The sequence below is a fragment of the Phyllobates terribilis genome, unplaced genomic scaffold (genome assembly GCF_046119375.1).
Source record: "Phyllobates terribilis strain yellow unplaced genomic scaffold, ASM4611937v1 Scaffold_7__3_contigs__length_470593459, whole genome shotgun sequence".
In the NCBI taxonomy this organism is placed as follows: domain Eukaryota; kingdom Metazoa; phylum Chordata; class Amphibia; order Anura; family Dendrobatidae; genus Phyllobates; species Phyllobates terribilis.
The window spans coordinates 116964027-117036115 of NW_027362767.1; positions in this window are offsets into that span (position 1 = coordinate 116964027).

Below are 72089 nucleotides of genomic sequence, written 5' to 3' on the forward strand. Positions count from 1 at the left end.
ATCCTGACTACTGGGTTGCCACACTCTTAGATCCCCCACACTCTTTGATAAACCTTTTCATTTTAATAAAGAGCAAAAAAATGGTCATTTTTGAAATTATAAGCATTAGCAGGTTATTAGAAGCTGAAATCAAACAGTTTTCAACTCAAAACTTTATTCTAGGTGATGTTACATTTGCACATAGGACTAGTGTTGAGCCACCCTCGTAGTGTTCGAGTTCGGTTCGGTTCGTCGAACACCCGTGTGTTCGCCAAACTGTTCATCGAACTGTTCGTCGAACACCTTCGAACACCGTTAAAACCAATGGCAGGCAAACAAAAACACATAGAAACAAATAGAAAACACCTTCAAAGGTGTCCAAAAGCTGACAAACTGCTCAGAAGACACAACTAACACATGGAAAAGTGACAAGTACATATAGTCATGCGAAAAGAAAAGAGGTGGAGGAGTAAAAGGAGGGGGAGACACAGATATAGGCATGTCATGCCCTTCTAAAATCCAAAAAGTGAGAAGCCGACACGTTCAGTCCGCTCCTGCCCGTGCCACCTCCGCGTCGCCGGGTTTGTGCCAGAGCCGCGGTGAACCCTGACGGCCAGCCCCCCTCTCCCAATACTGGTGCCTGTCCGCTGGTGGGTCGAACGAGCCCCCCTGTGGTGGAGGCAGCTCTAAGCTTTTTAATTTAAATTGTCTCTCTAATTTGAATGAATACACTTTAAATCCATTTACAAGGATCTATTGGAGGGCAAGTCTCATGCCAGCAGCCGCGTAATTCCAGCTCCAGTAGCGTCCACTAAAGCTGCTGCAGTTAAAAAGCTTTTATAAGGATCGAGCTCGGCTTTCCACCGCAAGTCATCCTACTGCCAGTCCCAGCCCCTATGCCTTGGGGTGCCTCCTGATGCTCTTCACTGAGTATCCCATGGTCCCGAAGCATTTCCTTTGAAAAAATTAAGTGTCCAAACTACAGGTGGTGTAGCTTGCTTAACAGCCGGGATAATCCGCTGACTAGCAGACACTGCTACTAGGCACAAAGTATTTCCTGGGCTAGATGCAGTTAAAAATTTGTAATTAGATACTCTCGTTGGATGCTGAGAAAGCATTCCATAGAGTCTCCTGGCACGCCATATATGATTCTCTTAAAAAGCTTGGGGTAGGGGTCTAGGGGACCCTTTTATAGCCAAAATCACGGCCCTGTATCGCAATACGTCACCTAGGCTGAAGATAAATGGAACTGTAGCACCCTGAGGGCTCGGTTGCTACAGAGGTATTGCACCTCACCCAGAGGTGTGATATCTCACTCTCAGGTAAGGATGTAGTGTGGATCAGGACCCGACACCTGCATGCATTACACCACATTGCCGTGGGGCAGGGCGACCAATATGCCCCTGAGATGGGCACGACAGTCCCTGTCCCTGGCTGGAGTGGGGGGAGGGAACACAGAGGAAGGGGAACCCTGTAGTGCAGGAGCAGGGAGGAAGCAGTTCCTGGGTGCATTGAGAAGGGAGTATAAAAGGTGGGCACCATCTTAGTTCAGTGCAGAGAAGTCTGAGCAGAAGTGGCAGGGAGCAGGGGCTCTGCATGAGCTCTGCTCCGGAGGTGGGCCTAGTAACAGAGGCCCAGGCCTGGAAGAGGGAGAAGGAAGGAAGAGGAGTGGAGAAGGCTCCAGGAACGAGGAACGAAGGGATCTCAGGGGTGCGGAGGGGCGAGTCGCCACCGCACGCCCGAATCCACCTGCGTGGAGGGGTCAGGCCAAAGGGGGAGACCGTCCCTGAAACTAGTGGAGGCAGGAAACGACCCTCAGCCAGAAACCAGAGGCTGTGACATTTTATGTGGCGCAGCCCCTCGCTACACCCGCTAGGAAGGCACCACATAGGGTCAGGGAAACTGGCGCCAAGTTTACCAAGAGGAGGCCCGAGGCAGCCGGACAGAAGGGTTGGTAAGAAAGGCCAGACAAAGGACACACAAAGGGGGTCCTGTGAAGCACTCCAAAGTTATCTGGGAGTTGTCTGAGCCCCTCACCTGGTGAGCACAGTACGACGTGGGCAGCCGTTACCTGCAGACGTGGTCTGGATAATAAGAACTGTGAGTAAAGGCCCTGGACTGCATCACTGACTCCGTGTCGTTACTGCTGCTGCCTTGCACCATCACCCCCATCCTCCGCATACACTGCCCTGAGGCTATACTCCTCCCGTGGGGAGTTATGCTACACTCTGCTGCACCCACAACACCAGCCTCAGCGGTCTGCCCTGGAGCGGCGGTTCACTCTAACCGCAATCCACGGGTGGCGTAGTCGGACATTTAAACATCAAAACCACATAAATAGTTCCGCCACTGGTTTGACCGCCCTGAGCCACGGAACCGGGTCGCCGCCACGGAGACTACAACCACCAGCATCCACCAAAAAGGGTCCGGCTCCGGGTGTCCCAAGGCCCAGGGGGCGCGTCAGAACATTTTCATCACCTTTCACAATCACCAATGGGACAAGGCAGGGATGTTCTCTGTCCCCTCTCTTATACATCCTAGTGACGGAGCACCTGCTCTCATCAATTCGCCATAACCCCAATATTAGGTGGATTGAGGTGGGAGGCACCGAGTACAAGTGCTCTCTATTTGCTGATGATGTCCTAGTATATATCACTCAATCACATATATCCATCCATGCTGTTATGGCTGAAATAGATCACTTTGTTACATGGTCAAATTTTAAAATCAATGCAGCGAAGTCTGAGGCCCTCAATGTCTCCCTCCCCAAATCCATATAGGATTCCATCCAGTCCAACTTTCCCTTTGCCTGGCCCTCATAGGGTATCAAATACTTAGGAATTCCTATTCATAGAGACCTCTCCCATCTATGTTATCTTAATTTTGGGCCCTTTATTGAACAACTCCATACAGACCACGGTTGGCAAGTTAGAACTGTAAGATTCACTACGTGAACCACTGGTGTTTTGTGGAAAAGCACATGTACACTGTGTTCCAAATTATTATGCAAAAAGTGTTTAGGAGTGATAAGGGAAGAATTTGTTTGTTTGTCAGTTAAACTCATTGATGGTGATGTGTGTCAGGGCTCTTTATATCACTGTAAGCAATTGCAGACACCTGTGCTAATTAGTTTGGCAGGTGTGTCCAATGAAAGGCAAGACTACTTAAGAAGGCTGTCTCACATTATTAATCAGCCTACATTTTCTGCCAAAATGGGAAAGAAAAAGGATGTGTCGGCTGCTGAGAAGCAACAAATTGTGGAGTGTTTAGGTCAAGGCATGACTACAATCAACATTGTGCGATGATCAGGATGAAGTGTCTTGGCAATCAAGAAGTATGTAGCTGATTCACAGTACACACGTGTGCGTGCTGATAAGGGCAAATTGAGGACTCTTTCCTACAGGCAATTACGTCAGGTTGAAAGAGCAGCGGCAAAAAAGCCTTGTCATAGCAGCAGACAAGTTTTTGAAGCTGCTGGTGCCTCCAACGTCCCCCGAACAACAAGATGCAGGGTCCTTCAGAGGTTTGCAGCTGTGCATACGCCATCCTGTCGACCTCCTCTATCCACTTCACACAAGCAGAAACGGCTCCAGTGGGCCAAACATTACATGAAGACTGATTTCAAAACTGTTTTGTTCACGGATGAGTGCCGTGCAGCGCTCGATGGTCCAGATGGATGGAGTGGAGGATGGCTGGTTGATGGACACCCCACGCAAACACGGCTACAGCGCCAACAAGGAGGAGGTGGAGTAATGTTTTGGGCTGGAATCATGGGGAGAGAGATTGTCGGCCCCTTTAGGATCCCTGAAGGCGCTAAAGATGAACTCCATAATGTATGTAGATTTTCTCAAACAGCACTTCCTGCCATGGTTCAAGAAGAAGAACCGTGTATTTCACAGCAAGATCATTTTTTTGCATGATAATGCACCATCTCATGCTGCACATAAAACATCTGCATCTCTGGCTGATATGGGCATAAAAGGGGACAAACTTATGGTGTGACCCCCATGCTCCCCTGACCTCTACCCCATTCAGAACCTTTGGAGCATCATTAAAAGGAGTGTCTATGATGGCGGGAGGCAGTTCACATCTAAGCAACAGCTCTGGGAGGGTATTCTGTCCTCATGCAAAACAATTGAAGCAGAAACCATCCAAAACCTGACAAATTCAATGGACGAGAGAGTTCAGAAGCTCCTTTCGAACAAGGGGTCCTATGTGAAAATGTAACATCACCTAGAATAAAGTTTTGAGTTAAAAACTGTTTGATTTCAGTTTCTAACAACCTGCTAATGCTTATAATTTCAAAAATGACCATTTTTTTGGTCTTTATTAAAATGAAAAGGTTGATCGAATAGTTTGGGGGATCTAAGAGTGTGGCAACCCAGTAGTCATGATTACTTCGAATTCTGACAATATGAGGGTCATGCTGCAGGTAGTGCAGCAAGAAGGCACTTGTGTCTTGCGCATCTCGGAGCCCCAAAATTATTTTCCGGGCTAGATGCAGCTAAAAATTATTATAAATTTTAAATCTGGTGAAGCTTTAGTATAGATGGCCTAATAGGATCAGTGCTGCACACTGCTACAAAGCCCAAATTATTTTCCAGTCAAGATACAGATAAACATGATTAGTAATTTTAAATCTGGTGGAGCTTATTATAGATGGCCTAATAGAATCAGTGCTGCACACTGCTACAAAGCCCAAATTATTTTCCAGCCAAGATACAGATAAACATGATTAGTAGTTTGAAAGCTTAAAACGGTTGGTAGGGTGATTTTAACCAATCATCAAGCTTTTACTCTCCCCAGGATGACACAGGGGTAGAAAAGACGTTTCGGATCCATGATTTGTTCATCTTTATGAACGTGAGTCTGTCTACATTATCAGTGGAGAGCCGCGTGCGCTTATCTGTCAGCACACCACCAGCAGCGCTGAACACACGTTCAGACAGAACGCTGGCTGCGGGGCATGACAAGATCTCCAAGGCGTAAGTGGCTAGCTCCGGCCATTTATCCAGATTGGAAGCCCAAAAAGAGCAAGGGTCCAGTGACACAGTCATGGCTTCAATGTTTACTTGGAGATACTCCTGTACCATCGTCTCTAGGCGTTGACTATGTGTCAGACTTCTTGTCTCCTGTGGCCTTGCAAAGGATGGGCTAAAAAAGTGGTGAAATGATTCCGCAAAATTGATGTTACCAGCAGATACTGTGGTTCTGTTACGGTTTGAGTGCTGAACACTTGACGGTCCCACGGTTGGCAAGTTGGAACTGTGAGATTCACTACGTGCACCACTGGTATTTTGTGGAAAAGCACATGTAAGATTCTGCAACAGTCTCTGCTGATACTCCTGCATGCGCGCATCCCTTTCTATGGCAGGAATAATTTCTGCAAATTTACTTTTGTACCGGGGATCTAACAGTGTGGCAACCCAGTAGTCAGGATTATTTCTAATTCTCACAATTCGAGGGTCATGTTGCAGGTAGTGCAGCAAGAAGGCACTCATGTGTGTTGCGCATCCAGGAGCACCAAGTCCCTGTTGTGTTGGTGGCGAGGTAACAATCATGCTTCCTTCCTCTGTCCTCTCCCCCCAACCTCGCACAACAGAAATGTGATCAAGGTCTCCCTCATCTGATGAGTCTTCCATCAGTTCATCCTCCACTTCTTCATGGGCTCCTGCACCTTCCTCACTAGTTTGGCTGCTACCATGCGCCCTGGTAAAACCATCTCCCCCACCCTCACATGCCTGCCGTCTTGGTGCTGCCGACCGTCTGGACCTTGCAGATTTTAGCCCTTCCGCATACAACTCCTCCTCCTCTATTTCCTCCACCTCCTCTTGTGCCACCACCTGACTCCGAATTCTGTTTAACATGTGCTCCAGCATGTAAATCACCGGAATAGTCATGCTGATAATGGCATCGTCAGTACTAAACATCTTCGTCGCCATTTCAAAACTGTGCAGAAGGGTGCATAGGTCCCTGATCTGAGACCACTCCTCCAGCGTGATTTGCCCCACCTCTGTATCTCGTTGGCCCAGGCTATACGTCAGAACGTATTGCACCAGGGCTTGTCGGTGCTGCCACAGTCGCTGCAACATGTGCAGAGTTGAATTCCACCGGGTAGGCACATCGCATTTTAGCCGGTGAAGTGGCAGGCCCAACGAATTCTGTAGAGATGTAAGTCGCTGAGCTGCGGGATGCGAATGGCGGAAGTGAGCACACAGCGACCGTGCCCTCTGCAGAAGGCCATCTAGTCTGGGATAGTGGGCTAAAAATTGCTGGACAACCAGGTTCAACACGTGAGCCATACAAGGCACGTGTGTGACATTGCCCCGGCGAAGGGCCGCACCCAGGTTTGCAGCATTGTCGCACACGGCCTTCCCTGGTTTCGGGTCCAGTGGAGACAACCATTCATAAAATTGGTTCTCCAGAGCTGACCACAACTCCTCAGCTGTGTGACTCACATTTCCCAGACATTTCAATGTAAAAACCGCCTGATGACGTTGAGCCCTACTGCCAGCATAGTAAGGAGGTGTGCAGGATCCCTTCTGCGCAGTTAGAAAGCTTGTGGCATGACCAGACAGGCTTTGGGTGCAGGTGGAAGACCGAGAGGAGGTTGAGGAGGCAGAAGCAGTGGAGGAACTTTGACATAAAGAGGATTGACGCACAACTCGGGACGGCAAGACTTGGACAGCAGCCCCTTGTCCTGCTGTCACCATAGTTACCCAGTGCCCAGTCAGCGACATGTAACGCCCCTGTCCATGCCTACTCGTCCAAGTGTCTGTGGTGAAATGCACCCTGTCACACACAGAGTTTCTCAAAGAAGCGGTGATGTTGTGTGCGACATGCTGGTGGAGCGCAGGCACACCTTTCTTTGAGAAGTAGTGCCGACTGGGCATCTGGTACTGGGGCACTGCGACGGACATAAGGTCTCGAAAATCCTCTGTGTCCACCAGGTGGAAAGGCAGCATTTCTGTAGCCAAGAGCTTGCAGATGGTGAAATTCAACCTCTTAGCTTTCTCATGGCTAGGAGGAAATGGTCTTTTACTTGTCCACATCTGAGGGACCGAGGGCTGGCTATTGTGCTTAGACGGGGTTGATAAGGGTGTCCCCGGCAAACTGCCGGTCTGTGAGGAAGATGCAGGCGGACATGTTAGGTTGCCTTGATCCAAAGGTGGTGCTATCGAAGTCGGACAGCGCTCAACACCAGCTGGTGTAACCACCTCCAAAGAAAATGATGACCTGCCAATCACGCTGGCTGTTGCGGGTAAAGAGGTGGCAGGTCTGCGCCCCAAAACAGGTGTGACTGCTGTCTCCCCAGTTACAGAGGATGAAGAGGCCGCGGATGCACAAGATATGGCAGACGGTGGTTGGCCCGGCCGGCTAGGCCGCATTGTAGCACACTGAGCTTCCCACTGCAACTTATGCTTCATGTCCATGTGCCGGTTCATGCATGAAGTACTCAAACTATGTATTTTTTGGCCTCTACTTAGCTTTTGCTGACAAATGTTACAGATAACACGAGTTGGGTCATCTTTATCGATCTGAAAAAATGCCCAGGCTATGCAAGGCTTAGCACCCATGCGACCTGAAGAGCCACCACGACTTGTGGTGAGAGGCAGAGTTGTGTTTGAGGATGCAGCTGTTGACGTGCTTCCAGTACTACGTCTCTGTCCAGGAAGGCGCAACCTGACCTCGTCGTCACTAGCATCTTCCTCCACCTCCTCTGCTGACCTCATCTCTTGGCTGACTGTGGGTTGACAGTAAGTGGGATCTCCAACCTCATCATCATCACCCTGTGCGTTATCACACCCGTCGTCCTCAGAGCCAACCTGTTCCTGCCCTGACAAAAAACTAAAGTTTTCGCTCCAATCAGGTATTTGAGTCTTATCATCGTCTTCCTCATTGTCTCCACCAACAGGAGTTACAGTTTGGGAATGAGGGTCTACATTATGGTCAGAACCTTCTGCGTCTGGTCCTGGATCCGACTCATAAAGATTCTGGGCATCAGTGCAGATCATTTCCTCGTCTGGATTCACAGAAGCGCTGGAGTCGACCTCTGATTCCCAGGCTATAGTATGAGTAAACAGCTCTGCAGACTCAACCATCTGTTCTACCTCATACTCAGACGGGCAGCTGGAGATTTGGGAGCTGTGAGGAAGCAAGTGCGATTGGGGTGACACCTTTGAGGACTGGAGTATTTGTGATGTTGAAGTTGATGTGGAGGAGAGCCCACTTAAAGGAGCACTTGATATCCGTTGAAGCACCTGCTGTTTTTGTGCCTCATCTGGAATTTGTAGCGATTGGCGTGGCCGTAAGAAAGGGATCTTATCACATTGTCCGCTAAAAGAAGTAGACATTTTAGTTTGGCTGGAAGATGGTCTTTCTTCTGCAGATGTTACTGTTGCTTTAACACCTACCCCACGGACACAACCTTTTTTCCCCTTCCCAACACGACTATTCCCCTTTCCACCAGCAGCAGGCCTTTTTCCACTCATTTTGGTGGTTAACTAATTCACAACTCTGGAGTTGTTTGCACAAAAAAACAATGGATGGGAACCGAGCAGAGCTGAGTGGCCAAATTGTGGTATTAGGCCAAAACTATTGGCTGGGTTAGATGCAGAAAAAAATTATATTCAATTTGCAACCTGATGAAGGTCAGTATAGATGGACTAATAGAACAAGTCCCACATACAGCTAGAAGCCCAAATATTTTTTCAGAGGTAGATGCAGAAAAAATTTTTATTCAGTTTGCAACCTGATGGAGGTCTGTATAGATGGATTAATAGAACAAGTCCCACACACAGCTACAAGCCCAATATTTTTTCAGAGGTAGATGCAGAAAAAAAATATATTCAGTTTGCAACCTGATGGAGGTCAGTATAGATGGACTAATAGAGAAAGTCCCACACACTGCTAGAAGGCCAAATATTTTTTCAGAGCTAGATGCAGACAAAAAATTATTTTAAATTTGCAACCTGATGGAGGTCAGTATAGGTGGACTAATAGAACAAGTCCCACACACTGCTAGAAGGACAAATATTTTTTCAGAGCTAGATGCAGAAAAAAATTATATTCAGTTTGCAACCTGATGGAGGTCTGTATAGATGGATTAATAGAACAAGTCCCACACACAGCTAGAAGCCCAAATATTTTTTCAGAGGTAGATGCAGATAAAAATTATTTTTAATTTGCAACCTGATGGAGGTCAGTATAGATGGACTAATAGAGAAAGTCCCACACACTGCTAGAAGGCCAAATATTTTTTCAGAGCTAGATGCAGATAAAAATTATATTCAATTTGCAACCTGATGGAGGTCAGTATAGATGGACTAATACAACAAGTCCCACACACAGCTAGAAGCCCAATATTTTTTCAGAGGTAGATGCAGAAAAAAATATATTCAGTTTGCAACCTGATGAAGGTCTGTATAGATGGATTAATAGAACAAGTCCCACACACAGCTAGAAGCCCAATATTTTTTCAGAGGTAGATGCAGAAAAAAATATATTCAGTTTGCAACCTGATGGAGGTCTGTATAGATGGATTAATAGAACAAGTCCCACACACAGCTAGAAGCCCAATATTTTTTCAGTGGTAGATGCAGAAAAAAATATATTCAGTTTGCAACCTGATGGAGGTCAGTATAGATGGACTAATACAACAAGTCCCACACACAGCTAGAAGCCCAATATTTTTTCAGAGCTAGATGCAGAAAAAAATTATATTCAATTTGCAACCTGATGGAGGTCAGTATAGATGGACTAATAGAATGATGCTATGCCCAAAAGATTTTACTTCACTAGGTGCAGTAAAAAAATTGGTATTCTATACACAGGTGGTATATCTTGCAACACAGATAGGCTACTCCACTGACTAACACACTCTGCAATAGGCCAAAAAGGATTAGCTTTGCTAGATTCAGCCAAATGCTGTGAAAAAAACTTGCACAGCACTGGCACAGACCTGCCTGGCAAAAACTGATAGGAACTGATGTAACCTAGTCCTGAAAAGGACTCCAATTACAATTAGTCTTTACTCCCACAATCTATCTATTTAAGAGCACAGACCTGCCTGATAAAAGTCGTAGGAAATGCTGTAACCTAGTCCTTAAAAGGACTGCAATCACAACTATTCCCTACTACCAAGCTATCTGTAGATTTGTGCGAAAATTGGCTTGAAATTAACAAGGTATAGCGCACACAGCAACAGCGGTGCCGTCTAACACGCAGCTGCAGCAGTGAGAAAATGGTGGCGACGGGGAAAATGGCTTGGTCTTATAGGGCAAGGACATGTGACATACACTGCCAATGACACATGCCCTTGCTTGTGTGAAAAAAAGCACTTCGCTCCGTGTGTGCGCTGCTGATAGCCTGACAGATTGCACCTCCCCACTGTAAATGCGGGAAAGAGAAAAAAAAATGGAGATCTTCATTGTTCCTGCAGAGATCCATCCCCTGCCCCTCCCCCCACCCCGCTGTACACTCAAACTGCGTATTAACATTAATTTTCATCATTACTGAGAAAAAATCCAGTTATGATTTTGGTGCACGAACAGTTATCGAACATAACCTCGAACAGCCGAATTTTTCTCAAATTGTTCGTGTTCGCCGAACAGCTCGAACACCGCCCAAAACAGCTCGAATTTGAGATTGGCGAACAGTTCGAGTAGAACAACGCTCATCTCTACATAGGACCCCTTGTTCGAAAGGAGCTTCTGAACTCTCTCGTCCATTGAATTTGTCAGATTTTGGATGGTTTCTGCTTCAATTGTTTTGCATGAGGACAGAATACCCTCCCAGAGCTGTTGCTTAGATGTGAACTGCCTCCCACCATCATAGACACTCCTTTTGATGATGCTCCAGAGGTTCTTAATATGGTTGAGGTCAGGGGAGCATGGGGGTCACACCATAAGTTTGTCCCCTTTTATGCCCATATCAGCCAGAGATGCGGATGTTTTATGTGCAGCATGAGACGGTGCATTATCATGCATGAAAATGATCTTGCTGCGGAATACACGGTTCTTCTTCTTGAACCATGGCAGGAAGTGCTGTTTGAGAAACTCCACATACATTATGGAGTTCATCTTTACCCCTTCAGGGATCCTAAAGGGGCCGACAATCATTCTCCCCATGATTCCAGCCCAAAACATTACTCCATCTCCTCCTTGTTGGCACCGTAGCCGTGTTTGCATGGGGTGTCCATCAACCAGCCATCCTCCACTCCATCCATCTGGACCATCGAGCGTTGCACAGCACTCATCGGTGAACAAAACAGTTTTGAAGTCAGTCTTCATGTATTGTTTGGCCCACTGGAGCCGTTTCAGCTTGTGTACAGTGGATAGAGGAGGTCGACAGGATGGCTTACGCACAGCTGCAAACCTCTGAAGGACCCTGCATCTTGTTGTTCGGGGGACGTTGGAGGCACCAGCAGCTTCAAAAACTTGTCTGCTGCTATGACAAGGCTTTTTTGCTGCTGCTCTTTTAACCTGACGTAATTGCCTGTAGGAAAGAGTCCTCAATTTTCCCTTATCAGCACGCACACGTGTGTACTGTGAATCAGCTACATACTTCTTGATTGTGCGATGATCAGTATGAAGTGTCTTGGCATTATTGATTGTAGTCATGCCTTGACCTAAACACTTCACAATTTGTTGCTTCTCAGCATCCGACACATCCTTTTTCTTTCCCATTTTGGCAGAAAATGTAGGCTGCTTAATAATGTGGGACAGCCTTCTTAAGTAGTCTTGCTTCTCATTGGACACACCTGCCAAACTAATTAGCACAGGTGTCTGCAATTGCTTACAGTGATATAAAGAGACCTGACACACATCACCATCAATGAGTTTAACTGACAGACAAAAAAAATCTTCCCTTATCACTCCTAAACACTTTTTGCATAATAATTTGGAACACAGTGTACATGTGCTTTTCCACAAAACACCAGTGGTTCACGTAGTGAATCTTACAGTTCTAACTTGCCAACCGTGGTCTGTATGGAGTTGTTCAATAAAGGGCCCAAAATTAAGATAACATAGATGGGAGAGGTCTCTATGAATAGGAATTCCTAAGTATTTGATACCCTGTGAGGGCCAGGCAAAGGGAAAGTTGGACTGGATGGAATCCTGTATGGATTTGGGGAGAGAGACATCGAGGGCCTCAGACTTCCCTGCATTGATTTTAAAATTTGACCATGTAACAAAGTGATCTATTTCAGCCATAACAGCAGGGATGGATATATGTGATTGAGTGATATATACTAGGACATCATCAGCAAATAGAGAGCACTTGTACTCGGTGCCTCCCACCTCAATCCACCTAATATTGGGGTTATGGCGAATTGATGAGAGCAGGTGCTCCGTCACTAGGATGTATAAGAGAGGGGACAGAGGACATCCCTGCCTTGTCCCATTGGTGATTATGAAAGGAGATGAAAATGTTCCATTTATCTTCAGCCTAGGTCACGTATTGCGATACAGGGCCGTGATTTTGGCTATAAAAGGGTCCCCTAGACCCCTACCCCAAGCTTTTTAAGAGAATAATATATGGCGTGCCAGGAGACTCTATGGAATACTTTCTCAGCATCCAACGAGAGTATCTAATTATAAATTTTTAACTGCATCTAGCCCAGGAAATACTTTGTGCCTAGTAGCAGTGTCTGCTAGTCAGCGGATTATCCCAGCTGTTAAGCAAGCTACACCACCTGTAGTTTGGACACTTTAATTTTTTCAAAGGAAATGGTTCGGGCCCCCGGGACACACAGTGAAGAGCATCGGGGAGGCACTCCAAGGCACTAGGGCTGGGACTGGCGGTAGGACGCCTTGCGGTGGACCGCCGAGCTCGATCCTTAGAAAAGCTTTTTAACTGCAGCAGCTTTAGTGGACGCTACTGGAGCTGGAATTACCGCGGCTGCTGGCATGAGACTTGCCCTTCAATAGATCCTTGTAAAATGATTTAAAGTGTACTCATTCAAATTAGAGAGACAATTTAAATTAAAAAGCTTAGACCTGCCTCCACCGCAGGGGGGCTCGCTCGACCCACCAGCGGACAGGCACCAGTATTGGGAGAGGGGGGCTGGCCATCAGGGTCCACCGTGGCTCTGGCACAAACCCGGCGACACGGAGGTCACACGGGCAGGACCGGACTGGCCGTGTCGGCTTCTCACTTTTTGGATTTTAGAAGGGCATGACATGCTTATATCTGTGTCTCCCCCTCCTTTTACTCCTCCACCTCTTTTCTTTTCGCATGATATATGTACTTGTCACTTTTCCATGTGTTAGTTGTGTCTTCTGAGCAGTTTGTCAGCTTTTGGACACCTTTGAAGGTGTTTTCTATGTGTTTCTATGTGTTTTTGTTTGCCTGCCATTGGTTTTAACGGTGTTCGAAGGTGTTCGACGAACATATGGGTGTTCGACGAACCGAACCGAACTCAAACTCTACGGGGGTGGCTCAACACTACTCCTAATGATGAGCAAGGAAATCAAATTAGGGTTTTTCCTTACAAATGGAGGGCTGTGGGAATGTTTAAATATCTGGAGTCCATCTGGTGGAGGTGTGAATTATATCCATGTAGTGAGTGATAAATCCAGGTGTTAAATTGAGTCCTATTGTCAAGGAATTGAACATTCTTATCAGTATGAATTTCTATTTTTTTCTCTCTCTGTCAAACTTAGAAAGACCTTTTAGTATTAAGACTTTTAGATCTGTCATACAGTGTCCTGGGCCAGAGAAATGTTTTCCCGCAGGCGTGTCCAGTTCATTCCTAATTGTGTGTCTTTGTAAATTCATCCTGGTTTGTAGTTTTTGCTTGGTTTCCCCAATATAGATACCTTCAGGGCACCTTGTACATTGTATCATGTACACCACATTGGAGGATGTACATGAGAAGACATCCATGATCTTATAGCGCTGAATCATGTTTGGTATACAGACTATATTTGATGGTAATATGTGGGAACAAGTTTTGCATTTTTTATTGTTACAGTGGAATGTTCTCATCTCTGATGGTGATAAGAGGACACTTCTGACAAGGAGATTCCTTTAGTTAGGGGGCTGTTTGTAGGAGAGAAGTGATAGTTATGGGAATATTTCTTTCAATCTGTGGTCTCTGTGGAATATGGGTTGCAGATCAGCACCAGTTTTCCTTAGGATGCTCCTGTAGGGATTGTATGTGACCACAAGAGGCGCCCTGTTCTTATCCTCCCTCTGTCTATAATCCAGGAGGCGGCTTCTTGGGATCCTTGTAGATCTGTGGATCTGTTCATCCATTACCAGTGGATGGTATCCTTGTTGTAGGAATGTATTCGTCAGTAATAGTAGCTGCAGTTTTCTGTTCTTACAGTCTGAATAGATTTGAATGTACCTCAGAGCTGGACTGGAGATAATGGATTATTTTGTGTGTCTTGGATGAAAGCTGTTCCATCTAAGATATGTCAGACGTCCTGTGGGTTTATGGTAAATATATGTTTGTATGGGGTTGTCTTTGATGTATATGCTGGGGTCCAGAAAATGTATCTGGGATTTTGAGAAGTTGAGAGTGAGCTCGATGGTGTGGTGGAACTTGTTGGAGTTATTGTGGAAGGTCAGCAGATCATTTTATGAGCCAATCTAGATTATTAGTAGATCATCAATATAGCGGAAGTATGCTAGAGGTTTAATAGAGCAACATGATAAATACTCCTCTTGCTATTGTTTGTTATCTTGAAAATTTGATACTGAAATGTCTCCTGTGAAGACTCATAACGTAAATTAACATTTTTTTTTCAAGGTTCTATTCTAACTTCTGTGACGTACCCCTAATTTATCAAATTTATTTGAATGAAATGCCATAAATAGGTTAGCATATTGTGGGGACATTTTGCTTCCCAGGGCGCTGCCCATACACTGCAGGTATAAATTATTCCCAAAGGAGAAGTAGTTGTGATGGAGCACAAACCTGATGCATTTCAGAGTTGGTTCTGTGTCCAAGTTGTTTTTTTGAAGGAAATATTTGCATGCCGCAATCCCATCCTCATGAGGAATGTTAAAGAAGAGAGACTCTACATCCATGGTGGCGAGTATTGTGTCCTCTGTAAGTGGGCCCAGGGCTGACAATCTGCAGAGAATATCCATGGTGTGCACCTCACCAAGGGTTTTAAAATGTTCTCCACCCAGCCTGAGATATTCTCAGTTAATGTCCCAATACCAGAGATGATTGGCCTCCCAGGATCACCTTTTTTATGTATTTTAGGTAACATGTAGAAGGTACCTGTTTTGGGGATTGTCTGGTATTAGTTCCAGTAGTGAGGATGAAGTACAATCAAACCCAATAATATGTGTTAGTTCTCCTGTGTATTGTTGGGTGGGATCTTCCTGAAGTGGAGTGTAGTATTTTATATCCAAGAGTTGTCTGTGTGCTTCCTGGATTTAATCTAGGCATGTTCATGATAACAACAGCTCCTCCTTTGTCTGCTGGCTTAATGATGATATTGCTAGCTTTTAAAGAGTGTATGGCTTTTCTTTCCTTCATATTGATATTGTGTGGCACTCTGTGGGGTCTGTCCAAAATTTCAGATTTACCTTTTTTAACAGAAACATGACCGCGTATGGCCAATGCGGCTTCAACAGTTCTCGATTCACCCATCCCCTTATGAGACACTCACCTCCTCTTCCTTCCCCAAATAAATACGCTGCAACCTAGATTTCTTTGGATAAATTTGGCCACAGCGACCATTTTATTAACAAACAACAGTAACAAATTAACAATGTTATAAAAACTTAAATACGAGGGGAGGGTTCTTGGAGCTAATAGATCTGGCATAACAAAATTAATAAAACCCATCACCATGTTACCCTCAGCCGTGCACCACCAGCTCGAGGGCAACAAACTTCCAAAGTACGTGAAAGATTACCGACGAAAAGCTTCCAAGGTAAAAACCCCATCCAGAGCCCAAACTGAAAGCCAGATCACCTCACTCCATTTAGACTGCCTGGAATTTTCCATAAATTCCATCACCAACAATTCTGTATCAACTCCAAGAACCCCGCCAAACATGAGCAGCTTTGAAACCTCAGGCTCGTGATTGCCCCAAACATACCAAAGCCCTTTTTGACCCCTTCCTGTATTGAAAGGGCCCACAAATCAATTCTGATAGCGTTCAAATGAATGCCATCCTTTAACCAAAAATTACCGACCATAGCCTCCAATTCAAAATGCCTAACGCTTACCCCGCCATTTCTGGATACAAGACTTGCTATTTCCCTATTCAGTTTCACTCTTGCACTATTAATCCCTTTCTCTGATCGACCGGCCCTTCACTTCCGTCTTGGCATGATGTCGGCCCACGCGGTCACAACCCCAGGAAACAATGTCCACAATCTCAAGAAATTAAAACGTATGTCCCGAATCAACTCTCTGACAGGTCTCATTCACAAATCATTACCTCCCACGTGACCAAAATATCGGGCGTTCTGTCCAACCAGGAAGCCTTGTGAAATTCGGTCAACACCCGGTTCCATTCCATCCCCCTAAAACTCAACCAACGGACCACTACTTGTTCCTTACAAAAACCCAGTTGCCTACCGTCCTGCCTTACATCAGCCCGCAGTGCCCCCCCAGTGCACAAACGAATGTCCGAAAATCCAGGCTAATAGGGGACCACCTACAATAAATAATCATAAACACATTCAAAGCTCAAATTAACAATAATTCTGAATGTATGTTAGCGTCGCACATACATCAAATAGCGATCAGAACTCCACCTACCTATCCGTTTTATCACCTCCGAACTCAAGCCAAGCCTATTGGCTTGTGACGCCGCACCATCCTGAACGAATGCGACTATACTCTTCCAGATTCAGACCCAAATCATGCACTGCCTTCTTGAATACTAGAGATGAGCGGTGTTCGACTTGAACTGTTCGCCAATCTCAAATTCGAGCTGTTTTGGGCGGTGTACGAGACGTTCGGCGAACACGAACGATTTGAAAAAAATTCGGCTGTTCGAGGTTATGTTCGATAACTGTTCGTGCACCAAAATCATAACTGGATTTTTTCTCAGTAATGATGAAAATTAATGTTAATTAATTGAGTGTACAGCGGGGCGGGTGGAGGGGCAAGGGATGGATCTCTGCAGGAATAATGAAGATCTCCACTTTTTTTTCTCTTTCCCGCATTTACAGTGGGGAGGTGCAATCTGTCAGTCTATCAGCAGCGCACACACGGAGCGAAGTGCTTTTTTTCACACAAGCAAGGGCATGTGTCATTTGCTGTGTATGTCACATGTCCTTGCCCTATAAGACCAAGCCATTTTCCCCGTCGCCACCATTTTCTCACTGCTGCAGCTGCGTGTTAGACGGCAACGCTGTTGCTGTGTGCGCTATACCTTGTTAATTTCAAGCCAATTTTCGCACAAATCTACAGATAGCTTGGGAGTAGGGAATAGTTGTGATTGCAGTCCTTTTAAGGACTAGGTAACAGCATTTCCTATGACTTTTATCAGGCAGGTCTGTGCTCTTAAATAGATAGGTTGGCAGTAAAGGCTAATTGTAATTGCTGTCCTTTTCAGGACTAAGTTAGATCAGTTCCTATCAGTTTTTGCCAGGCAGGTCTGTTTTAGTGCTGTGCAAGTTTTTTTCACAGCATTTGGCTAAATCTAGCAAAGCTAATCCTTTTTGGCCTATTGCAGAGTGGAGTGTGTTAGTCAGTGGAGTAGCCTATCTGTGTTGCAAGCTACAACACCTGTGTATAGAATACCAATTTTTTTACTGCACCTAGTGAAGTAAAATCTTTTGGGCATAGCATCATTATATTAGTCCATCTATACTGACCTCCATAAGGTTGCAAATTGAATATAATATTATTCTGCATCTAGCTCTGAAAAAATATTTGGCCTTCTAGCAGTGTGTGGGATTTGTTCTATTAGTCCATCTATACTGACCTCCATGAGGTTGCAAATTGAATTTAATTTTTTTCTGCATCTAGCTCTGAAAAAATATTTGGGCTTCTAGCTGTGTGTGGGACTTGTTCTATTAATCCATCTATACTGACCTCCATCAGGTTGCAAATTGAATATAATATTTTTCTGCATCTAGCTCTGAAAAAATATTTGGGCTTCTAGCTGTGTGTGGGACTTGTTCTATTAGTCCATCTATACTGACCTCCATCAGGTTGCAAATTGAATATATTTATTTCTGCATCTAGCTCTGAAAAAATATTTGGCCTTCTAGCAGTGTGTGGGACTTGTACTATTAGTCCATCTATACTGACCTCCATCAGGTTGCAAATTGAATATAATATTTTTCTGCATCTAGCTCTGAAAAAAATATTTGGCCTTCTAGCAGTGTGTGGGACTTGTTCTATTAGTCCATCTATGCTGACCTCCATCAGGTTGCAAATTGAATATAATATTTTTCTGCATCTAGCTCTGAAAAAATATTTGGCCTTCTAGCAGTGGGTGGGACTTGTTCTATTAGTCCATCTATACTGACCTCCATCACGTTGCAAATTGAATATAATTTTTTTTCTGCATCTAGCTCTGAAAAAATATTTGGGCTTCTGGCTGTGTGTGGGACTTGTTCTATTAGTCCATCGATACTGACCTCCGTCAGGTTGCAAATTGAATATAATTTTCTGCATCTAGCTCTGAAAAAATATTTGGCTTTCTAGCAGTGTGTGGGACTTGTTCTATTAGTCCATCTATTCTGACCTCCATCAGGTTGCAAATTGAATATAATTTTTTTCTGCATCTACCTCTGAAAAAATATTTGGGCTTCTAGCTGTGTGTGAGACTTGTTCTATTAGTCCATCTATACTGACCTCCATCAGGTTGCAAATTGAATATAATATTTTTCTGCATCTAGCTCTGGAAAAATATGTGGCCTTCTAGCAGTGTGTGGGACTTGTTCTATTAGTCCATCTATACTGACGTCCATCAGGTTGCAAATTGAATATAATATTTTTCTGCATCTAGCTCTGAAAATATATTTGGCCTACTAGCAGTATGTGGGACTTGTTCTATTAGTCTAGCTATACTGACCTCCATCAGGTTGCAAATTGAATATAATATTTTTCTGCATCTATCTCTGAAAAAATATTTGGCCTTCTAGCAGTGTGTGGGACTTGTTCTATTAGTCCATCTATACTGACCTCCATCAGGTTGCAAATTGAATATAATATTTTTCTGCATCTAGCTCTGAAAAAATATTTGGCCTTCTAGCAGTGTGTGGGACTTGTTCTATTAGTCCATCTATACTGACCTCCATCAGGTTGCAAATTGAATATAATTTTTTTCTGCATCTACCTCTGAAAAAATATTTGGCCTTCTAGCAGTGTGTGGGACTTGTTCTATTAGTCCATCTATACTGACCTCCATCAGGTTGCAAATTGAATATAATATTTTTCTGCATCTAGCTCTGAAAAAATATTTGGCCTTCTAGCAGTGTGTGGGACTTGTTCTATTAGTCCATCTATACTGAACTCCATCAGGTTGCAAATTGAATATAATATTTTTCTGCATCTATCTCTGAAAAAATATTTGGGCTTCTAGCAGTGTGTGGGACTTGTTCTATTAGTCCATCTATACTGACCTCCATCAGGTTGCAAATTGAATATAATTTTTTTCTGCATCTAGCTCTGAAAAAATATTTGGCCTTCTAGCAGTGTGTGGGACTTGTTCTATTAGTCCATCTATACTGACCTCCATCAGGTTGCAAATTGAATATAATTTTTTTCTGCATCTAGCTCTGAAAAAATATTGGGCTTTCTAGCAGTGTGTGGGACTTGTTCTATTAGTCCATCTATACTGACCTCCATCAGGTTGCAAATTGAATATAATTTTTTTCTGCATCTACCTCTGAAAAAATATTTGGGCTTCTAGCTGTGTGTGGGACTTGTTCTATTAGTCCATCTATGCTGACCTCCATCAGGTTGCAAATTGAATATAATATTTTTCTGCATCTAGCTCTGAAAAAATATTTGGCCTTCTAGCAGTGTGTGGGACTTGTTCTATTAGTCCATCTATACTGACCTCCATCAGGTTGCAAATTGGATATAATTTTTTTCTGCATCTACCTCTGAAAAAATATTTGGCCTTCTAGCAGTGTGTGGGACTTGTTCTATTAGTCCATCTATACTGACCTCCATAAGGTTGCAAATTGAATATAATATTTTTCTGCATCTAGCTCTGAAAAAATATTTGGCCTTCTAGCAGTGTGTGGGACTTGTTCTATTAGTCCATCTATACTGACCTCCATCAGGTTGCAAATTCAAAATAATTTTTTTGTCTCCATCTAGCTCTGAAAAAAATATTTGGCCTTCTAGCAGTGTGTGGGACTTGTTCTATTAGTCCATCTATACTGACCTCCATCAGGTTGCAAATTAAAAATAATTTTTATCTGCATCTAGCTGTGAAAAAATATTTGGCCTTCTAGCAGTGTGTGGGACTTGTTCTATTAGTCCATTTTTACTGACCTCCATCAGGTTGCAAATTCAACATAATTTTTTGTCTGCATCTAGCTCTGAAAAAATATTTGGCCTTCTAGCAGTGTGTGGGACTTGTTCTATTAGTCCATCTATACTGACCTCCATCAGGTTGCAAATTGAATATAATTTTTTTCTGCATCTACCTCTGAAAAAATATTTGGGCTTCTAGCTGTGTGTGGGACTTGTTCTATTAGTCCATCTATACTGACCTCCATCAGGTTGCAAATTCAAAATAATTTTTTTGTCTCCATCTAGCTCTGAAAAAAATATTTGGCCTTCTAGCAGTGTGTGGGACTTGTTCTATTAGTCCATCTATACTGACCTCCATCAGGTTGCAAATTAAAAATAATTTTTATCTGCATCTAGCTGTGAAAAAATATTTGGCCTTCTAGCAGTGTGTGGGACTTGTTCTATTAGTCCATTTTTACTGACCTCCATCAGGTTGCAAATTCAACATAATTTTTTGTCTGCATCTAGCTCTGAAAAAATATTTGGCCTTCTAGCAGTGTGTGGGACTTGTTCTATTAGTCCATCTATACTGACCTCCATCAGGTTGCAAATTAAAAATAATTTTTATCTGCATCTAGCTCTGAAAAAATATTTTCTCCTTCTAGCAGTGTGTGGGACTTGTTCTATTAGTCCATCTATACTGACCTCCATCAGGTTGCAAATTCAAAATAATTTTTATCTGCATCTAGCTCTGAAAAAATATTTGGCCTTCTAGCAGTGTGAGGGACTCATTGTATTAGGCCATCTATACTAAGCTCCACCAGCTTTTAAATTAATAATAATTTTTAGCTGCATCTAGCCCTGAAAATAATTTTTCTTCCCAATAGTGGTAGCAATATAAATATGGGGCGCGCTCCTGGCTTACAAAAATATACGCTTCATAACAAAAAACACCAGCCTAGCGCACTGCATTAATAAGATGGCATCATCGTCTCTCCCAGTGCTAGGCCTACTACCCAGGCTAGCATTCCTGTGCGTAAAACACATTGTTTGGGTCCACGCTAGCCACTATGCTGAGGGGTCTAAAGCTGCTGCTAACGCTTTATAACAATTCAATTGGCAGATTTTCACAGAGCTCTTCCACAACGCCCACCCATCGGGCAACAGTTGCTCACCTTCCCTATGGGATCTAGTGGCGAATAGTTGATGCCATTAATCAGACCGTCAGTTTCCCCGTCGATGTGGCAAGCATACGGTAAGGCATGGGAAGAGTGGACACGACTAGTAGCAGGCAGACGGGTTGACCAATGTGAACAAGCCAGATCACAAGTCACCATAGTATTTCTCCACCAGCTAATGATGAGGGGCATATCAGGGGCGTCAGCGCAGCGGTGTTTGACCGGAGTAGCATTTCACTTCCAACTACTGAATTGGGGAGATGTGCCAAAGATTCATCATCAGACAATCCATAAAAGGGTGGAAAAGGGGTCAGCCAAGTCAGGAGTGTAGACGTCCCGTCCCGTGTCACTAAAACTGATTTCTCACATCATATCCCTAACACCATTAACATGACACTCACAATTTGAAGCAACACTACTGTCTACTGCATTCGTGATTGCCTTCTTCGGGGCGCTATGCATAAGCGAATTAGTCCCTCAATCCAAAATTACCACCAGTGGAGGCTTATTACACCAGGACATAGTCATAGCCAATAATGCAATACGTCTACGCATACACAAATCGAAAACTGTTCCAGCGGGCAGGGGCACTTGGGTACTTCTACAACCCACAAACGGTACACTGAGTCGGGTAACAATAGTAAAAACATATCTAACCATCAGATCACAAAGTAATTTCTTCCTATCACACATTGATGGAACGCCATTATCAAGATACCAGTTCCAAGCTATATTTAATAAATGCATAACATCGGCAGGGAACCACCCCAAAGATTACGGGTCACACTCATTCCGCATAGGCGCGGCCACGGAAGCAGCAAGAGCAGGACTGTCAGAAACGGAAGTTCAGAGGATAGGGAGATGGCGATCCACGTGTTTGGCAAGATACATAAGACCGGACTTGTTATCCTAACGTGGTTTGTTTCTTTTACAGGTGACGCTAAGCCAACAGTGTGGGTGATAGGCCACTCGTATATATATTGGGCAGAAAAAAGGGCGAAAGTCCACCCAGGCGGGAGGAAATTAGAGTTTCATAACACATATTTCAACTGGAGAGGTATTAGAGGCCTGCTATGGCCACAGGTACTAATGGAGGTAATCAAGGTAGGGAGAGAGGCAAGATGTCCGGTCATCTTAGTTATACAGGCCGGGGGAAACAACCTAGGTCATCACAAGAGCACATAACTAATGGCAATAATGAAACTAGACACTGAGCGCTTCAGAGAATTTTTCACAAAACTAGCTATAGTATGGTCAGAGATTGTGCCGATAGCGGTATGGCAAGGTGCGCGAGACATTACGGCCATCGAACGGACAAGGCGGGTAATAAATATTCGGATGGCAAAATTTAGAAGAGACAGAGGCGGTGTAGTGGTACGACACCGACAACTGGAAGGAGATAAAGCAGGCCTCATACGGCCCGACGGTGTTCACTTAATGGATATTGGACTGGACATATTCCTGTCAGGACTCCAGGACGGAGTGGAACAAGCGTTAAGAGTGATGGGTGGGGGTCAGAGTCCTGCATACGAGTACGCAGGATCCTCCGTGGCCTGGAAATAGAAAGGACATGTTGGAGAGTTACACTTGTTGGCCAACTTGCCGGAGTGGAGACCCAGGGCATGCTGCAACAAGCTGAATTATTTTAGAAATAAAATGCCTTTCTAATGGAATGAGTATAAAGAGTTAATATAGCTGTGACCGATCCTCACCCATCCAGTTGTAAGAGTTACATTATTGTATTGTCAAGGAAAGGGGGGCGGTAGGGGGGCTGAGTGTCTGGGTTTGGTTGGGGGTCCCCACAGTCTGCCTAGGCTAGATGCATTTAAAAATTCTTATTAGATACACAGGCGGTGCAGCTTGCTTCGCAGCTGGGCTACTACGCCCAAAGTATTGCCTAGGCTAGATGCAGTTAAAAATTCTATGCTGACTAGCAGACACTGAAGATTTGGAGCAGACCTCTGAGTAAACAGCTCTTCAGACTCAACCATCTGTGTTACCCCAAGCCATAGTGTATGTAGTTTCTTACAGTTAAAAGGGGGGGGGAGCGACCCAACCCACCTGGAATTGACGATGCCAACGTCACGTAAGACACAGCAAGGGGACTCCAAAAAGAGTCTCCATTTTTTCCCAAAATTGTGGCACAGACACCACTTAACCCTAGAACGCATACCTGGGGCCTCGCAGTCCCGCCCTGTTAATTGTTTTCTGCTAGATTACTTTAGTTAGAATTTTGAAACTCTAGGTATTCTTCATGTATATAGTTGTTTGTCATTTGAGTTTGAGTTATTCGATGTTATTTGCACACGGGCCTAAAAGGCCCCAGGTATATGAAAGTGTAGATTTTTATGGTCATGCGTTCTAGGGTTAATTGGCATCAATTGCCCCACAGTTGCTTAAAACGGTTGGTGAGGTGATATTACCAAATCCTCAAGCTTTTAGTCTCCCAAGGATAACACAGGGGTAGAAAAGTCCTTGCGAATCCATGATTTGTTCATCTTTATGAACGTGAGTCTGTCTACATTCTCAGTGGACAGCCGCGTGCGCTTATCTGTCAGCACACCATCAGCAGCGCTGAACACACGTTCAGAGAGAACACTGGCTGCAGGGCATGACAAGATCTCCAAGGCGTGAGTGGCGAGCTCCGGCCATTTTTCCAGATTGGAATACCAAAATGAGCAAGGGTCCAGGGACACAGTCATGGCTTCGATGTTCACTTGGAAATACTCCTGCACCATCCTCTCTAGGCATTGACTATGTGTCAGACTTCTTGTCTCCTGTTGCCTTGCAAAGGATGGTCTAAAAAAGTGGTGAAACGATTCCACAAAATTGCTGTTACCAGCAGATACTGTGTTACTGTTACGGTTTGAGTGATGAAGACTCGACAGTCCCACGGTTGGCAAGATAGAACTGTGAGATTCACTTCGTGCACCACTGGTGTTTTGTGGAAAAGCACATATAAGATTCTGCAACAGCGTCTGCAGATACTCCTGCATGCGTCAATCCCTTTTTATGGCAGGAATTATTTCGGCAAATTTACTTTTGTACCGGGGATCTAAGAGTGTGGCAACCCAGTAGTCGGGATTACTTCGAATTCTGCAATCTGAGGGTCATGTTGCAGGTAGTGCAGCAAGGAGGCACTCATGTGTCTTGCGCATCCAGGAGGACCAAGTCCTTGTTGTGTTGGTAGCGAGGTAAGAATCATGCTTCCTTCCTCTGCCCTCTCCCCCCAACCTCGCACAACAGAAATGTGATCAAGGTCTCCCTCATCTGATGAGTCTTCCATGCCCATCGCCAGTTCATCCTCCACTTCTTCCTCGGCTCCTGCACCTTCCTCAACAGTTTGGCTGCTACCATGCGCCCTGGTTAATCCCTCTCCCCCACCCTCCCATGCCTGCCGCCTTGGTGCTGCCAACCGTCTGGACCTTGGAGATGTTATCCCTTCCGCATACGACTCCTCCTCTGCTTCCTCCACCTCCTCTTGTCCCACCACCTGACTCTGAATTCTGTTTAATGTGTGCTCCAGCATGTAAATCACCGGAATAGTGATGCTGATAATGGCATCGTCGTCAGCACTAAACATCTTCGTCGCCATTTCAAAACTGTGCAGAAGGGTGTGTGGCGCCCCTGAGGGTTCAGTCGCCACAGAGTTACTGCATCTCACCCAGATGTGTGGTATCTCACCCTCAGGTAAGGAAGGCGTATGGCTCGGGACCCTAACACCTGCATCCAGCACATACCCGCAGTGGGGGTAGGGCGAGATTGCTCCTAAGGGAGAGCACAGTCCCAGGTCCCTAGCTGGTGTGAGGGTCCTATGTAGTGGGTGCTTAGGGGAGCAGCTTAGGGGAGCACATAACAGGGAGAGTATAAATAGGAAGCCATCTTAGAAAGAGCAAGCCAGTCAGAGGAGGAAAAATGACAGGAGCAGAGGCTCGGCATGAGCTCTGCTCCGGAGGCGGGCCTAGCCTGGGAGGCCCAGGACTGAAGGAGAGAAGAGAGGAGTGGGAGCAGGAAGGCTCCAGGAACCGAAGGGACCCTAGGGCTACGGGCCGTGCAGAATGTCACCCGTACTCCCGCTGCTACCAGGAGGTAGAGAGGTCAGGCCAGATAAGGGGAACCCGTCCCTCAACTAGAGGAGAAACAGCAAGGCTCAACTAGAAACCGGAGGCTGAAGCATTTCATGTACTGCAGGCAAAAGTCCACACCAGTCTCACTAAGATGGTAGCCACATAGGACCCAGGGGACGGAACACAAGTCGCCCGCCAGGGCCCGACGATACCGGATAGAAGTGTCACTGGGTGTGGGGTGCAGGGAGAAGGCCAGAGAAAGGACACACAGAAGGGGGTCCTGCTAATTACTCCGGAGCTATCTGGGGGTGGACTGAGCCCCTCACTGAGTACGCACAGCACGACGGGTGAGATTGCTCTGGTACCTGTAATCTGGACTGCAACAACTGTGAGTAAAGATCTTGGGACTGCATCACACGGACTCTGTGTTCATTATTGACTCCCTGCACTACAACCACCATCATCCACCCACACTGCCCTGAAGCTACACTCTTCCTGTGGTGAGTAATAATACCATTGCTGCAAAACCACCAGCTTCAGAGGACTGTTCCGCAGCAGCGGCCCCTTTGGCCGCACTCCACAGGTGGCGTAGTTGGACATTATAAAATCCATATATACAAATTACCATTGGATTGACCGCCCTGGGTCACGGACCAGGTCACCGCCACAGTGACTACAACCCCCAGCGTCGACCGGCCCGCCTCAGGGTACCCCACGGCCCAGGGGGCGCGTCAACTTCATACGTCCCTGATCTGAGACCACTTCTGCAGCGTGATTTGCCCCACCTCTGGATCTCATTGGCCCAGGCTATACGTCAGAACGTATTGCACCAGGGCTTGTCGGTGCTGCCACAGTCGCTGCAACATGTGCAGAGTTGAATTCCACCGTGTCGGCACATCGCATTTCAGCCGGTGAACTGGCAGGCCCAACGACTTCTGTAGAGATGTAAGTCGTTGAGCTGCGGGATGCGAATGGCGGAAGTGAGCACACAGCGACCGTGCCCTCTGCAGAAGGCCATCTAGTCCGGGATAGTGGGCTAAAAATTTATGGACAACCAGGTTCAACACGTGAGCCATACAAGGCACGTGTGTTACATTGCCCCGACGAAGGGCCGCACCCAGGTTTGCAGCATTGTCGCACACGGCCTTCCCTGGTTGCAGGTCCAGTGGAGACAACCATTCATGAAACTGGGTCTCCAGAGCTGACCACAAATCCTCAGCTGTGTGACTCACATTTCCCAGACATTTCAAAGTAAACACTGATGCCGTTGAGCACTGCTGCCAGCATAGTAAGGAGGTGTGCAGGATTCCTTCTGCGCAGTTAGAAACAGGTGGCATTACCAGACAGGCTTTGGGTGCAGCTGGAGGACCGAGAGGAGGTTGAGGAGGCAGAAGCAGTGGAGGAACTTCGAGATAAAGAGGATTGACGCACAACTCGTGGGGACGGTAAGACTTGGACAGCAGCCCCTTGTCCTGCTGTCACCATAGTTACCCAGTGCCCAGTCAGCGACATGTAACGCCCCTGTCCATGCCTACTCGTCCAAGTGTCTGTGGTGAAATGCACCCTGTCACACACAGTGTTTCTCAAAGAAGCTTTGATGTTGTGTGCGACATGCTGGTGGAGCGCAGGAACACCTTTCTTTGAGAAGTAGTACCGACTGGGCATCTGGTACTGGGGCACTGCAACGGACATAAGGTCTCGAAAATCCACTGTGTCCTCCAGCCGGAAAGGCAGCATTTCTGTAGCCAACAGCTTGCAGATGGTGAAATTCAACCTCTTAGCTTTCTCATGGCTAGGAGGAAATGGTCTTTTACTTTTCCACATCTGAGGGACCGGGGGCTGGCTGTTGTGCTTTGACGGGGTTGAGTAGGGTGTCCCCGGCAAACTGCCGGTCTGTGAGGAAGATGCAGGCGGACATGTTAGGTTGCCTTGATCCAAAGGTGGTGCTCTCGATGTCAGAGAGCGCTCAGCAGCAGCAGGTGTTTCCACTTCCCAATGAACTGACGACCTGCCAATCACACTGGCTGTTGCAGGTAAAGAGGTGGCAGGTCTGCGTCCAAAAACATGTGTGACTGCTGTCCCCCCATTCACAGAGGATGAAGAGGCCGCGGATGCACAAGATGGGGCAGACGGTGGTTGGCCCAGCCTGCTAGGCCGCATTGTAGCACAGTGAGCTTCCCACTGCATGCTTCATATCCATGTGACGGTACATGCATGAAGTACTCAAACTATGGATTTTTTGGCCTCTACTTAGCTTTTGCTGACAAATATTACAGATAACACGAGTTGGGTCATCCTTATCGATCTGAATAAATGCCCAGGCTATGCAAGGCTTAGAGCCCATGCGACCTGAAGAGCCACTACGACTTGTGGTCAGAGGCAGAGTTGTGGTTGAGGATGCAGTTGTTGACGTGCTTCCAGTACTCCGTCTCTGTCCAGGAAGGCGCAACCTAACCTCGTCGTCAATAGCATTTGTGATGCCCCGCTGCGCTTGGTATCACAGATCCTAGAAGAGTGTATTGATGGAATCCTCCACAAGAGGCCCCCATAAACATTCACACATCTCCACCTTCCACCTCAGACCAGCAGAGGGAGCCCGTTAGGGATATAAATAGGGAAGGTGGAGCTAGACAGTTCAGTTCCTCTGAAGAGTTCCTGCAGTAGAGAAGCCTAAGAGAGGTCAGTCTGCAGTGGAGCTCAGTCTAGTCTAGAGAACTCAGTTAATAGTTCAGCAGTGGAGCACGAGGCTCCTGCTAGCTAGATTCAGGGAGCCCAGATAGAGCTTAAGGTGTGCCGGTGCCATAAGATCGGTGAAGCGCGGCAAGCTGCCGTTAGTGTATATAGCCTAGTGAGGGCCCGAGTAGGCCGAAGGCGAGTGGCAAATTAGTACATAAGGGGCAGAGGAGCTTAACCAGCTCACCCCGAAGCATTTACCAGACACCGGATCCGAGCTTACCGGGATCTCTATGACCCAGTAAGGCATAACCAAAATCCCTGGAGAACTACAAGTCCCAGGATCGCTAAGGTGCTGATACGTAACAGAGCCAGGAGACGCTTAGGCCCCGCATACTGGGAGCGTGAACTTCAAGAGAAGGCCCTACCACAAGGTCAGCCACCGCAGGACAGAGACAAAGTTAGGCCTAGCTCCAGGCAGGTCAGAAACTTACTACGCAGAGGCAAGAAACAGGAGGCCCTACACCCGCTCATTGGGGAGGATCCTGATATGCACCTTTCACCCTACCGTGCTCCGGGATGTGCCTGAATTTCCTCCAGTAAAAGGTACTGAAGTGACTACCGTGTCCGTTCCCGTTCTTGCTCTGACCCAGCTGGGTCTCGCCTGTCCTGCATTCCCCCTGCATACGCTGCCCTGAGACCTAGCTCCACCTGTGGGGAGCTATACCATCGAGCTGCCTTATCACGGGCCTCAGTGGACTGCTGCAGCGCTGGTGCTTCTCACCAGATACCACAGGTGGCGTCACAAACTCTTATTAAATTAACAATTATCCACCCTTTTAAAGAGTGACCCCAGGGTACGGGCCAGGGAGCCGACCACCGCGACATCCCCAAGGCCAGGCAAAGGCCCGGGTGACCTCATCGACTGGCTGACTGTGGGTTGACAGTAAGTGGGATCTCCAACCTTGTCATCATCACCCTGTGTGTTATCACACCCGTTGTCCTCAAAGCCAACCTCTTCCTGCCCTGACCGAAAAGTCAAGTTGTCGCTCCAGTCAGGTATTTGAGTCTCATCATCTTCTTCATCATTGTCTCCACCAACAGGAGTTACAGTTTGGGAACGAGGGTCTACATTATGCTCAGAACCTTCTTCATCTGGTCCTGGATCCGACTTATAAAGATTCTGGGCATCAGTGCAGATCATTTCCTCATCTGGATTAACAGAAGCTCTGGAGCAGACCTCCGTTTCCCAGGCTATAGTATGAGTAAACAGCTCTGCAGACTCAACCATCTGTGTTACCCCATACTCAGACGGACAGCTGGAGACTTGGGAGCTGTGAGGAAGCAAGTGCGATTGGGATGACACCTCTGAGGACTGGAGTATTTGTGATGTTGAAGTTGAGGTGGAGGAGAGCCCACTTGAAGGAGCACTTGATATCCGCTGAAGCGCCTGCTGTTTTTGTGCCTCATGTGGAATTTGTAGTGATGGGTGTGTCCGTAACAAAAGGATCGTATCACATTGTCCACGAAAAGAAGTCGACATGTTAGTTTGGCTGGAAGATGGTCTTTCTTCTGCAGATGTTACCCCCTCCCCCCACCGCGGGGGGGCTCGACCCACCAGCGGACAGGCACCAGTATTGGGAGAGGGGGGCTGGCCGTCAGGGTCCACCGCGGGTCTGGCACAAACCCGGCGACACGGAGGTGGCACGGGCAGGAACGGACTGGCCGTGTCGGCTTCTCACTTTTTGGATTTTAGAAGGGCATGACATGCCTAGATCTGTGTCTCCCCCTCCTATTACTCCTCCATCTCTTTTCTTTTCGCATGACTATATGTACTTGTCACTTTTCCATGTGTTAGTTATGTCTTCTGAGCAGTTTGTCAGCTTTTCGACACCTTTGAAGGTGTTTTCTATGTGTTTCTATGTGTTTTTGTTTGCCTGCCATTGGCTTTAACGGTGTTCGAAGGTGTTCGACGAACAGTTCGGCAAACACAAGGGTGTCCGACGAACCGAACTCGAACACTACGGGGGTGGCTCAACACTATTGAATACTGCTACAAATTGAAATCTCGACAAAAACTCATCATTGCCATGACATAAAAATGGGCCGACTCTCCCTGCCCAAACCTTCCAATATTCCTGTAAACACATTTTAGGGCACATCAATGCCCTGCCCACTTTTCCTAAATCCACCTGTGGCGCCCCTGCGGGTTCAGTCACCACAGAGGTACTGCATCTCAACCAGAGGTGTGGTATCTCACTCTCAGGTAAGGATGGAGTACTGCCCGGGACCCAACCACTTGCATACATTACACTCCACTTCAGAGGGCAGGGCGAGATTGCTCCTAAGGGAGAGCACAGTCCCTGGTCCCTAGCTGGAGGGTGGAACCATGTAGTGGGTGTGGGTGGAGGAAGAGTAACAAGGTAGCACTTCAGAAGTAGTATAAAAAGGGGAGCCATCTTGGGAGTGGTCAGATGAGTCAGAGAGGAGAAGTAGTGGAAGCAGGAGCTCTGCTCAGGAGGTGAGACTGAGGAAAAACGAGAGAAGCAGGAAGGAAGGTTCCAGAAGGAAAGAGGGGATCCTAGGGGTACGGGAAGTGCTGGAGGCCACCCGTACGCCCAAATCTACCAGGACGTGGAGGGATCAAGTCGCAGAGGGGACCGACCCCTAACTAGTGGGAATTGCAATATTCAGTTAGAAACCGGAGCCTTCAACATTTCCAGGGTGTAGTTGCCACAGCCGCAATTAATCGCCAAAAAGGTAGCCACACAGGATCCAGGGAACTCCAGGTTGCCCGCCAAGATCTGAGGTTACCGGCTTGGGACACTGTTTGCGAGGTGCAGGGCAGGAGGGTGAGAGCCAGCGCAGGAGGACGACTGAGAAAGGCACACAGAAAGGGGTCCCATTAAGTGCTCTTGAATTACCTGAGGGATTGCTGAATCCCTCCCGTGGTGAACGCAGGACGATGTGGGTGGTTATAATATGCAGTTGTAACCAGGAGCTACATAATAATTGTGAGTAAACCCTGAAGACTGCACCCCACTGTCTCTGTGAATTATTGTTGCGCCATCATCCCCTGCACCACACTGCATAACAACAGCTACCTCAACATTAACCATCAAATCACCGCCCTGGAGCTTAGCTCTACCTGTGGAGATCTGAACCAACTCTGCTGCATCACCAACAGCTCCAGAGGACCTGCTCCGCAGCGGCGGCTCCATTTAGCCGCATACCACAGGTGGCATCACGAACATTAAAACAACTTTAAATCCCCTTTATTAAATCATTCCCCATTTCATTGACTGCCCTGGGTCACGGAGCGGGTTATTGCCACTGTGACATCCCCCAACAATGACCGGCCCGGCTACCGATTACCCTACGACTAGAGATGAGCGGTGTTCGACTAGAACTGTTCGCCAATCTCAAATTCGAGCTGTTTTGGGCGGTGTTCGAGTTGTTCGACGAACCCGAACGATTTGCAAAAAATTCGGCTGTTCGAGGTTATGTTCGATAACTGTTCGTGCACCAAAAGCGTGTCCTGCATGTCTGGCGCTATTTAGAGCACCAATCATGCAGGGATTGTCTGCCACTCACTGTAATGCCACAGCCATGGTGGTTGTGGCATTAGAGTGATTGCCCAAATCGATGGGAACTGGGCTCACAGTGAAACATGAAAAGCCGGCAATTCAGCAGCGGCGTACACAGGTACCCGACAATTTAGAACCGAAAGAATAGAGCTTCACACATAGATTAGATAGATAGAAACATGTCAGTCACATATATAAGAAGTACAGTGACAGTGTTGATTAATGTACTTGTCATTTAGTGTAAAGGATTTATAAAAAAAAATATTAGTGTTTTCATGCACCGTCTCTTTAAAAAAGCCGGCGGCAATTCAGCAGCGGTACCCGACAATTTAGAATGGAAGGAATAGAGCATCACACATAGATTAGATAGATAGAAACATGTCAGTCACATGTATAAGAAGTACAGTGACAGTGTTGATTACTGTACTTGCCATTTAGTGTAAAGGATTTATTAAAAAAAATATTAGTGTTTTCATGCACCGTCTCTTTAAAAAAGCCGGCCGGCAATTCAGCAGCGGTACCCGACAATTTAGAATGGAAGGAATAGAGCATCACACATAGATTATATAGATAGAAACATGTCAGTCACATATATATGAAGTACAGTGACAGTGTTGGTTACTGTACTTGTCATTTAGTGTTAAAATAAAGGATTTATTTAAAAAAAAATTAGCGTGGGGTTCCCCTTAATTTTAGGCTCTAGCGGAGGTTAAGCAGACGGCTGGGGCAGATGTTTGAAGCCTGGGAAGGGGGTAATACCCATGGAGCTTCCCAGGCTACTAATATCAGCCCCCAGCTGAATGCCTAGCCTTTACTAGCTATTAAAATGGGGGACCCCCCAAAAAATTGACGTGGGGTCCCCCCTATTTTAATAGCTAGCAAAGGCTAGGCAGACAGCTGGGGGCTGATATTAATAGCCCAGGAAGGGTGCCATGAATATTGGCCCCCTCCCAGGCTAGAAACACCAGCCGTCAGCCGCCCCAGAAATGGCGCATCCATAGGATGCGCCAATTCTGGCACTTAGCCTCGCTCTTCCCACTGCCCTGTAGCGGTGGCAGTGGGGTAATAGGGCTGGGGTTGATGTCAGCTTATAATGCCAGCTGACATCAAGCCCAGGTTAGTAATGGAGAGGCGTCTATAAGACACCCCCATTACTAACCCCATAGTCAAAGTTAAAAAAAAACACAAACACCCAGAATAAAGTCCTTTAATTGAAATAAACACACAATTCTTTATTGTTCTAAATTAAACCATACTTACCATCACGCCCATTCCAGCTGAAGCCAACGATCTCCTGTAATAAAAATAAAATAATAAACCAACATCATCCTTACCTTTCGATGGTTCCCAGGACAGCTTCAGCTCTGCTACATCGAGATGACAGGCTGGACCGCAGGAGAAAGCTGCCATCCAGCCTGTCATCCCGCGGACACTGAGAAGCGCAGGCTTGCTTGCGCTCCTCAGTGTCTCGCTGTGACGGCATCCAGATGAGCCGAGGTCATGTCCAATGAACTCGGCGCACCTCATGCACGTCACTGACAGCGTGGGAAAATTCTCCTGCACTCAGCGTTTCAGCGTGGGAGAATTCTCACGCTGAAGCGCTGAGTGCAGGAGAATTTTCCCACGCTGTCAGTGACGTGCATGAGGTGAGCAGAGATCATTGGACATGAACTCACCTCATGCACGTCACTGACAGCGTGGGAAAATTCTCACGCTGAAGCGCTGTCAGTGACGTGCATGAGGTGAGTTCATGTCCAATGATCACTGCTCACCTCATGCACGTCACTTACAGCGTGGGAGAATTCTCCTGCACTCAGCACTTCAGCGTGAGAATTTTCCCACACTGTCAGTGACGTGCATGAGGTGAGCCGAGTTCATTGGACATGACCTCGGCTCATCTTTATGCCGTCACAGCGAGACACTGAGGAGCGCAAGCATGCCTGCGCTTCTCAGTGTTTGCGGGATGACAGGCTGGATGGCAGCGTTCTGCTGCAGTCCAGCCTGTCATCTCGATGTAGCAGAGCTGAAGCTGTCCTGGGAACCATGGAAAGGTTAGGATGAGGTTGCTTTATTATTTTACTTTTATTGCAGGAGATCGTTGGCTTCAGCTGGAATGGGTGTGATGGTAAGTATAGTTTAATTTAGAACAATAAAGAATTGTGTGTTTATAAAATTAAAGGACTTTATTCTGGGTGTTGTGTTTTTTTTAAATACTTTACTAGAAATTCATGGCGGTCATGTCTAATACTGGCGTGACCCCATGAATTTTGGGCTTAGGGCCAGCTGATAATACCAAGCTGGCCCTAACCCCTTTATTACCCAGTGAGCCACCGCTTCAGGGCCCTGGATGAGTTGGGTACAGCGCCAGAAGATGGCGCTAATATGAACGCGCCATTTTCCGGGGTGGCTGCGGACTGCAATTTGCAGCGGGGGGGGGGCCAGAAAGCTTGGGCCTCCCTGCGCTGCAGATTCCAGCCCCCAGCTGCCTAGTTATACCTGGCTGGACACAAAAATAGGGCGAAGCCCCACGTATTTTTTTTTTTATTATTTCATGAAATTCATGAAATAATTAAGAAAAAAAGGCCTTCCCTATATTGTTGTGTCCGGCCAGGTACAAATAGGCAGCTGGTGGTTGGTGGCAGCCCGTTCCTGCCTGCTGTACCTGGCTGGACACAAATATAGTGCGAAGCCCCACTTCAATTTTTTTTTTATTATTTCATGAAATTCATGAAATAATTAAGAAAAAAAGGCCTTCCCTATATTGTTGTGTCCGGCCAGGTACAAATAGGCAGCTGGTGGTTGGGGGCAGCCCGTTCCTGCCTGCTGTACCTGGCTGGACACAAATATAGTGCGAAGCCCCACTTCATTTTTTTAAATTATTTCAGGAAATTCATGAAATAATTTTAAAAAAATTGACGTGGGGCTTCGCACTATATTTGTGTCCAGTCAGGTGCAGCAGGCAGGAACGGGCTGCCCCCAACCACCAGCTGCCTATTTGTACCTGGCCGGACACAACAATATAGGGAAGCCCTTTTTTTCTTAATTATTTCATGAAATAATTTAAAGAAAATTGACGTGGGGCTTCGCCCTGTTTTTGAGTCCAGCCAGGTACAACTAGGCAGCTGGGGGCTGGAATCCGCAGCGCAGGGAGGCCCAAGCTTACTGGGCCACACCCGCTGCAAATTGCAGTCCGCAGCCACCCCGGAAAATGGCGCGTTCATAGAAGCGCCATCTTCTGGCGCTGTACCCAACTCATCCAGGGCCCTGATGCGTTGGCTCACTGGGTAATAAAGGGGTTAGGGCCAGCTTGGCATTATCAGCTGGCCCTAAGCCCGAAATTCATGGGGTCACGCCAATATTAGACATGACCACCATGAATTTCTAGTAAAGTATTTAAAAAAAACACAACACCCAGAAAAAGTCCTTTAATTGAAATAAACACACAATTCTTTATTGTTCTAAATTAAACCATACTTACCGTCACGCCCATTCCAGCTGAAGCCAAAGATCCCCTGCAATAAAAGAAAAATAATAAAGCAACATCATCCTTACCTTTCCATGGTTCCCATGACAGCTTCAGCTCTGCTACATCGAGATGACAGGCTGGACCGCAGCAGAACGCTGCCATCCAGCCTGTCATCCCGCAGACACTGAGAAGCGCAGGCATGCTTGCGCTCCTCAGCGTCTCTCTGTGACGGCATCCAGATGAGCCGAGGTCATGTCCAATGAACTCGGCTCACCTCATGCACGTCACTGACAGCGTGGGAAAATTCTCACGCTGAAGTGCTGAGTGCAGGAGAATTCTCCCACGCTGTCAGTGACGTGCATAAGGTGAGCTCATGTCCAATGAACTCAGCTCACCTCATGCACGTCACTGACAGCGTGGGAAAATTCTCCTGCACTCAGCGCTTCAGCGTGAGAATTCTCCCACGCTGAAGCGCTGAGTGCAGGAGAATTTTCCCACGCTGTCAGTGACGTGCATGAGGTGAGCCGAGTTCATTGGACATTAACTCGGCTCATCTGGATGCCCTCACAGAGAGACACTGTGGAGCGCAAGCATGCCTGCGCTTCTCAGTGTCTGCGGGATGACAGGCTGGATGGCAGCTTTCTGCTGCGGTCCAGCCTGTCATCTCGATGTAGCAGAGCTGGAGCCGTCCTGGGAACCATGGAAAGGTAAGGATGATGTTGCTTTATTATTTTTCTTTTATTTCAGGAGATCGTTGGCTTCAGCTGGAATGGGCGTGACGGTAAGTATGGTTTAATTTACAACAATAAAGAATTGTGTGTTTATTTCAATTAAAGGACTTTTTTCTGGGTGTTGTGTTTTTTTTAAATGCTTTACTAGAAATTCATGGTGGTCATGTCTAATATTGGCGTGACCCCATGAATTTCGGGCTTAGGGCCAGCTGATAATGCCAAGCTGGCCCTAAGCCCAAAAATTCATGGGGTCACGCCAGTATTAGACATGACCACCATGAATTTCTAGTAAAGTATTTAAAAAAAACACAACACCCAGAATAAAGTCCTTTAATTGAAATAAACACACAATTCGCTATTGTTCTAAATTAAACCATACTTACCATCACACCCATTCCAGCTGAAGCCAACGATCTCCTGCAATAAAAGAAAAATAATAAACCAATCTCATCCTTACCTTTCCATGGTTCCCAGGACAGCTCCAGCTCTGCTACATCGAGATGACAGGCTGGACCGCGCTCCTCAGTGTCTCGCTGTGACGGCATAAAGATGAGCCGAGGTCATGTCCAATGAACTCGGCTCACCTCATGCACGTCACTGACAGCGTGGGAAAATTCTCACGCTGAAGTGCTGAGTGCAGGAGAATTCTCCCACGCTGTAAGTGACGTGCATGAGGTGAGCAGTGATCATTGGACATGAACTCACCTCATGCACGTCACTGACAGCGCTTCAGCGTGAGAATTTTCCCACGCTGTCAGTGACGTGCATGAGGTGAGTTCATGTCCAATGATCTCTGCTCACCTCATGCACGTCACTGACAGCGTGGGAAAATTCTCCCGCACTCAGTGCTTCAGCGTGAGAATTCTCCCACGCTGAAGCGCTGAGTGCAGGAGAATTTTCCCACGCTGTCAGTGACGTGCATGAGGTGCACCGAGTTCATTGGACATGACCTCGGCTCATCTGGATGCCGTCACAGCGAGACACTGAGGAGCGCAAGCATGCCTGCGCTTCTCAGTGTCCGCGGGATGACAGGCTGGATGGCAGCTTTCTCCTGCGGTCCAGCCTGTCACCTCGATGTAGCAGAGCTGAAGCTGTCCTGGGAACCATCGAAAGGTAAGGATGATGTTGGTTTATTATTTTATTTTTATTACAGGAGATCGTTGGCTTCAGCTGGAATGGGCGTGATGGTAAGTATGGTTTAATTTAGAACAATAAAGAATTGTGTGTTTATTTAAATTAAAGGACTTTATTCTGGGTGTTTGTGTTTTTTTTAACTTTTACTATGGGGTTAGTAATGGGGGTGTCTTATAGACGCCTCTCCATTACTAACCTGGGCTTGATGTCAGCAGGCGTTATAAGCTGACATCAACCCCAGCCCTATTACCCCACTGCCACCGCTACAGGGCAGTGGGAAGAGCGAGGCTAAGTGCCAGAATTGGGGCATCCTATGGATGCGCCATTTCTGGGGCGGCTGACGGCTGGTGTTTCTAGCCTGGGAGGGGGCCAATATTCATGGCACCCTTCCTGGGCTATTAATATCAGCCCCCAGCTGTCTGCCTAGCCTTTGCTAGCTATTAACATAGGGGGGACCCCACGTCATTTTTTTTGAGGGGTCCCCCATTTTAATAGCTAGTAAAGGCTAGGTATTCAGCTGGGGGCTGATATTAGTTGCCTGGGAAGCTCCGTGGGTATTACCCCCTTCCCAGGCTTCAAACCTCTGCCCCAGCCGTCTGCTTAACCTCCGCTGGAGACTAAAATTACGGGGAACCCCACGCCAATTTTTATTTTAATATATCCTTTATTTTAACACTAAATGACAAGTACAGTAACCAACACTGTCGCTGTACTTATTATAAATGTGACTGACATGTTTCTATCTATCTAATCTATGTGTGAAGCTCTATTCTTTCTGTTCTAAATTGTCGGGTACAGATGCTGAATTGCCGGCCGGCTTTTTTAAAGAGACGGTGAATGAAAACACTAATATTTTTTTTACTAAATCCTTTACACTAAATGACAAGTGCAGTAACCAACACTGTCACTGTACTTCATATATATGTGACTGACATGTTTCTATCTATCTAATCTATGTGTGAAGCTCTATTCTTTCTATTCCAAATTGTCGGGTACCGCTGCTGAATTGCCGGCCGGCTTTTTTAAAGAGACGGTGCATGAAAACACTAATATTTTTTTTACTAAATCCTTTACACTAAATGACAAGTACAGTAAGCAACACTGTCACTGTGCTTCTTATATGTGTGACTGACATGCTTCTATCTATCTAATCTATGTGTGATGCTCTATTCCTTCTTGTCTAAATTGTCGGGTACCGGTGTATGCCGCTGCTGAATTTGCCGGCCGGCTTTTTTAAAGAGAGTGTCTTCTGAGCAGTTTGTCAGCTTTTGGACACCTTTGCAGGTGTTTTCTATGTGTTTCTATGTGTTTTTGTTTGCCTGCCATTGGTTTTAACGGTGTTCGACGGTGTTCTAAGGTGTTCGACGAACAGTTCCTCGAACATCCCGGTGTTCGACGAACCGAACCCGAACACTATGGGGGTGGCTCAACACTACCTACGACCCAGGGGGCCAGGCATTTTGGCGTCATGAACAGCATACGAACAGACCCGTTCTCACTGGGTATTGTGGGCCTAGAGACTGTGTTGTATACTGAATATGGCGCCCTCCCCAGAAGAACGGGCGCCATCATGTGCGTTATCAAGGACAACAAGGGACCTCCCATCGTGGGCCGGGTCCCAGAATGGCGCCAAAAGCGCAACCCGCCCCATGCACCTGTGGCCATATACCTGGATCTATTCATCAGTCTGGGGAAGCCGCGTCCGGGTGTGGCCGACCGCAAGCAGCCATGGGACCGCCCCAGAAAGGAGAGAGGAGAGAAGAAACCTTGGAGACATGGCGGAGTCTCCAGCATTCTAGACAGATCGCACCCGGCAGGCAAGATGGAGAGAGGTCAGCCTGAAGCACCATCTTGTGACCTGCAAAGAAGCGCATCACCCCTCACCCTGGAGGGAATTCTTATGAAACTGTCCCTGGAGGATACTGGATTGATGAGGTGCAGGAGCTGGGCAGGAGAATGGAGGAGACCCAACAAGCTGCAATTGCTGTCTGGAGAGCGGAGCTCGTGGAGAAAATGATGACCCGGCAGCATTCGGCGCTGCATGTGACCGGCAGCGCCCCAGCCCCAGTGGAGATGCTCATGGATCGGGAGGTGTCAGGCCGAGCTGAGCCGAAGGGGTCACGGGAGCAGGTAGGAATGATATCCCTGTCCTGGACGCGGCTGGCGCTGCTCCGTCCCTGGTGCCCCTGCAGGAACCTCCGTCCCCGGGCTGTCACGCCCCAGATCTGCTCCTGGGCCCAGAACCTTTTATCCGGGGCGCTGATGACGCAGACCTGCTCCTGGGCCCCCTCCTAGAACCACCTGCCCCTACACCCGAATGGGTGTACAGGCGCACGCCCTGGGACTGGTCCGCAGAGGTGGAAGATCAGAGCCTCCCATTGCTGCCCGCTCCTGTGCCCTCTGTCGCCCATGGGGACAAAGGAGACCAATTCCTGTGGGATAACCCGGGGGGGGGGGACCTCATGGGTTTTCCATGGAAGACCCGCAAGGAGGCTGCCCGCCGAGAGGAGCATTGTCTGCAGAAGGAGCGGCGCATCAGGCGGGTGCGCTGGGAGAAGATGGAGGCAAGAAACATGGAAGAAAAGACCCAGGCCCGCAATGCAAAGTCGGCCACGCCCTAGCCACGTGCGGAAGGGGTGGTGGTCAAGTTTGACCTGGATGAAGGATGGTGGTTCATCTGTGAGTCACAGCTTGGCACCGACCTTTTCGTCAACTGGCGGGATGTGGAATCCCATCTCCAACAGGGACATCTGGAGCGGGATCTATACCCTGATGATGGAGTCACCTACACCCGCCACAGAGGAGAGCGCGGGTGGTATACCTTGAATGTCTACTGGGTAGTGGAGGAGGGCATGCCCCTGCAGTTAGAGGCTGACGACCCGGCTGGGCCACCCTACAGAGGACAGGTGTCTCCCAGGAGGGAGCACCACTATTGAGTGATTCAAGTGGAAACTGTACTGTATATAGTTACCCGGAAGGGTAAAGCAGGGATGCTGCAAGTTTGAACAAAAAGTTTGTGTGTGTTATTTAACTACCCGGTAAGGGTACAAGAACTGACAGGCTGAGGACTGTGAGCAGCCAGAAACTTTTAACTGTAAATAGTTTGCACTTCTTAAGGTGCTTCTTATTGGTTTTATATACAAAGACCACTGAACAAAAGCCCGTTTGGCGTGGTCGAAGACGTGGTCCAACAGTTGGATCACCTATGCCCTGCAGCCACGTCCAGGGCCTGCGTTGAGGGATTTCGGACGGGTCCCTCACGTTCATCAGATTGCACCTTGTTCAGTGAAATGACACCCGGCTATAGATTTCACTGTAGTTTATGGAAAAATGTTTTATATGTGTGAAGAAAAATGTTATTTAAAGAAGTTTTCTATAGTAACCTGAAAAGTTCAAGAAATGTGCCTCCCATAAAGGGAAGAAAAAGTTGTGTGATATTCTTCTATGTGAATGCATTCTAAAAATTTGCATGTCTTTAAAATACTTTGTTTTTACTTTATTCCAGCCTGCGTATGTGCTGTGTTTTACCAGGGGGGTATGTGGCGCCCTTGCGGGTTCAGTCGCAACAGAGGTACTGCATCTCAACTAGAGGTGTGGTATCTCACTCTCAGGTAAGGATGGCGTACTGCCCGGGACCCAACCACTTGCATACATTACACTCCACTTCGGAGGGCAGGGCGAGATTGCTCCTAAGGGAGAGCACAGTCCCTGGTCCCTAGCTGGAGGGCGGAACCATGTAGTGGGTGTGGGTGGAGGAAGAGTAACAAGGGAGCACTTCAGGAGTAGTATAAAAAGGGGAGCCATCTTGGGAGTGGTCAGATGAGTCAGAGAGGAGAAGTAGTGGGAGCAGGAGCGGGCCTGAGTGAGAGAGGCCCAGGAGGTGAGACTGAAGAAAGGCGAGAGGAGCAGGAAGGAAGGCTCCAGAAGGAAAGAGGGGATCCTAGGGGTACGGGAAGTGCTGGAAGCCACCCGTACACCCGAATCTACCAGGACGTGGAGGGATCAAGCCGCAGAGGTGACAAGCTCCTAACTAGTGGGAATTGCAATATTCAGCTAGAAACCGGTGTCTTCGACATTTCCAGGGTGTAGTTGCCACAGCCGCAATTAATCGCCAAACAGGTAGCCACACAGGATCCAGGGAACTCCTGGTTGCCCGCCAAGATCTGAGGTTACAGGCTTGGGACAATGTTTGCGAGGCGCAGGGCAGGAGGGTGAGAGCCAGCGCAGAAAGACGACTGAGAAAGGCACACAGAAAGGGGTCCCGTTAAGTGCTCTTGAATTACCTGAGGGATTGCTGAATCCCTCCCGTGGTGAATGCAGGACGATGTGGGTGGTTATAATCTGCAGTTGTAACCAGGAGCAACATGATAATTGTGAGTAAACCCTGAAGACTCCACCCCACTGTCTCTGTGAATTATTGCTGCGCCGCCATCCACTGCACCACACTACACAACAACAGCTACCTCAACATTAACCATCAAAGCACCGCCCTGGAGCTTAGCTCTACCTGTGGAGAGCTGAACCAACTCTGCTGCATCACCAACAGCTCCAGAGGACCTGCTCCGCAGCGGCGGCTCCATTTAGCCGCATACCACAGGTGGCGTCACGAACATTAAAAGAACTTTAAATCCCCTTTATTAAATCATTCCCCTTTTCATTGACTGCCCTGGGTCACGGAGCGGGTCACTGCCTCTGTGACATCCCCCAGCAACGACCGGCCCGGCTACCGAGTACCCCACTGCCCAGGAGGCAAGTCACACCCGCTTGCCTTGACCCAACAGGTCAGTTTTTAATTTCCTGATCCAAAAATCAATGCCCCCTGCCCAACAACTTACGTCCTCGGCCTGCAAACCTCCAGCTCTATTCTTACTAGGGGCCACCAACTAGAGATGAGCGTTGTTCTACTCGAACTGTTCGCCAATCTCAAATTCGAGCTGTTTTGGGCGGTGTTCGAGCCGTTCGGCGAACACGAACAATTTGAGAAAAATTCGGCTGTTCGAGGTTATGTTCGATAACTGTTCGTGCACCAAAATCATAACTGGATTTTTTCTCAGTAATGATGAAAATTAATGTTAATACGCAGTTTGAGTGTACAGCGGGGTGGGGGGAGGGGCAGGGGATGGATCTCTGCAGGAACAATGAAGATCTCCATTTTTTTTTCTCTTTCCCGCATTTGCAGTGGGGAGGTGCAATCTGTCAGCCTATCAGCAGCGCACACACGGAGCGAAGTGCTTTTTTTCACACAAGCAAGGGCATGTGTCATTGGCAGTGTATGTCACATGTCCTTGCCCTATAAGACCAAGCCATTTTCCCCGTCGCCACCATTTTCTCACTGCTGCAGCTGCGTGTTAGACGGCACCGCTGTTGCTGTGTGCGCTATACCTTGTTAATTTCAAGCCAATTTTCGCACAAATCTACAGATAGCTTGGGAGTAGGGAATAGTTGTGATTGCAGTCCTTTTAAGGACTAGGTTACAGCATTTGCTACGACTTTTATGAGGCAGGTCTGTGCTCTTAAATAGATAGATTGTGGGAGTAAAGACTAATTGTAATTGGAGTCCTTTTCAGGACTAGGTTAAATCAGTTCCTATCAGTTTTTGCCAGGCAGGTCTGTGCCAGTGCTGTGCAAGTTTTTTTCACAGCATTTGGCTGAATCTAGCAAAGCTAATCCTGTTTGGCCTATTGCAGAGTGTGTTAGTCAGTGGAGTAGCCTATCTGTGTTGCAAGATATACCACCTGTGTATAGAATACCAATTTTTTTACTGCACCTAGTGAAGTAAAATCTTTTGGGCATAGCATCATTCTACTAGTCCATCTATACTGACCTCCATCAGGTTGCAAATTAAAACTAATTTTTATCTGCATCTACAGTACCTCTGAAAAAATATTTGGGCTTCTACCTGTGTGTGGGACTTGTTGTATTAGTCCATCTATACTGACCTCCATCAGGTTGCAAACTGAATATATTTTTTTCCTGCATCTACCTCTGAAAAAATATTGGGCTTCTAGCTGTGTGTGGGTCTTGTTCTATTAATCCATCTATACTGACCTCCATCAGGTTGCAAACTGAATATAATTTTTTTCTGCATCTAGCTCTGAAAAAATATTTGGCCTTCTAGTAGTGTGTCGGACTTTCTCTATTAGTCCATCTATACTGACCTCCATCAGGTTGCAAACTGAATATAATTTTTTTCTGCATCTAGCTCTGAAAAAATATTTGGCCTTCTAGTAGTGTGTCGGACTTTCTCTATTAGTCCATCTATACTGACCTCCATCAGGTTGCAAATTAAAACTAATTTTTATCTGCATCTACAGTACCTCTGAAAAAATATTTGGACTTCTAGCTGTGTGTGGACTTGTTGTATTAGTCCATCTATACTGACCTCCATCAGGTTGCAAACTGAATATATTTTTTTCTGCATCTACCTCTGAAAAAATATTGGGCTTCTAGCTGTGTGTGGGACTTGTTGTATTAGTCCATCTATACTGACCTCCATCAGGTTGCAAACTGAATATATTTTTTTCTGCATCTACCTCTGAAAAAATATTGGGCTTCTAGCTGTGTGTGGGTCTTGTTCTATTAATCCATCTATACTGACCTCCATCAGGTTGCAAACTGAATATAATTTTTTTCTGCCTCTAGCTCTGAAAAAATATTTGGCCTTCTAGTAGTGTGTCGGACTTTCTCTATTAGTCCATCTATACTGACCTCCATCAGGTTGCAAACTGAATATAATTTTTTTCTGCATCTAGCTCTGAAAAAATATTTGGCCTTCTAGTAGTGTGTCGGACTTTCTCTATTAGTCCATCTATACTGACCTCCATCAGGTTGCAAATTAAAGCTAATTTTTATCTGCATCTACAGTACCTCTGAAAAAATATTTGGGCTTCTAGCTGTGTGTGGGACTTGTTGTATTAGTCCATCTATACTGACCTCCATCAGGTTGCAAACTGAATATATTTTTTTCTGCATCTACCTCTGAAAAAATATTGGGCTTCTAGCAGTGTGTGGGACTTGTTGTATTAGTCCATCTATACTGACCTCCATCAGGTTGCAAACTGAATATATTTTTTTCTGCATCTACCTCTGAAAAAATATTGGGCTTCTAGCTGTGTGTGGGTCTTGTTCTATTAATCCATCTATACTGACCTCCATCAGGTTGCAAACTGAATATAATTTTTTTCTGCATCTAGCTCTGGAAAAATATTTGGCCTTCTAGTAGTGTGTCGGACTTTCTCTATTAGTCCATCTATACTGACCTCCATCAGGTTGCAAACTGAATATAATTTTTTTCTGCATCTAGCTCTGAAAAAATATTTGGCCTTCTAGTAGTGTGTCGGACTTTCTCTATTAGTCCATCTATACTGACCTCCATCAGGTTGCAAATTAAAACTAATTTTTATCTGCATCTACAGTACCTCTGAAAAAATATTTGGGCTTCTAGCTGTGTGTGGGACTTGTTGTATTAGTCCATCTATACTGACCTCCATCAGGTTGCAAACTGAATATATTTTTTTCTGCATCTACCTCTGAAAAAATATTGGGCTTCTAGCTGTGTGTGGGACTTGTTGTATTAGTCCATCTATACTGACCTCCATCAGGTTGCAAACTGAATATATTTTTTTCTGCATCTACCTCTGAAAAAATATTGGGCTTCTAGCTGTGTGTGGGTCTTGTTCTATTAATCCATCTATACTGACCTCCATCAGGTTGCAAATTCAAAATAATTTTTTTCTGCATCTAACCCAGCCAATAGTTTTGGCCTAATACCACAGTTTGGCCACTCAGCTCTGCTCGGTTACCATCCATTGTTTTTTTGTGCAAACAACTCCAGAGTTGTGAATTAGTTAACCACCAAAATGAGTGGAAAAAGGCCTGCTGCTGGTGGAAAGGGGAATAGGCGTGTTGGGAAGGGGAAAAAAGGTTGTGTCCGTGGGGTAGGTGTTAAAGCAACAGTAACATCTGCAGAAGAAAGACCATCTTCCAGCCAAACTAAAATGTCTACTTCTTTTAGCGGACAATGTGATAAGATCCCTTTCTTACGGCCACGCCAATCGCTACAAATTCCAGATGAGGCACAAAAACAGCAGGTGCTTCAACGGATATCAAGTGCTCCTTTAAGTGGGCTCTCCTCCACATCAACTTCAACATCACAAATACTCCAGTCCTCAAAGGTGTCACCCAAATCGCACTTGCTTCCTCACAGCTCCCAAATCTCCAGCTGCCCGTCTGAGTATGAGGTAGAACAGATGGTTGAGTCTGCAGAGCTGTTTACTCATACTATAGCCTGGGAATCAGAGGTCGACTCCAGCGCTTCTGTGAATCCAGACGAGGAAATGATCTGCACTGATGCCCAGAATCTTTATGAGTCGGATCCAGGACCAGACGCAGAAGGTTCTGACCATAATGTAGACCCTCATTCCCAAACTGTAATTCCTGTTGGTGGAGACAATGAGGAAGACGATGATAAGACTCAAATACCTGATTGGAGCGACAACTTTAGTTTTTTGTCAGGGCAGGAACAGGTTGGCTCTGAGGACGACGGGTGTGATAACGCACAGGGTGATGATGATGAGGTCGGAGATCCCACTTACTGTCAACCCACAGTCAGCCAAGAGATGAGGTCAGCAGAGGAGGTGGAGGAAGATGCTAGTGACGACGAGGTCAGGTTGCGCCTTCCTGGACAGAGACGTAGTACTGGAAGCACGTCAACAGCTGCATCCTCAAACACAACTCTGCCTCTCACCACAAGTCGTGGTGGCTCTTCAGGTCGCATGGGTGCTAAGCCTTGCATAGCCTGGGCATTTTTTCAGATCGATAAAGATGACCCAACTCGTGTTATCTGTAACATTTGTCAGCAAAAGCTAAGTAGAGGCCAAAAAATACATAGTTTGAGTACTTCATGCATGAACCGGCACATGGACATGAAGCATAAGTTGCAGTGGGAAGCTCAGTGTGCTACAATGCGGCCTAGCCGGCCGGGCCAACCACCGTCTGCCATATCTTGTGCATCCGCGGCCTCTTCATCCTCTGTGACTGGGGGGACAGCAGTCACACCTGTTTTGGGGCGCAGACCTGCCACCTCTTTACCCGCAACAGCCAGCGTGATTGGCAGGTCATCATTTTCTTTGAAGGTGGTAACACCAGCTGGTGTTGAGCGCTGTCCGACATCGATAGCACCACCTTTGGATCAAGGCAACCTAACATGTCCACCTGCATCTTCCTCACAGACCGGCAGTTTGCCGGGGACACCCTTATCAACCCCGTCTAAGCACAATAGCCAGCCCTCGGTCCCTCAGATGTGGACAAGTAAAAGACCATTTCCTCCTAGCCATGAGAAAGCTAAGAGGTTGAATTTCACCATCTGCAAGCTCTTGGCTACAGAAATGCTGCCTTTCCGCCTGGTGGACACAGAGGATTTTCGAGACCTTATGTCCGTCGCAGTGCCCCAGTACCAGATGCCCAGTCGGCACTACTTCTCAAAGAAAGGTGTGCCTGCGCTCCACCAGCATGTCGCACATAACATCACCGCTTCTTTGAGAAACTCTGTGTGTGACAGGGTGCATTTCACCACAGACACTTGGACGAGTAGGCATGGACAGGGGCGTTACATGTCGCTGACTGGGCACTGGGTAACTATGGTGACAGCAGGACAAGGGGCTGCTGTCCAAGTCTTGCCGTCCCCACGAGTTGTGCGTCAATCCTCTTTATGTCAAAGTTCCTCCACTGCTTCTGCCTCCTCAACCTCCTCTCGGTCTTCCACCTGCACCCAAAGCCTGTCTGGTCATGCCACAAGCTTTCTAACTGCGCAGAAGGGATCCTGCACACCTCCTTACTATGCTGGCAGTAGGGCTCAACGTCATCAGGCGGTTTTTACATTGAAATGTCTGGGAAATGTGAGTCACACAGCTGAGGAGTTGTGGTCAGCTCTGGAGAACCAATTTCATGAATGGTTGTCTCCACTGGACCTGAAACCAGGGAAGGCCGTGTGCGACAATGCTGCAAACCTGGGTGCGGCCCTTCGCCGGGGCAATGTCACACATGTGCCTTGTATGGCTCACGTGTTGAACCTGGTTGTCCAGCAATTTTTAGCCCACTATCCCAGACTAGATGGCCTTCTGCAGAGGGCACGGTCGCTGTGTGCTCACTTCCGCCGTTCGCATCCCGCAGCTCAGCGACTTACATCTCTACAGAAGTCGTTGGGCCTGCCACTTCACCGGCTAAAATGCGATGTGCCTACCCGGTGGAATTCAACTCTGCACATGTTGCAGCGACTGTGGCAGCACCGACAAGCCCTGGTGCAATACGTTCTAACGTATAGCCTAGGCCAACGAGATTCAGAGGTGGGGCAAATCACGCTGGAGGAGTGGTCTCAGATCAGGGACCTATGCACCCTTCTGCACAGTTTTGAAATGGCGACGAAGATGTTTAGTGCTGACGATGCCATTATCAGCATGACTATTCCGGTGATTTACATGCTGGAGCACATGTTAAACAGAATTCGGAGTCAGGTGGTGGCACAAGAGGAGGTGGAGGAAGTAGAGGAGGAGGAGTTGTATGCGGAAGGGCTAACATCTGCAAGGTCCAGACGGTCGGCAGCACCAAGGCGGCAGGCATGTGAGGGTGGGGGAGATGGTTTTACCAGGGCGCATGGTAGCAGCCAAACTAGTGAGGAAGGTGCAGGAGCCCAGGAAGAAGTGGAGGATGAACTGATGGAAGACTCATCAGATGAGGGAGACCTTGATCACATTTCTGTTGTGCGAGGTTGGGGGGAGAGGACAGAGGAAGGAAGCATGATTGTTACCTCGCCACCAACACAACAGGGACTTGGTGCTCCTGGATGCGCAACACACATGAGTGCCTTCTTGCTGCACTACCTGCAACATGACCCTCGAATTGTGAGAATTAGAAATAATCCTGACTACTGGGTTGCCACACTGTTAGATCCCCGGTACAAAAGTAAATTTGCAGAAATTATTCCTGCCATAGAAAGGGATGCACGCATGCAGGAGTATCAGCAGAGACTGTTGCAGAATCTTACATGTGCTTTTCCACAAAATACCAGTGGTGCACGTAGTGAATCTCACAGTTCCAACTTGCCAACCGTGGGACCGTCAAGTGTTCAGCACTCAAACAGTAACAGAACCACAGTATCTGCTGGTAACATCAATTTTGCGGAATCATTTCACCACTTTTTTAGCCCATCCTTTGCAAGGCCACAGGAGACAAGAAGTCTGACACATAGTCAACGCCTAGAGACGATGGTACAGGAGTATCTCCAAGTAAACATTGAAGCCACGACTGTGTCACTGGACCCTTGCTCTTTTTGGGCTTCCAATCTGGATAAATGGCCGGAGCTAGCCACTTACGCCTTGGAGATCTTGTCATGCCCCGCAGCCAGCGTTCTGTCTGAACGTGTGTTCAGCGCTGCTGGTGGTGTGCTGACAGATAAGCGCACGCGGCTCTCCACTGATAATGTAGACAGACTCACGTTCATAAAGATGAACAAATCATGTATCCGAAACGACTTTTCTACCCCTGTGTCATCCTGGGGAGAGTAAAAGCTTGATGATTGGTTAAAATCACCCTACCAACCGTTTTAAGCTTTCAAATTACTAATCATGTTTATCTGTATCTTGACTGGAAAATAATTTGGGCTTTGTAGCAGTGTGCAGCACTGATCCTATTAGGCCATCTATACTAAAGCTTCACCAGATTTAAAATTAAAAATAATTTTTAGCTGCATCTAGCCCGGAAAATAATTTTGGGCCTCCGAGATGCGCAAGGCACATAAGTGCCTTCTTGCTGCACTACCTGCAGCATGACCCTCATATTGTCAGAATTCGAAGTAATCATGACTACTGGGTTGCCACACTCTTAGATCCCCCAAACTTTTCGATCAACCTTTTCATTTTAATAAAGACCAAAAAAATGGTCATTTTTGAAATTATAAGCATTAGCAGGTTGTTAGAAACTGAAATCAAACAGTTTTCAACTCAAAACTTTATTCTAGGTGATGTTACATTTTCACATAGGACCCCTTGTTCGAAAGGAGCTTCTGAACTCTCTCGTCCATTGAATTTGTCAGGTTTTGGATGGTTTCTGCTTCAATTGTTTTGCATGAGGACAGAATACCCTCCCAGAGCTGTTGCTTAGATGTGAACTGCCTCCCGCCATCATAGACACTCCTTTTAATGATGCTCCAAAGGTTCTGAATGGGGTAGAGGTCAGGGGAGCATGGGGGTGACAGCATAAGTTTGTCCCCTTTTATGCCCATATCAGCCAGAGATGCAGATGTTTTATGTGCAGCATGAGATGGTGCATTATCATGCAGAAAAATGATCTTGCTGTGAAATACACGGTTCTTCTTCTTGAACCATGGCAGGAAGTGCTGTTTGAGAAAATCCACATACATTATGGAGTTCATCTTTAGCACCTTCAGGGATCCTAAAGGGGCCGACAATCTCTCTCCCCATGATTCCAGCCCAAAACATTACTCCACCTCCTCCTTGTTGGCGCTGTAGCCGTGTTTGCGTGGGGTGTCCATCAACCAGCCATCCTCCACTCCATCCATCTGGACCATCGAGCGCTGCACGGCACTCATCCGTGAACAAAACAGTTTTGAAATCAGTCTTCATGTAATGTTTGGCCCACTGGAGCCGTTTCTGCTTGTGTGAAGTGGATAGAGGAGGTCGACAGGATTTCGCATGCACAGCTGCAAACCTCTGAAGGACCCTGCATCTTGTTGTTCGGGGGACGTTGGAGGCACAAGCAGCTTCAAAAACTTGTCTGCTGCTATGACGAGGCTTTTTTGCCGCTGCTCTTTCAACCTGACGTAATTGCCTGTAGGAAAGAGTCCTCAATTTGCCCTTATCAGCACGCACACGTGTGTACTGTGAATCAGCTACATACCTCTTGATTGCCAAGACACTTCATCCTGATCATCGCACAATGTTGATTGTAGTCGTGCCTTGACCTAAACACTCCACAATTTGTTGCTTCTCAGCAGCCGACACATCCTTTTTCTTTCCCATTTTGGCAGAAAATGTAGGCTGCTTAATAATGTGAGAGAGCCTTCTTAAGTAGTCTTGCCTTTCATTCGACACACCTGCCAAACTAATTAGCACAGGTGTCTGCAATTGCTTACAGTGATATAAAGAGCCCTGACACACATCACCATCAATGAGTTTAACTGACAAACAAACAAATTCTTCCCTTATCACTCCTAAACACTTTTTGCATAATAATTTGGAACGCAGTGTACATGTGCTTTTCCACAAAACACCAGCGGTTCACGTAGTGAATCTTACAGTTCTAACTTGCCAACCGTGGTCTGTATGGAGTTGTTCAATAAAGGGCCCAAAATTAAGATAACATAGATGGGAGAGGTCTCTATGAATAGGAATTCCTAAGTATTTGATACCCTGTGAGGGCCAGGCAAAGGGAAAGTTGGACTGGATGGAATCCTATATGGATTTGGGGAGGGAGACATCGAGGGCCTCAGACTTCGCTGCATTGATTTTAAAATTTTACCATGTAACAAAGTGATCTATTTCAGCCATAACAGCATGGATGGATATATGTGATTGAGTGATATATACTAGGACATCATCAGCAAATAGAGAGCACTTGTACTCGGTGCCTCCCACCTCAATCCACCTAATATTGGGGTTATGGCGAATTGATGAGAGCAGGTGCTCCGTCACTAGGATGTATAAGAGAGGGGATAGAGGACATCACTGCCTTGTCCCATTGGTGATTGTGAAAGGTGATGAAAATGTTCTGACGCACCCCCTGGGCCTTGGGACACCCGGAGCCGGACCCTTTTTGGTGGATGCTGGTGGTTGTAGTCTTCGTGGCGGCGACCCGGTTCCGTGGCTCAGGGCGGTCAAACCAGTGGCGGAACTATTTATGTGGTTTTGATGTTTAAATGTCCGACTACGCCACCCGTGGATTGCGGTCAGAGTGAACCGCCGCTACAGGGCAGACCGCTGAGGCTGGTGTTGTGGGTGCAGCAGAGCGTAGCATAACTCCCCACGGGAGGAGTATAGCCTCAGGGCAGTGTATGCGGAGGATGGGGGTGATGGTGCAGGGCAGCAGCAGTAACGACACGGAGTCAGTGATGCAGTTCAGGGCCTTTACTCACAGTTCTTATTATCCAGACCACGTCTGCAGGTAACGGCTGCCCACGTCGTACTGTGCTCACCAGGTGAGGGGCTCAGACAACTCCCAGATAGCTTTGGAGCACTTCACAGGACCCCCTTTGTGTGTCCTTTGTCTGGCCTTTCTTACCAACACTTCTGTCCGGCTGCCTCGGGCCTCCTCTTGGTAAACTTGGCGCCAGTTTCCCTGACCCTATGTGGTGCCTTCCTAGCGGATGTAGCGAGGGGCTGCACCACATAAAATGTCAGAGCCTCCGGTTTCTAGCTGAGGGTCGTTTCCTGCCTCCACTAGTTCGGGGACCGGTCTCCCCCTTTGGCCTGACCCCTCCACGCAGGTGGATTCGGGCGTGCGGTGGCGACTCGCCCGTACGCACCCCTGGGATCCCTTCATTCCTCGTTCCTGGAGCCTTCTCCGCTCCTCTTCCTTCCTTCTCCCTCTTCCAGGCCTGGGCCTCTGTTACTAGGCCCGCCTCCGGAGCAGAGCTCATGCAGAGCCCCTGCTCCCTGCCACTTCTGCTCAGACTTCTCTGCACTGAACTAAGATGGTGCCCACCTTTTATACTCCCTTCTCAATGCACCCAGGAACTGCTTCCTCCCTGCTCCTGCACTACAGGGTTCCCCTTCCTCTGTGTTCCCTCCCCCCACTCCAGCCAGGGACAGGGACTGTCGTGCCCATCTCAGGGGCATATTGGTCGCCCTGCCCCACGGCAATGTGGTGTAATGCATGCAGGTGTCGGGTCATGATCCACACTCCATCCTTACCTGAGAGTGAGATATCACACCTCTGGGTGAGGTGCAATACGTCTGTAGCAACCGAGCCCTCAGGGTGCTACAGTTCCATTTATCTTCAGCCTAGATGACGTATTGCGATACAGGGCCGTGATTTTGGCTATAAAAGGGTCCCCTAGACCCCTACCCCAAGCTTTTTAAGAGAATCATATATGGCGTGCCAGAAGACTCTATGGAATGCTTTCTCAGCATCCAACGAGAGTATCTAATTACAAATTTTTAACTGCATCTAGCCCAGGAAATACTTTGTGCCTAGTAGCAGTGTCTGCTAGTCAGCGGATTATCCCGGCTGTTAAGCAAGCTGCACCACCTGTAGTTTAAACACTTAATTTTTTCAAAGGAAATGCTTCGGGACTATGGGATACTTAGTGAAGAGCATCAGGAGGCACCCCAAGGCATAGGGGCTGGGACTGGCAGTAGGATGCCTTGCGGTGGACAGCCGAGCTCGATCCTTATAAAAGCTTTTTAACTGCAGCAGCTTTAGTGGACGCTACTGGAGCTGGAATTACCGTGGCTGCTGGCATGAGACTTGCCCTCCAATAGATCCTTGTAAATGGATTTAAAGTGTATTCATTCAAATTAGAGAGACAATTTAAATTAAAAAGCTTAGAGCTGCCTCCACCACAGGGGGGCTCGCTCGACCCACCAGCGGACAGGCACCAGTATTGGGAGAGGGGGGCTGGCCGTCAGGGTTCACCGCGGCTCTGGCACAAACCCGGCGACACGGAGGTGGCACGGGCAGGAGCGGACTGGCCGTGTCGGCTTCTCACTTTTTGGATTTTAGAAGGGCATGACATGCCTATATCTGTGTCTCCCCCTCCTTTTACTCCTCCACCTCTTTTATTTTCGCATGACTATATGTACTTGTCACTTTTCCATGTGTTAGTTATGTCTTCTGAGCAGTTTGTCAGCTTTTGGACACCTTTGAAGGTGTTTTCTATGTGTTTCTATGTGTTTTTGTTTGCCTGCCATTGGTTTTAACGGTGTTCGACGAACAGTTCGACGAACAGTTCGGCGAACACACGGGTGTTCGACGAACCGAACTCGAACACTACGGGAGTGGCTCAACACTACCACCAACTCCCCAATTCTCAATGCACCAAAAAAGGCTAAGGAGTACGCTAATCTAAATAGTGCCACTTCAAAACTGGAACAACAGATCCTTTCTAACATTACTCCTAATCTTTCTAAACTAGTAAATGACAACGCTCTACGTTTATCCAAAACCTTACCTCTCCTTTTAAAAACTCTCAATGCTTGCTTCACCAAAAACAACTTAGTAACATCATTCAATCCCTGCCATTTAAAACTGAATGCCAAACCAGCTATAAATTTACTTACTCTGGACACGGACCAGCCAATTTCCGCTGCTTTTCCCACCAAAAACATAACTGCCATCATTCTGTCCTGCTCGTTCTCACAAGGGGCCCAACTCGATACCCAGCTTTGCCATACCCTTCACGATGCCTCGTATGACGACCGTGTTTTACTTGAAATAGATTCTCATATTAATCGACACGCTGTTCCATAATCAGCTGCCATAACTGTGTAGGGCATTCCTCTCCCTCGTCCATTGCGTCTGGTGCTAGTGCCCGGAAATGGTCCCACTGAAAATGAGGCAATGAATCCGCAATGGAATTTTGCATGCCTGGAACATGAACTGCTAAAATCCACGCATTCAATTCAAGACATCTTAGCACTAATTACCTGACCAGTTCAATTACCGGAGGTGAGGAAGTTGACAAAGTGTTAATCACCGCCACCACACTCATATTATTGCAGTGAAACCTCACTCTCAGGTTCCTGGACATTCTCCCCAAATTGAAACTGCCACCATTATGGGAAATAATTCTAACAGTACAAGGTTCTTTGTGAAACCCATGTCTTTCCATGACTTTGGCCATTTGCCGGCACTTCACCTGCCCTTACAATAGGCCCTATAACCGGCTCCGCCTGCAGCATCCGTCTAAATTTCACAATCAAAACTGTTCAAAACTTTGTGTTGAATCAATGACCTACCATTGTATTTTTCCAAAAAACATTTCCAAACTAGCAAATCCTCCCAGTGCTGTTTATTCAAGCCGATAAAATGGTGCGGTGCGCGAATACCAGCCGTCGCTGCAGACAACCTACGACAAAAAATTCTGCCCATCGGCATGATCCAACATGCAAAATTGTCTACCTAACAATGACTACAACTCCTTCAATGTGATCTTATGCATCCTCACTGCTCTGTCCACCTTATCCTTTAGCAGAGTCAACTTGTCTTCTGATAATTGACATTCCATCTTTCCGGAATCAATTTCAATTCCTAAAAAACTTAACATGGTGGTAGGTCCTTTAGTTTTTTCCTCTGCCAATGGAACACCAAAATTCTCTGTCACCCACACCATGGATCCTAACAAGTTTCTTCATACCAACGAATCTGGGGGACCAATGAACAAGAAATCATCCAAATAATGAATGACCGACTGCATGGTGACAAGATCCCTTACCACCCACTCCAAAAAGGAACTAAACATCTCAACTAAGGAACATGAAATTGCGCAGCCCATAGGCAAACATCTGTCTAGACAAAATTCTCCCTTCCAAAAACAACCCAACAATGGTATACTTTTTGGATGCACTGGAGGCAGCCTAAATGCTGATTCAATATCTGTCTTAGCTAACAAAGAATCACGTCCATACCTACGCACCCATTTTACTGCCGTATCGAATGATGTATATTCTACTGAACATAACTCCTGAGCAATCCCATCATTCACCAAAATCCCCTTAGAGTACCAAAAATGGTGAATTAACCAAAAGGTATTCGATTATTTTTTGGGTATCACTCCCAACGGTGAAATAATCACACCGCCAAGCGGTAAATCTTTATATGGTCCCGCCATCCGACCTAACTGAACTTCTTTTAATAATTTTTCACTAACCACCACTGGATACACCGATGCCGACCTCAAATTTTTGATTGAAAGAGGAACACTATAACCTGGTCGAGGAATCCTAAAACCGTTCGTAAATCCATCAAAAATAACAGCAGTCTTAAATTGGTCCGGATACCTACTTAGAAAGGGGGCCATCGCGTGAAGCCTCACCGGAGTCCAAAATGTTTCAGAAAGGGAAAAGGAAAGCCTTCAGTGGGTGCCGGTAAAAGGGGTTTTTACCGGCACCCACTGAAGGCTTTCCTTTTCCCTTTATGAAACATTTTGCTTCCCCATGTGAACTGCCATTACAATACGAGCACACATATTTGAATTTGAATTTCCAAATTTACACTGGCCATTGTGAAACTGCCAACACGTTCCACTCTTTTCTTTTTCACCATGTGCCCACTGAGTACTCCCCCCTTGACCAGATGTTTGTGCCCCACTGCTCCCGTGAAAGGACTGCCCATATCTCGCAGGTGCCATAACATTAAGCCAAAGCCCTATATTCTTCTGATCCCACCTAATCTTCTCCCTCTTGGAATGGCTGTCTTCCCACCATATTCCCTATGTATAATCCTCTTTTTCCTTCTCACAATACCCTCCCCCACTCCTCACTACCCAATCCCACTCCTCACCATCCTATAAAATGTATTGCCCTCCCAGCCAATCTCAGTCAGGTGGGGGCCTACAACTAGGTATGCCTGTCTTCTGCCCCCTTCTGTCTATGTAGTGATCCAGAGTTTGATTGTGCCCAGGTTGTGGGGTCCAGTTTGTCCTCTTTTTTTCTTTTCTTTTTTTTTTTTTTATGTGTCTTTCACATTGTCTTGTGATGTGATATCTGCATTGTTATAAAAGAATTCTTTGAGCCGTAATCTGCGGAAGAATTCTGCGATATCACTACTAAGCTGAGCCATATCAAGTTGTTTCGTAGGACAGAATGTTAGTCCCTTTGATAAAACATTAATTTCTCCCATGTTTCGCTCATATTGTGAGAGGTTCACAACAGAGGACGATGTATTAAAATTATTGTGTAATTTCGGCTTACCTTCAGCTACATTGAAAGCTGCTTTCTCCTGAGTCTGTCGAGTTTCTTTTTCTGATAATAAGGTGATTTTGCAATTTTTTTTTTAAATCCTGTAATGTCTTCTTGATTAGACATGAATCTGGTCCTTGTATTCAGTCCTGTAGAGAATTTATCTCCTTATGGATGATCCTCTTTTTGTTATAGAAAAATCAAATGAGGTGATTCTGCAGTCTCTCAGATGATCTATAGCAAAGTTTTTGTGAAAAATAGGTATTGTAGGTGAAAGGAGTTGGATTCCTTATCATGAGGCCTTTGGGAATTAAATTTTCCTTTTTGCATCCAGAGAAAGAAGATGTCACTGTTAATTTGTGCCAGTTTCTTCAGGAGGTTTTTCAGATCCATCTGTGATCGGTACATTGGGGTATCTTCCATTATCATGATGTACAATACAAAATTATATTTTGGTACAGTGTTAGCCAGAAAAATCTAAGGAAAAATCTTTTATGCCCAAAAATGACAAAAGTCTTTTAGCCAAAAAAGGTATCACTCCAAGAAAACTTTTGTCATTTTTGGGCATAAAAGTATTTACATAGATTTTTCAAACTTCCAATTGTTATATCCTTAAACCAGTAAGTAATGCTGTGCAAAATAATTAATAAATAACATTTACCATATGTCTACTTCACAACTGCATAATTTTTCAAATGTCATTTTGTTTTGTTATGCTGTTAGAAGGGTTAAAAGTTTAGCAGCAATTTTTCATTTTTTCAAGAAATATATAAAACCTGTGTCTTTAGGGACCTATTCATATTTAAATGGACTTTGAGGAACCTACATGTTGGAAACTCCCAAAAAGTGATACCATTTTAAAAATCGAACCCCTCAAATAATTCAAAACTGTGGTCAGGAAATCTGTTAACTCTTCAGGTGCTGCCCAGGAATTAATGCAGAGTGCAATGGAAAAATAAAACTTAAATTTTTCCTCTAAAATGTTGCTTTAGCCCCATATTTTTCCCTTTTACAAGGGACAGCATGAGAAAATTGACACCACAATTTGTTGCCGAAATAATTCTGAGCACGGTGAAATGCCACATGTACTCAATAACATCTGTTTGGACAAATTTCAATTTCAATGTTGCTTCTGCTCCAAATTTTTCATTTTTGCAAAAAGTTCCACAAAAGTGGTCCCCATAGTTTGTTACCCACTTTCTTTCTGAGAGCGACAATACCCTACATGTAGTCAAATAGTTTTATTTGGACGAATGGAAATTTGACATGTTTGCTCCTTCATCTCCCTCTTCCTTTCAACATCATATGTTGCAGAGGACATTGCAGAGTTACATACACATATAGTGGCATGTAAAAGTTTGGGCACCCCTGGCCTGGTCAAAATTACTGTTATTGTGAACAGTTAAGCAACTTGAAGATGAAATAGTCTCTAAAAGACCTAAGGTTAAAGATGGCACATTTTCTTTGTATTTTAAACAAAAAAAAAATATTGTTATTTTCTACATTTTAAAAATTCTAAAAAGGAAAGTGGGCGAATAAAAAAGTTTGGGCACCCTTGGAGAATTGTGTGCTCAGATATCTTTGACCATGGTTTCAGACCTTAATTAGCCTGTTAAGGTTATGGCTTGTTCACTTTCATCGTTAGGAAAGGGCAGATGATGCAAATTTCCCAGCTTTATAAAAACCAGGCCTCCTCTAACCTTGTGGCAAAAAACAACAGCCATAGGTTCTTCTAAGCAGCTGCCTAGCACTCTGAAAAAGAAAATGGTAGAGGCCCACAAGCAGGAGAAGGCTATAAGAAAATAGCAAAGTGTTTTCAAGTTGCCCTTTCCTCAGTTCGAAATGTAATTAAGCAATGGCAGTTAACAGGAACAGTGGAGGTCAAGTTAAGTTCTGGAAGACCAAGCAACATTTCAGTGAGAGCTGCTTGTAGGATTGTTAAATAGGTTAATCAGAATCCCTGCTTGACTGCAAAAGACCTTCAGAAAGATTTAGCCTTCATAGAAGTCATCATAAGAAAACCTCTCCTGCGTCCTCAACATAAAATTCAGTGTCAGTAGTATGCAAAAGAACATGTAAACAAGCCTGATGAATTATGGAAACAAGTTCTGTGGACTGATGAGGTTAAAACATAACTGTTTGGCCACAATGATCAAAGGTATGTGTGGATAAAAAATGGCACAGAATTTCAGGAAAAGAACATCTCACCAACCATTAAGCATGGGTGTCAATCAATCATGCTTTGGGGTTGTGTTGCAGCCAATGACACTGGGAACATTTCACAGGTAGAGGGAAGAATAGATTCAATGAAATTTCAAAAAATTCTTCATACAAATATAACACCATCTATAAAAAAGCTGAACTTCCAAACAGGATGGCTTCTACCAATGGAAAATGATTAGTGATGAGCAAGCATTCTCGTCACTGCTCGATACTTGCCCGAGCATCTCGCTGCTCAAGATGCTTGGCTCTCCTCAAGTATTTCTGGGATGCTCGGTTGGGAGCTTGGGTCCCCTCTCCGCATGTTGGGCGCTTTTTAGAGAGCCAATGAACATGCAGGAATTGCCTGCCATGCACTGTAATGCCGTAGCCAGGTTGGTTGTGGCATTACAGTGATTAGCTGACCGCATAGTCATCAGGTCTATATAAGACCTGGTGACCCTATACTCATCACAGTCTACCCCAGAAACAGGCCGAGTAGGGAGAGGTGCTGCTGAGTGAGGGAGAGGTTTGCTTGTTTATTAGTTAGTATAGGTATTCCACAACATATATATTATATTTATATATTATAAATAATGTTATCATATTATATATCCAACTGAACTAACAGTCCTTCTGAGGATGAATTCAGCTGCATATATTACTGGTGATAGCAGGAGTTAGGCAGGGTTTGTAGCAGTGTATACAGCACAATAGGGTCCACTGCATATTCTGTCTGCTACTGCAGCTGTAACATATCTACGTAGCCTGAATATCAGGGCTATTATTTTTTACCTTAATCCTGATTATTTGCTTAAAAAGCAATACAGTACTCCATTTTACTGCTCCATTTGCTTGTTAGCAGAATACAGGCAGATTTTTTTTTATTTTATTCACATTCACAATAATCGAGACATTTTTTGGAGTGTGCCAAATATTCCACTCCATTTAAAGTCAGCCATCTGTGTTTTATTGAACCTATTCACACTTGGTCGCTGACCAATACTGTACTACAAGGGCACAGCCTAAAACCGTGGCTGTCACACATCATCGCATATTACTGCGGTAATAATACAGACATTTTGTGGAGCGTGCCAAATATTCCACTCCTTTTAAAATGGTAAAGGTGTGTGGCAAGGGACGGGGAAGTGGATGTGATGGTGATGGTGCACGCAAAGGCCAGAACAGTGTGAAAAGGTTGTTGATTGGATAGCAGACAATGCTTCTAGTCACTTCCACCACAAAGAGACTCTTCCACACGGTCAAGTCTCAGTAGCCGTGAGTCTGAATCACATATTCCTAACCCTGATCCTCCTTCCTCCCACCATTCCGAGTGCCAGGAGACAACTGATCCCACGCTTGGACACTCTGAAGAGCTGTTCAATTTTCCGTTTATAGATTCAGGCCTCTCGCATGGCCAGCTTCATGCGAGGCAAGAGGAGATCACATGTAGCGATGCCGAAATATTTGAGCAGCCATGGTCACAAAAAGGCGACGATGGTAAAGTGCAATTCTGTCGCAAGAGGTGAATGATGATAATGGTGAGACAAAATTGCCAGAAAGTCAGGAGGAGGACCAGGGTGTGGAAGTGGAAGACTAGGTGGTGGACAATGAAGTCACTGACCCAAGCTGGCAAGGTGACATGCAAAGCGAGGACAGCAGCACACAGGGGGAGGGAGGTGTAGAACCACAACAGGTAGGAACAAGCAGTGTGGTGGCCACAGACACAAGGTCGGTAACTGTTCCCCAGAACACCAACACGGCAGAAGTTGCAAGTACAACTGTTAGGTCTTCACGAGTCTAGTTGTTATTTAAAGATTGTCCAGATAACCCCAAAAAGGCCATTTGCAACATCTGTCAGGCCAGAATCAGCAGGGACAGCTAAATTACCAGCCTGACCACCACCAGCATGCTCAGGCACATGACAGCAAAGCACCTGATGAGGTGGGCCGAATGCCAGGGTCCGGAAACCGTGTCTGTGGGTGCACGTCCATGTCCTTGTCCCAGTGCAGTGTTCAATTATCCCTACCCTAGTCCTTGGAACGCAAGCACAAATACGCAGCCAACGCCCAACAGGCCACATTACTAAACTCACATATTTCTCGAATGCTTGCGCTCAAAATGCTGCCTTTTAGGCTCGTGGAGATGGAAGCTTTCCACAACCTGATGGCGGCGGCCATCCCTCGGTACTCGATCCCCAGCCGCCACTATTTCTCCAGGTGTTCCGTCCCCGCATTATACAAGCACATGTCCCCGAACATTAGCCATGCCCTCAACAACGCAGTTACTGGGAAGGTCCACCTAACCACGGACACTGTGAAGGGTGTTTCAGAAGTGACAGTGGGTTGCAGGAAATCTCTACATTTGGCATTACAGACATCTTCTGGAGCTTGAGAATGTATGTGCATTTGTCTGGAGTCATCTAAAGCTAAGCAATTTCCCCCTGTTTGTCATCCCTTGTTGTCTTTAGTGTTCAGTGAGGATCGACTAGTGCTCATCTCCTCCCTTCCCTAGCCTTAGCCATATGCCAGGGAAAGACAGGGCGAGGCATGCATGCAGCGATTGGTCAAGAGCCAATATAGGGTCATTAGGGGAGACAGGGTGACACTAGACCAGCCTAGGAGGTCTCCACTCCCCCCTTTCCCTAGAGTCTGGGCTTCCTTTCCCTCTTCCCTTTGTGTTGCACTAAGTCTTTCTCACACTTTGCGTGACAGACATGTAGACAAGTGCTTGTGTCCAGGGACGGTACATCTCGCTGATGGCACACTGGGTTAAAATAGTGGAAGGCGGGACCCAGTTGGACCTTGGGATGGAACACGCCGCCGAGGATTGCGGGCCCTGGGTCAATCAGGGTTGCCCCCACATTCTACAGCTCCTGCACCCCCTCCTCAGCCTCCATCTTTGAAATGACCACATCAGTCGGAACCTGGAATCACTGTAGCACTGCCTCGACCAAGCGGCAACAGGCACTGCTGAAGTTAATATGCTTAGGGGACAAACCGCACACCTCTGAAGAGTTGTTGACAGCTGTAACAGGGCAGGCAGATCTGTGGCTGTCACCACTGAACCTACAGCCAGGCATGGTCATGTGTGACAATGGCCGGAACCTGGTGGCGTCTCTGAAGCTAGGCAACCTCACACACGTACCATGCCTGGTCCATGTGCTCAACCTAGTGGTTCAGCGGTTTCTCAAAACCTATCTGGATCTGCCTGATCTGCTTGTCAAAGTATGCCGCATGTGTGCCCATTTCAGAAAGTCAGCTACAGCTTCTGCCATCCTTGCTGTGCTTCAGCAGCATTTGCAGCTTCCAGCTCACCGACTGGTGTGCGATGTCACCATCATTGGAACTCAACGTTGCAGATGTTGGGAAGGATTTGTGAGCAGAAAAGGGCAGTTGTTGAGTACCAGCTTCAACACGCCCATCGGCGTTCAGGTCAGCCTTCACACATAAGAACTGAGGAGTGGGCATGGTTGTCAGATATCTGTGTCATCCTCCAAAACTTTGAGGACTCCACCAAGATGGTGAGCGGCGATGACGCCATAATTAGAGTCACCATCCCACTTCTCTGTCTTCTGAAATGCTCGCTGCTCACAATTAAAGAGAAGGCATTGCAGGCGCAGCACGATGGGATGGAGCAAGGAACCATACAAGGTGATGCCACACAGCCCAGCCTCATCTCACCCCAATGCGGATTGGGTGTTAATGGGAAGGATGAGGATGAGGAGGAATAGGAGTTGGTTTCCTGTGCTACAGACGGTACTACTCACACCACATTCATACCGTCTGTTCAGCATGGATGGCCTGAGGAAAGAGAGAATGAAGAGGAGACAATGGACAGTCGTTCTTTTGTTCAGGACAGGGAAGACTTGGCTGGTGGCAGTCTACACATTTGGCTGACTTTATGTTCCACTGCCTTTCCCCTGACCCTCGCGTTGTACGCATTTTGTACGACAGTAATTACTGGTTGGTCAAACTTCTAGACCCACACTACAAAGAGAATTTTCTATCTCTCATTAAAGTGGCGGAGAGGTCTAGTAAAATCTTGCAGTACCAGAAGGCCCTTGTTGTGGAATTGTTTAAAAAATTCCCATCTGAAAACGCTGGTGGCAGAGGTCACAGTTCCTTTGACAACCAAGGAGTTCAGATGAGGGAGACACAAATACAATGCAGAAGAGGCAGGGGAACACTGTCAAAGGTGTGGGACAGTTTTATCAGACCCTCCCAGAGCCCAGGCCCTGATGCACGACGTATTCTGACAAGGAGGGAAAAGTTTTGGAAGATGCTGAAGAACTACCTTGCCGACCATACCAACATCTTCTGTGATTCCTCTGTGCCTTAAAATTATTGGGTATCCCAACTGGACATGTGGCAAGAACTGGCTGTCTACGCCTTGGAGGTCCTGGGTCACCCACCTGTCAACTGAAAATGCTGACAGGCTGACTCTTATAAAAATGAACAAGGGCTGGATTGGGCCAGATTTCTCAACACCACTGTATGATAGCAGTGGAGCATAAAGTCAAATCCAGTGCTTTTTTTGGGAGGTCTATTCACCTGTAGTGTTGAGCCACCCCCGTAGTGTTCGGGTTCGGTTCGGTTCGTCGAACACCGGGATGTTCGAGGAACTGTTCGTTGAACTGTTCGTCGAACACCTTAGAACACCGTCGAACACCGTTAAAACCAATGGCAGGCAAACAAAAACACATAGAAACACATAGAAAACACCTGCAAAGGTGTCCAAAAGCTGACAAACTGCTCAGAAGACACTCTCTTTAAAAAAGCCGGCCGGCAAATTCAGCAGCGGCATACACCGGTACCCGACAATTTAGACAAGAAGGAATAGAGCATCACACATAGATTAGATAGATAGAAACATGTCAGTCACACATATAAGAAGCACAGTGACAGTGTTGGTTACTGCACTTGTCATTTAGTGTAAAGGATTTATTAAAAAAAATATTAGTGTTTTCATGCACCGTCTCTTTAAAAAAGCCGGCCGGCAATTCAGCATCTGTACCCGACAATTTAGAACAGAAAGAATAGAGCTTCACACATAGATTAGATAGATAGAAACATGTCAGTCACATATATAATAAGTACAGTGATAGTGTTGCTTACTGTACTTGTCATTTAGTGTAAAGGATTTATTTAAAAAAATAATAGTGTTTTCATGCACTGTCTCTTTAAAAAAGCCGGCCGGCAATTCAGCAGCGGTACCCGACAATTTAGAACAGAAAGATAGAGCATCACACATAGATTAGATAGATAGAAACATGTCAGTCACATATATATGAAGTACAGTGATAGTGTTGGTTACTGTACTTGTCATTTAGTATTAAAATAAAGGATTTATTATTAAAAAAAATTGGCGTGGGGTTCCCCTTAATTTTAGGCTCTAGCGGAGGTTAAGCAGACGGCTGGGGCAGATGTTTGAAGCCTGGGAAGGGGGTAATACCCACGGAGCTTCCCAGGCTACTAATATCAGCCCCCAGCTGAATACATAGCCTTTACTAGCTATTAAAATGGGTGACCCCCCCAAAAAAATGACGTGGGGTCCCCCCTAATTTAATAGCTAGCAAAGGCTAGGCAGACAGCTGGGGGCTGATATTAATAGCCCAGGAAGGGAGCCATGAATATTGGCCCCCTCCCAGGCTAGAAACACCAGCCGTCAGCCGCCCCAGAAATGGCGCATTCATAGGATGCGCCAATTCTGGCACTTAGCTTCGCTCTTCCACGCTGCCCTGGTGCGGTGGCAGGGGGTAATAGGGTTGGGGTTGATGTCAGCTTATAATGCCAGCTGACATCAAGCCCAGGTTAGTAATGGAGAGGCGTCTATAAGACACCCCCATTACTAACCCCATAGTCAAAGTTAAAAAAAACACAAACACCCAGAATAAAGTCCTTTAATTGAAATAAAGACACAATCCTTTATTGTTCTAAATTAAACCATACTTACCATCACGCCCATTCCAGCTGAAGCCAACGATCTCCTGAAATAAAAGAAAAATAATAAAGCAACATCATCCTTACCTTTCCATGGTTCCCATGACAGCTTCAGCTCTGCTACATCGAGATGACAGGCTGGACCGCAGCAGAACGTTGCCATCCAGCCTGTCATCCCGCAGACACTGAGAAGTGCAGGCTTGCTTGCGCTCCACAGTGTCTCTCTGTGAGGGCATCCAGATGAGCCGAGTTAATGTCCAATGAACTCGGCTCACCTCATGCACGTCACTGACAGCGTGGGAAAATTCTCCTGCACTCAGCGCTTCAGTGTGGGAGAATTCTCACACTGAAGCGCTGAGTGCAGGAGAATTCTCCCACGCTGTCAGTGACGTGCAGGAGGTGAGCTGAGTTCATTGGACATGAGCTCACCTTATGCACGTCACTGACAGCGTGGGAAAATTCTCCTGCACTCAGCGCTTCAGCGTGGGAGAATTCTCACGCTGAAGCGCTGAGTGCAGGAGAATTCTCCCACGCTGTCAGTGACGTGCAGGAGGTGAGCTGAGTTCATTGGACATGAGCTCACCTTATGCACGTCACTGACAGCGTGGGAGAATTCTCCTGCACTCACCGCTTCAGCGTGAGAATTTTCCCACGCTGTCAGTGACGTGCATGAGGTGAGCCGAGTTCATTGGACATGAACTCGGCTCATCTGGATGTCGTCACAGAGAGACGCTGAGCAGCGCAAGCAAGCCTGCGCTTCTCAGTGTCTGCGGGATGACAGGCTGGATGGCAGCGTTCTGCTGCGGTCCAGCCTGTCATCTCGATGTAGCAGAGCTGAAGCTGTCGTGGGAACCATGGAAAGGTAAGGATGAGGTTGCTTTATTATTTTTCTTTTATTGCAGGAGATCGTTGGCTTCAGCTGGAATGGGCGTGACGGTAAGTATGGTTTAATTTAGAACAATAAAGGATTGTGTCTTTATTTCAATTAAAGGACTTTATTCTGGGTGTTTGTGTTTTTTTTAACTTTGACTATGGGGTTAGTAATGGGGGTGTCTTATAGACGCCTCTCCATTACTAACCTGGGCTTGATGTCAGCTGGCATTATAAGCTGACATCAACCCCAACCCTATTACCCCCTGCCACCGCACCAGGGCAGCGTGGAAGAGCGAGGCTAAGTGCCAGAATTGGCGCATCCTATGAATGCGCCATTTCTGGGGCGGCTGACGGCTGGTGTTTCTAGCCTGGGAGGGGGCCAATATTCATGGCTCCCTTCCTGGGCTATTAATATCAGCCCCCAGCTGTCTGCCTAGCCTTTGCTAGCTATTAAATTAGGGGGGACCCCACGTCATTTTTTTTGGGGGGGTCCCCCATTTTAATAGCTAGTAAAGGCTATGCATTCAGCTGGGGGCTGATATTAGTAGCCTGGGAAGCTCCGTGGGTATTACCCCCTTCCCAGGCTTCAAACATCTGCCCCAGCCGTCTGCTTAACCTCCGCTAGAGCCTAAAATTAAGGGGAAACCCACGCCAATTTTTTTAATAATAAATCCTTTATTTTAATACTAAATGACAAGTACAGTAACCAACACTATCACTGTACTTCATATATATGTGACTGACATGTTTCTATCTATCTAATCTATGTGTGATGCTCTATTCTTTCTGTTATAAATTGTCGGGTACAGATGCTGAATTGCCGGCCGGCTTTTTTAAAGAGACGGTGCATGAAAACACTATTATTTTTTTTGATAAATCCTTTACGCTAAATGACAAGTACAGTAAGCAACACTGTCACTGTACTTCATATATATGTGACTGACATGTTTCTATCTATCTAATCTATGTGTGAAGCTCTATTCTTTCGGTTCTAAATTGTCGGGTACAGGTGTATGCCGCTGCTGAATTGCCGGCTTTTCATGTTTCACTGTTGGCACTGTTCCCATCGATTTGGGCAATCACTGTAATGCCACAACCACCATGGCTGTGGCATTACAGTGAGTGGCAGACAATCCCTGCATGATTGGTGCTCTAAATAGCACCAGACATGCAGGACACGCTTTTGGTGCACGAACAGTTATCGAACATAACCTCGAACAGCCGAATTTTTTGCAAATCGTTCGGGTTCGTCGAACAACTCGAACACCGCCCAAAACAGCTCGAATTTGAGATTGGCGAACAGTTCTAGTCGAACACCGCTCATCTCTATTCACCTGCACCTCTTCACACCCAGACATGGGTGTACACTTCCTGATTTTGGCTATTTTCTGTTGTCCTCCTCCTTCTCCTCATCCTCCACCACCATATCACCGGATGACCGTGATGCAACACCCACAGAATTTTTTTAAGAGTGTTTATGATGCTCGTCGGCCTACCTCTAACATTCTGTATGATATACAGTATGTTCATATATACCCCCCGGGAGTAAATGTTTTTCAGCCCCTAAGTGCTTGGGCATTACCAATAGAGGAGACCCATTCCTTTACAATGGTAACATTTTTTTTAATGGGGACTCCCTCTACGTCTCTTCAAAGGGGTATTGGAGTGTGTCCAATTTTTTGCCAGCCCTTGTAGTCACTGCATGGGCACTACCAGTATAGGAGACTTACTCCTTTATAATGGGAACATTTTTTTTACTGAGGTCCTCCTCTATGTCTCTTCAAAGGGGTATTGGAGTGCATCCTAAGCTTTGGCAGTCCTTGCAGTCACTGCATACGCAATAACAGTATAGGAGACTCACTTATTAATAATGGGAACATCAAAGCATAGCCAGCTGATGGCTCTCTAACAATAGCGAGGGCTGACTGCTGGCCTTTTAAGAATAGTAAGGGCCGTCTGATGGCCCTATAAAAATAGGCTTTATAACTTATAGAGTATAGGAGACCCGCTTCTTAGTAATGGGAACATTTTTTTAACTGAGCCCCTCCTCTGTGTCTTCAAATTGGTATTGGGGTTTTTCCAAAATGTAGGCAGCCGTTGCAATCACTGCATACGCTATAACTGTGTAGTAGAACCGCTCCTTTATAATGGGAACATTTTTTTACTGAGGCTCTCCTCTATGTCTTCAAATTGGTATTGGGGTTTTTTCCAAAATTTGGTCAGTCCTTTCAGTCTCTGTATACGCAATAACAGTGTAGAAGACCCGCTCCTTAATAATGGGAAATTATTTTTTTAAATCAGGCCCTCTCTATCTCTTCAAAGGGGTATTGGGGTTTCGCCAAATTTTGGGCAGCCCTTTCAGTCACTGCTTACGCAATAACAGTATTGAAGACCCATTCCTTAATAATGGGAACAACAAAGCATAGCCAGCTGATGGCCCTCTAACAATAGTGAGGGCCTGCTGATCGTCCTATAAAAATAGGGTTTGTGACTTTGAGTCCCTCCATCATAAATGAAACAGGATGTATCTGATCATGTCTGACACATCTCATGGCCAGATAAAATGACAGTTACTAGTAAATGTATTTTTCCACGTTGAAAGCAATGCAAAAGTGCAGAAACTCACCAAAAACGCTACATTTGAACATAGCCCAAGGTGTGGAGGGGTATTTTTGGTTTTGGTTATTTATTTTGCCTTATATACAAGTCATTACACTGGAAAGGATGTTCCTTAACATTTTTCCCAGGAAAATCCATTTTGGTTTCGTTTTTTGTATGTTTTATTGTGAGCCCGTAAAAGTGGTTTAATACTCTGACAACATTGTTGACAGCAGTGACCTGGAGTCAGAGATGCTTCCAGGGGTCTCCCCCATGCTGTTTCCATGTTTTTTGAGCACTGTTCCCATCGATTTCTGCAATTTTTAGGTCCTCTGCAGACCACCGTGGGGGGGGCCTGCCAGAAAAGTGCTTGAGTTTCCCATAGACTTAAATTGGGCTCGTTGCTCGGGTCGAGCACCCAAGTATTCCAATGTGCTCGACCCGAACAACGAGCACCCAAGCATTTTAGTGCTCGCTCATCACTAATAATGATCCTAAACACACATCAAAGTCCACAATAGACAACCTCAAAAGGCACAAGCTAAAGGTTTTACAATGGCCCTTACAGTTCCCTGTTCTGAACATCATTGAAAATCTGTGGCTAGACCTCAAAATAGCAGTGCATGCAACAAAATCCAGGAATCTCACAAAACTGGAAGAATTTTACAAGGAAAAATGGATGAAATCCCTTAAACAAGATTTGAAAGACTCTTGGCTGGCTACAAAAAGCATATGCAAGCTGTGATACTTTCAAAAGTAGGTGATACTAGGTACTAACCATTCAGGGTGCCCAAAGTTTTGCATCGGCCCATTTTCCTTTTTGTAATTTTTAAAATATAAAAGATGAAAATGTATTTTTTTTGCCTAAAATACAAAGGAAATATGTCATCTTTAACTTTTAGAGATCATTTAATCTTCAACTTGCTGAACTGTTCACAATAACAGTAATTTTGACCAGGGGTGCCCAAAACTTTACATGACGCTGTACATGCACAGCAGTTAGTGTATTATTTCTCATAAAAACAAAAAGAATGGACATGTAAATTTAACATGTTTGATCATTCACCTCCATCATCTGTTGCAGAGGACATGGCAGAGCTACATACACATACAGTGCTGCTCACCATTATTGGTACCCCTTCATTTTTTTCATAGACTGTACAATATCTTTAGAAATAAATGGAAATGTACCAAAGTTATATCCTCAGGATTTTTTAATTAGTGGTCCAATGTAATACACCAATAAAATATTGTTTTTCAACTTAGATGTTGCAATTGCTAAGAAAAAAACATAATAAACAGCATGTGCCGCAATAAAGGCACCCCTAATTAATACTTGGTTGCACACCCTTTGACATTGATGATAGCCTCCAACTGTTTCTTGTAGCCATCTATAAGCTTCTTACACTTTCCAGCTGGAATTTTCTCCCACTCTTCCTTTGCAGTTTGTTCAAGCTCTTGAATGTTTGTAGGGTTCTTTTTCCCAATGGCAGATTTCAGTTCACCCCAAAGATTTTCAATGGGATCGAGGTCAGGACTCATTGCTGGCCATTTTAAAATGGTCCATTTTTTCTTTTTCAACCATTCCTGTGTACTTTTGGATGTGTGCTTTGGATCATTTTCTTGCTGGAGGACCCAGGATCTGTTAGAACCTTGCTGTTAGGTTTTTTTTCCTTTGCTGGTCACATGACCTTGTTGGCCTATTTAATCCTGCTCCGCCCTTCTGGCTTTGCTGGACTTCATTGTATATCTACTTTCTAGCTAGCCTGTGCTCTGTATCTAACTCTGTTAGTTTGCTTGGTCTACGGACCTCTATGTTCTATCTATTTTGTTTGTTCGTCTGTCTGCTACTATTTCTGTTAGGAGGTGTCCCATATTCCTCCCAGTCCTTAGTACTTGTAGGGATTCCCTCCCCACATCTATAGGTCTCCGTACAGACTAGATTAGGACTTTAGCAGGTCTGATCGCAGGATCAGGTTCCCTGTTGCAACCTAGTGATTCATGCTTCAGATCAGTGGATAGTTTTTTTTCTGCTTTGGGACTATTATATGATGATCCTGACCGTGTCGCATCAGCTGAGACTGAGTTGAGACGTTTAAAACAAGGATCAGGTAATGTGGAAAAATATTGTACACATTTTCGTCGTTGGTCCACTCAAACAGGGTGGAACGATTCTGCTCTGAAAAGTCTATTTCTTGCTGGGCTCAGTGAAAGGGTTAAAGACCTGCTAATTGCTTATCCTACACCTGAGGATTTGCAACAGGCTATGCAATTAGCTATACGGGTGGATAGAAGACTGCGTGCTAGGGTTAATGAGAGCAAATCCTCTGCTATGTCAGTTTCTGGTTATGATAATGTGTGTACTAACAGTGGTGAACCGATGGAGATTGGATCGGTGGCACCTCGCTCTCAAGAAAAAGACCGTCGTTTTTCGGAAGGCTTGTGTTTCTATTGCGGAAAATCTGGTCATTTGATTAAAGGCTGTGAGCTTCGTATGAAGAAAGAAAAAAAAAATGGTCAGTCACGCCCGTATTGCCTGTTTAAATTCCAAGGGTATATTTTTAGCTGCTTCCACGATTGCTCAGGAAAAATTAATGGAATTTCGGGTGTTTGTTGATTGCGGGTCTACACTGAATGTAATTGATGGGGGATTCGTGGAAAAACTCAATTTAAAACCTGAACCTTTATCATCCCCCATTGCTGTGGTTTCTGTGGATGGTTCCCCTTTGAAGAATATTACTCTCAAGGTCAGTGAATTTCCTCTCACCATTAATGGTGTTCACCATGAGAAATTGGATTTGGTAGTGTTGAATAACTTGCCTTCTCCAGTAATATTGGGTTTGCCCTGGTTAAAATTTCACAATCCTGTACTGGATTGGTCTACCAGTGAAATTAAATCCTGGAGCCATAAATGTTATGACAAGTGTTGTAACGGGCGTATTGCAGCTTTGGATAGGGGAGAATTGCCTGTTCCTATTCAGGATTTTTGGAGAGTTTTTTCTGAGAAAGAATCGCAGGTTTTGCCTCCCCATAGAGACTATGATTGTTCTATTGAATTTGTCCCTGGAGCGACTCTTCCTAAGAGTCGTTTATTTAACCTTACTATTCCTGAGAGGAAGGCTTTGGAGGAATACATACAGACAAGCTTGGCCGCCGGTCACATTAGGCCCTCTAAGTCTCCTGTGGCAGTTGGATTTTTTTTTGTAAAAAAAAAGGACGGCGGTTTACGTCCTTGTCTGGATTTTCGTGAGATTAACAAAATTACGGTACGCAATCCTTACCCACTGCCATTGATTCCTGATCTGTTTAACCAGTTATTGGGGGCCAAGTGGTTCTAAATTGACCTTAAGGGGGCATACAATCTGTTGCGCATGAAGGAGGGTGATGAATGGAAGACTGCTTTTAACACTCCTGTGGGTCATTTTGAGAATCTGGTTATGCCTTTTGGTCTTACTAATGCTCCTGCATTTTTTCAGAATCTGATTAATGACATCCTTAGACCTTTGATCGGTAAAAATGTGGTTGTGTATTTGGATGACATTTTGATTTATTCGCCAGATCTGGAGTCTCATTGGCGGAGCGTGCGTGAGGTATTACAGTTATTAATGGACAATTCGCTTTTTGCTAAGCTGGAGAAATGTGAGTTCGCTTTACAGAGAATTAGTTTTTTGGGCTACATTATCTCCAGCAAAGGTTTTGAGATGGATCCGGTTAAGGTTCAGGCTGTGCAGGAATGGCCTAGGCCTATTGGTTTGAAATCGATACAGAGGTTTTTGGGTTTCGCCAATTACTATAGAAAATTCATAAAAAATTTTTCTAGTATTGTCAAACCTCTGACTGATCTCACCAGGAAAGGTGCTGATGCGGTTCAGTGGTCTTCTGAGGCCATTGAAGCTTTTGTGTATCTCAAAGAGAGGTTCACCTCTGCTCCCATCCTTATGCAGCCTGATGTTACTAGGCCGTTTTTGGTTGAGGTTGATGCTTCCTCTGTGGGGGTTGGCGCAGTATTGTCTCAGGATAACGGGGATGGATTACATCCCTGTGCCTTTTTTTCAAAAAAATTTTCGGAGACTGAACTGAATTACGATATTGGTAATCGGGAATTATTGGCTATTAAACTCGCATTTGAACACTGGCGCCACTTCTTGGAAGGTGCGGAATTTCCCGTTCAGGTTCTTACGGATCATAAAAATCTGATATATCTTGATGCTGCCAAGCGCCTGAATGCCCGTCAGGCTAGGTGGGCACTGTTTTTCTCGCGGTTTAATTTCTCCGTTACTTACATCCCTGGTACTAAGAATGTTAAGGCGGATGCCTTGTCTCGCAGTTTTTCTCCCATAGTCGGTG